Below are 60,948 nucleotides of genomic sequence, written 5' to 3' on the forward strand. Positions count from 1 at the left end.
TACCGTGGTGCTTCCTCACTGATCACCGCTTCACAAGATGGAACGAAACAGCGAGTCGTGGCATGGAGAGGGACGCACGTACAAGTTCAACGCCGCACGCTTGTCCTCTGATGTCAGCACGCTCAGTTGCCGGGTGAACTGCAATAGGCGTGCGCCTCGCACTGTTCCTCTTTAGAAATTACAGTTCGAGGAATATCTTTATAAACCAACCACTCTGAATACATTGGAGGAGACTATCCACTTTACTAAGCCTAAACACATCCTTATTCATCTTAAGCATGCTATAACTCAACTTAATCGAATGAAAATAACATGAGAGAGACCTATGTGATATTTTAAATTCGTCCAAAGGATTTTCAAGAATTTTTAATATGTGAAAAATGAAGCATAAGAAACTAATTTGTACAATGTAGGCTATATCATACATGCTTCCTAATAAACATATTGAAACACAAGAATGTGCCCCTTTTTAATAGCCAAAGTTTCTCTCAACTAATTGAACATATGCTTTCCAATTTCAGGTTTGATATTCAACATGCGTCTCTGAGTAGCCTGTAAAAGGATTATGCAGACCCAAATCGAGGACTGTAGGCTGTAGGGCCTCAAGCCTACTTTGACAGCTTGAGTCAGAGATGGCCTATACCCTAATCTATTGAATGGGTCGAGTAGCCTAAAAATGATCGATTATATGTATAGCCAGATTTCATGTTCATGATAACATCCGACAGGCCCTGTCTTGTAGCTGGATTCGCCAATAGACTTCTAGCCTTTAATCTCAGTCAGTGATTTATTCTCTATACTGTGTATTGAAGTATATGACAGCCTAATGTTATGTCTAGCCTATAATTGAACATAACTGTGAGTGAAATATTACATAGCCTAATCTATACTGTACTGGGAGGCCAAACCAAGTTTGAAGGAAACACGGAATATGCATTTTCGTGGAGATAGTGTGACAGTGGTTGTGTGGTGTTAGTAGGCCTATCATAGGAGGTCACTTCAATGAGCCTCGGGAAACTGAGTAGAGTTGCACATCCAGTTGGATATGATAGACGGTTTCAGCACCACGGACAGCGCAGCGCTCGCCGATGTAGTGCGCGGGAGGTATTGGAGTGGGCGATCTTGCAGCGTTGCCAACAAACTTCTCTATTTGCCATTTCTTATATTCATATTCAGTCTTTCGCCCAAGTGGCATATGTTGAGACTTGTGTGTTGTAGTTAGTGTTTCTTTGGTGCAGGGGTGGGGTGGTAGGCCGATACCGTAACTGCTGATCGATTGGGTAGGCCTATTTAACTTTTGTATGGACATTTTATGATCTTATTTGAGTTCTTGTTTTTTAATAACACTTTCAAGAGTCGTTATGGATATATAGGAGCAACAATACTGAATTGTGCATTCGCGTCCAGCATATTTTAATAATCTGACCTCACACACCTGCTTTAGGCATTGCGAGTTGGTCAGCAGATGTCGCTCTTTGTGAATACTGTCGGCCAGAGGTTCTCTCCGCATTCAATGTATTGATCAACGTAATATTGACCTCACTAACTTGAATATTATCCTAATAAGATATGTGCATCTTATAAAGTCCTCTTTAAAATTCTTCCTTATTCTCTCAATATGGCTGTCATGGCTTAATGTCATAGGCTAGGCCCATGTATGTTGGCCTATCGCATAACACACAAAATACTTCAATATGCACCGAGTGTCTGTCCATACATTGTTAAATTGTGAAAGCTATGTGTATTCCCCTGTCTCTAGCCCAATCGCAGCTGTTTTAGTTGTATGGATTTGATGCAGCGCCTCAGCATCAGTTTTTTTCAGAGGCAGAGCAGCGAATGTGACCTGAATGCAGGGCATGACTTAATAATGGAATGAGACGCAAAACTCATTCAAAATAGTCTCTTGAAGAATCCGAGGCTGTGAAACGCTTTCGCAGCGTTAGTCATCGCATCCCAAAAAAAGCCTGCTATCTAACTGATTGCAGCTGCATTTTCAATCGATCTTTTACCTTTTTCCCGAGGGATATGTCTTCTGTAAGACGCAATTTTAGAAAGGGACGCGTGATGCATTTCAGCATTTATTTATTTATTTCATTTTAACGTGAAATCGTCTGGTGATGGGAAACAGCATGGAGTGATTGCCATTCCTCGGGGTTTGGGAGAGTTTGGTGACCGACCATCGGTCTGTCGGCGTACCGTATATCAGTGCTCCAATCTTATCAGCTTTTTGTGGCGGAGCCCTTGGCAAAAGGCATATTTTCTCTCCGTCTCTGGTAAGTGGGGGAGGCGGAGAGAGACGGGGCAGTGGGAGAAGGCGGTTTATTAGCCGCGGAACAAAACACTGTTTCGTTTGGGGAATGAATCGTATGTCGTTCTTACAAGTGGACTAGCCTACAAAACTAATTGTTCACTGCAGCATTTCGCGTATTTTGTCTGCGGCGAATGATACAGAAAACCATCACCACTGAGCAGGGCGCCCACCAGACCACTGCAATTTTTGGGCAAAGATAGACTGGCGTCGTCTTGCGGATAGGCTGCTATGGCAGCATAAGAGCGTCTTCTGGTGGGGGAAAATCCATGAATCCCTTGCATTTTTAGAATGTATTTTTAGCAGAATGCAGTGACGGGATTTTAAACCCAGCATCATTACGCGGTTTCCGGTTCCTAGCTGGTGTTTCCCCATTGCAAAATTATCGGAAAAAAGCAGCGGATCCCGATGGCATGGACACTTACACAAGGTCTGCCGCGCTGCCGTGCTACTGGAGCCTATTTGCAGTCTCTTCCTTCAACCAAGCTCCACCGCCATCGCCCCGCAGCCCTGAGAGCCCTGCCGCAACGCGACCAGCGACCACCGAGCCAAAGCAGGCGGCATGAGGCTTGATTCAGTACATTTATCCATGCTGGTCATCGGGGTCTCCTTCGCCTGCTACTCCCCGAGTTTGAATTCCCTGCAGGACCAGGCTTACAAATCCGCCGTGGTAATCGAGGGCAAGGTGCAGTCCACGCCTCTGAACGTCTCAGCGGAGCCGTACCGTGTGAATGTCAAAGTGCTGGACGTGTGGCCGCGGAACAGCGGGGGTCTGGAACGGGAGCAGCTCGTCACCGTAGGGGAATTCGGATCGGAGGCTCCGTGCGCCAAAGTGATAAAGAACCACAAGTACATTTTTTTCATGGACCCAACCGACGAGCCCTTGGTTTTCAAGGCATCGTTCGCTCCCCTAGATACTAGTGGGAAGAATCTAAAAAAAGATGTGGGGAGGATATTGTGTGAAGACTGCGGTAAGTTTATTCGTTAATAGGCTACCTGTAAAGTCGAACCTGGTAGATCACATTATGTCTGTGTGACTGTAGCCTACAGTCGGGTTTTAGTTACGTCCTTCTATTCGATATGTGTATATACATGGAGGCAAATAATTGTTTTACACTGAGTAACAGATGGGTGCCCATGGGGCGTCTTTGCAGCAGCATTCGCCAGGCTACATAAACTCTTTAAGCCTTCGATGGTAGGCTACCATTTAACATAACACACACACACACACACACACACACACACACACACACACACACACACACACACACACACACACACACACACACACACACACACAAAGACAATTGACATGTCGTAAGATTCCAGAAACGAAAGGGGAGGCGTGGATCATTTTGTTGATTAAAACAATGAATACCCACGGTGCAGTATAGTCGTGGCGTTGCATCAATGCGAGTGTCGATGCAGTACGCGCGCGCGCAAACACGCACACGCACACACACACACACACACACACACACACACACACACACACACACACACATACATACATACATACATATGCAGGCGTGTATTGATTTTGGTGGAAATCTGTTGTTCATGCATTTTGTCCTCAAACATGATTCGCAAATGTAGCCTGTATCGCAGCGGTCATGTTCATAGCATGGTAATAGCATACATCACATGTCAATAATAATAGTTTCATATGTTTATGAGGATCCATCATAAGGTAGCCAACTTGTCTGCATTTTGAATTCTAAACCCAGGTGAACTTCCGTCGGTTGCGGGAAGTGCTGCTTTGCGCGTAATGGGCCTTCCGAGTGCTGGGAGTTAATTCATTCCTTACCACAAGTTACACGCATCGAACCTGTTCTCTCACTCTATCACTATGCTGCTTTCTGCGTTGATGGAAGCAAACTGCTTTGATAATGGGGTGAAATTGATGTAGGCCGTGGAGCAGCTGTCATGATGGCTTGAAGACCTCTGCCCTCAGCCCATGTTCAAAACCTAGTAAAGACAGCAGGCTATGCCTAATTGTCGCCGATATAAACCTAGCAGCCATTTAGAACAGACTAGACCATTGACGTTTTGACATAATCTCGCCTCATCAAAGTGATACTATCGCCTCTCGACTTCTTTGACCTCGAGGAAATAGCTGCATTTGTCATAATTGCAGTCGTTTCACTCTGTTGTGGTCTGCGTGTCGTTTTGCTGAACATTCTGTCCATCATGTTTCGAAAACTTATCCGCACTTTTAAAGGATTGCAGTTATAGGGACCGTGGCAGCCTTAGCCAAAATGGCAACTTGGTTCGCTGTCCATGGTGCTGTTCTGGGGGTAGTGTCTTAAAATCATATGAGCATATACGATTGTATTTCCTGAATGCAATTCAATTTAGAATTCATAGCAGGACTATTGAAATGACACAGGCTACATGCCGGCCCCTATGGTGTAGGCCCATTGTTACTGTAGGCTCACACATAGGCCTAGCTCTGTGTCAGTGTGTAACCCACAAATATTATATACAGGTAGATGGTTTTTAGAGAGTATCCTGTATCCTTCAGTGCTGGGAGAAAATGGTGGGCCCTAATGACAGGATCATTCATATTGATATATTGTATATTACAGTTGTATGTTGATGTCCATACATTATGGAGTTCCACCCCTGCTTTTGACCAACTATTGGGTGGCATAATAAGTAACCATAGAAAGATTGTTTGTCCTCAGAAAAAGTTGTGACCCTCAAGTTCCAATATTTAGCTGCACCCCTTAGCTGTTTTGAATTGATCAAAGTTGATACAGTACCAAACACCTGTAGGATATTTAATGCCCTGTAATTAAGGCATGTAATATTACTTTATTACTGATTTGTGTGGAGGTCCCAGCTGGAGTTGCTGCTCTAGCAACAGTTGAATTCGCTGTCTGGACCGACAGAGACTCAGACAAAGGGGCCGAATCTGCACACTAACTGACTGATTTCAAATATGTCATGCCTGCCTTTTAGTTCCTATTTTTGGGGATAAGAATAGTACTGTTGTCCCTTATGGCTCAGCCTAGATTGAGAGACTGTAGTTGCAGGTAGTGTGGTGGGGGCCCCCAGCTTTTTGTCTACCCATAGACCCCATGGAGGAGACCTACATATTAACACCCTCTAGCCAGCCCAGTGTGTGTCTGTGTGTCTGTGTGTCTGTGTGTTTGTGTGTCTGTGTGTCTGTCTGTGTGTCTGTCTGTGTGTCTGTGTGTCTGTCTGTGTGTCTGTCTGTGTGTCTGTCTGTATGTGTGTGTCTGTCTCTGTCTGTCTGTCTGCCTGCCTGTCTGTCTATCTGTGTGTCTGTCTGTCTGCCTGCCTGTCTGTCTGTGTGTCTGTCTGTCTGTGTGTCTGTCTGTCTGTCTGTGTGTGTGTGTGTGTGTGTGTCTGTGTCTGTGTGTGTGTGTGTCTGTGTCTGTGTGTCTGTCTGTCTGTGTGTGTGTGTGTCTGTGTGTGTGTGTGTGTGTGTCTGTGTCTGTGTGTGTATTGCTCTGTGCTCAGCGGTCTTTGTGTATTGTATATTGTGTATATGTATTTCATATCCTCTCATATAGACAAACTTCACATTGTTATCGCCCTACATAATATGAAGAAGAATCAACACATGTGGTATTTGTGTGGCCTAATGCTGCTGGAGGCCTTCACCCCCACTGTAAATAAGTCACAGCTGCAGTCAGGTGGGAGGCCTGAGTTAGTTCATGGGTTTCTTGCAGAGAACCGAGAGATCCCTTTGGCATAGCTACTGTATACAGCATGGCACAGAACACGATGAACAGCTGTTGGTGTATGCAAGGTTTTGCTCTCTCTACACGAGAAGAATGTCTGATGGTCATATACCTGAACGAGCAGAATCACAGAATCATCAGTATGATATAATGCACTGGTACAGCTAGCATGTTGCTATTCAAGTAGCCAGGATTCATGTATGAGTATAGTTTGATACGACAAGAGTTTAAGGCACAATTTGTAGGATTTCCTGCTGCTTCAACGGTAATTTCAGTGAATGTATACCTGTTGATTTTTTAAGACGATAACATTGGTTAGTACAACTGTCTTACCTGGTCATAAGCCTAAATGTAAGGTTGTAGGCTATTACCCCATTGTAAATGTTTTTGTTGTCTAGATATAATGCTTAAAAACATGTTGAGAACTATAATGTTGATCTAATGGACTGTCAGTGGTCCTCTGTGGCTCAGTTGGTAGAGCATGGTGTTAACAACGCTTAGGTTGTGGGTTTGATGCTTGCTGGGACCATGTATACTGAAATGTATGCGCTCACTGCAATGTAAGTCGCTTTGGATAAAAACGTCAGTTATATGGCATATATTATTCTTGAACCTCTTGCATTCTTAGCTCTGCCTATAGTTTTGAGAGTGGTTCCATTTCCCCAGCCTCATCCCTAAGCTCATTACCAAACAGTAGCAAAAGTGGCATGCTGCTGACACAAATCAGAAAATACAGAGTAGGTAGTATTTGGTATTGTTAGTGTATTGGGAGGGACATATAGACTGCGTATAGACACACAGGACTCAATGTGAACAATTTAGGATTTGACATTGACAGGTAACGATGAGGCCCCCTGCTGGCAGGACTGGTACCTGTCATGTGGGAGTCGAAGCCTGCAGGCAGCCAAAGCAGGTGCATGTAGTCTGTCCCACTCCCTTACTGCTGCTGTACTCTATATCTAGATGGGAGTGTGGGATGTTGTTCTCTTCAGCTCATCCATACACAGTGCCTGTAGACAAACAGGAAAGAGAGAGAGAGCATATGTCGCTGCAGACTACATTTAGATTGCTGTTGCCTGTTTTCACTGAACCAATAGTGTCAGTCAAGTAAATGTTTCAATCGAAGTGATTCAAACTGTATTGGAAGAAATAATTCACAATTTTGTCCATGAAACAATGTTGTAATGATATGTGGAATTCAAGTGATGATTATGTTGGCGGTTGATGCATTCTAACCTGTTGACTTTATGAAGCTGAGTTATGTTGGCCTTATAAGAGGGGTGCACAGCTATATCTGATTTGTTGATGATGTAGTTCACCTATTAGTAGAATTGAGTGGAAATTCTCACAACTGGTTCCCTAAATCTAAGTCTCTGATTAAGAGGCAAGGACTAAAAAAAACCAGCGTTTATTGCAGCTCTTTATGTACAGTGCTGCTATACTTTAGTTTCATACCGGCGATGGGCCAGACTTTTCCGGAAGCACCGACTGTGGTATTTGCTGTCACGATTGCGTCACCTTAATGTTAATTGAAGTATAAATCAAAGACATGATGTAACCTGTTTTACGATCATAAATCTTCTGATTTATAAGGGATCCTAGGGCTTTGTGGCTGCATGGTCTGTCGTTCCCAGAATGGCCGGGCTGTGTGATGGACTCCAGGCTGAGGCCAGAGAGGCAGATTGACTGACTAGCAGTGGGATACTCAGGAAGGGGTTTGTATTGATCCAGGTCACACATGATGATCAATGTTTATGGAGGTTGTTTTCCGTGTTCCCCGGCTGATGTATTTATACTCTGAGCCCCTCTGCATCTCTACTCTGCCCCCCAGGGCCGCGGCAGCAGCCAGATGTATGAGTGTAAAAACTAGGGGAAGGGAGGCTGTGTTGCCATTGTCCAATGGTCTCTCCTCTTCTTGGATCAGCTGTGCAATTATATTCTTACTCACATTCACTAAAACAGTTGTTTGTCACTGTTCCCTAAGACATGGAAGTACACACACTGTTATTGTAATGTGGTGAGGCAGGTGGACCCCCTATCATCACGGTGTTTGACCTTTGTACAAAAGGTTTAGTTATTAAAGGTTCAAAAGCACAGTAAGAGCACAAAATAACAGGGTTCATCTGAAGCCCTGAGGGAGGTGGATGGTGGAACATGCATTCGATTTGAACATCCCATCCTCCTGCCCATGCCGTGTCGCTAAAGGTAACATCTATTTGAATTACTGAATTCTTTTCAGGTATTCTTTGATTCGGTTTGATAAGGAGTGACGCTAGGAAAAGCCTCTGTAATACCTGGTAATTGGCGAGTTGTAAATTCAGTCCAGAATGTTTCAGGCAGCCCAGATAGGCAATGCAGTGGCTGAGTGAATTTTGATGTAGTTTAATCCACTATTTATGTAGTTCAAATCCAGAGCTGTGCCATTTGTATGTTGTTGCTTGTGCTGCCAGACAACTAGTTGTTGCAATCATTCTATTTTGGTCTAGCTGTATCTGGGGGTTGTTGCTTGCTGTTAACTTCTTACGTCTCACTCTCCTTATAATGCACACTGTGTGTCCTCATATTGGTATTGATCTTTTCTTATCGATTTAATCTTATGTTCTTAACTCTTACACACATTTGTTCTCTACAGATAACTAATTGGCCCATACAGTATGTTGTTTACTTGAGAAGGTCATATGATAGAGCTGGGTGAATTGTTGTCGGCGTTGAAAGGTCCCAAACATTTGACATGCATTTAGTGGAACTGTAGAACAGGTCCATTGGAATAATATAATACGGTCTAATAAACAGTTTTATGGTAATGGCCTCATAGAACGTTTGACCACTTCCAATGTTTTACCTTTAGATTTTCTTGCTTCATGACTCAGTCACTCCCACCATGAAGAATGCATCACATTCACCACATAGAGGCAGTATATGATCAGGATTCCCGGCAGACTGGGGGAGAAATACCAAAAAGTGTAGGAGTTGAGTTGGAATGTCAGTGAAGTTGTTATTTTACCCGCCCCCGAGATCTGAATACTATACAAAAGGCAAAAGCCTACAATCCAGTATTTTTCCTCTCCTCAGATTTCCACACCTTTTTGTTTGTTTTTTGGACACACGTATTCAATTCAGAATCCGATTCTTTCCATATCCAGTAAGATAGTTGTGTATGGGCTATATTGTTGATGAAAAAAATCAGAACATGCATAGATGTCTGTATGTGTGTATAACCACGGGTTACTTGTGAGTGTGTATGTAGTGTATGTATTAATCAGAACCTGCACAGGGGTCTGTGTGCGTATATATTTTTTAAGTCCAATCCCAGCTGTGGCTTAGAATTGCTTTCAGTCATTTTCATCCTCTAGTCTACAGCCTAGTACTGCCTAGTAGCCTTGAAATATTTACCTGTTGGCTTCCCTTAATGTTATGTCACTGCATTCAGCCTGAAATGATTGGCCAATGCCCAGCAATTGCTTAACGCTGATTGGTCAGTGTCCTGTGGTTGTGTGATGCTCATTGGCCATCTCTCTGAGACTAATTGGCTAGCATCCTGCTGCTGTGTAAAGGCAGCTGAAGTTTACCCTGCCTCGTTAATTATTCAGTAATTCTCTGCTATCTTGTGCTGCAGTTCCTTCCTTCACAAACTCCAGCAGGTGAAATATCGAATTAAATATTTAAATCAACTTATCGGAGCACAGCATGAAAGGTCTCCGACTATAATTTCCCTTTAAAGTCAACGATGACTGGCAGTATTAACACTTTCTGTATTGTAAGAACTGTAATGCTATTGCCCATAATTGCTAAGGTAGTGTAGTGGTTGACTATGTACTGTAAGATATGTTTAATGTGTTACTTGAGCCAAGTCAAGTACACCACTGTATAATGTTGATAATTAGTAGATATTATCATGAATGTATTCCAGTAAATGGTTGTGTTATAATTTGACCTATTCTTTTTGTGGCTCCAGGTAAGAACAGGCTGTTTTTAGGACATATCGGATAGATATGAGAAATCAAGAGAGAAGAGGTGAATATATGAAATACATACTGTAGCCATTTCTGCAAATCATTGTGTCTGTGTGTGTGTGTGTGTGTGTGTGTGGGTGTGCTTGCGTATGTGTGTGTGTGCGTGTGCGCGCGCGCTTGCATATATGTGTTTAGGGGTTTAGAGTGTGTGGGTAGCTCAGAGAATTGATTTACCCCAGCGCTTTCTGCCCGGAAGCTCCTCATCAACTATTCATCAGTAACTCTGTGTGCTTCTCCACTGCAGTAGGCCATCATCCATCTCCACACAGATGTCACTCAGTAGGCCATCATCCATCTCCACACAGATGTCACTCAGTAGGCCATCATCCATCTCCACACAGATGTCACTCAGTAGGCCATCATCCATCTCCACACAGATGTCACTGCAGTAGGCCATCTCCACACAGATGTCACTCAGTAGGCCATCATCCATCTCCACACAGATGTCACTCAGTAGGCCATCTCCACACAGATGTCACTGCAGTAGGCCATCTCCACACAGATGTCACTGCAGTAGGCCATCTCCACACAGATGTCACTGCAGTAGGCCATCTCCACACAGATGTCACTGCAGTAGGCCATCTCCACACAGATGTCACTGCAGTAGGCCATCTCCACACAGATGTCACTGCAGTAGGCCATCTCCACACAGATGTCACTGCAGTAGGCCATCTCCACACAGATGTCACTGCAGTAGGCCATCTCCACACAGATGTCACTCAGGTGTCAGGCAGATTCACAGGCAGCAGCATGCTGCTAAAGGACAGCAAAGGAGATGACCTTTCACAGCAGACTCACTCACTGCCTTCCTCTCTCTCACACTCTCTCAGCCACTGATTCTATCTCTGTATGCTTTCTGCTGGTCACACAGATTTTAGGCCCCCCCCCCCACACACCCCCACGTTTTTTCTCGTCATTCTCACGATAACTCATCAAAACCAGAGCCGTGCTCATGATATTTGAATTCTCACATTCCTTCGTTGTTTTTTGCGAAACAGTTGAAGAAATTGTTGTTGTGCCTGTTTTGTTCACAAACGTTACTCTACGGCTACAGTATGTCCTCTCTCGGGTTCAAGAAATGCGTTTTAGGAAGTTGGAACCGTAGATTTTTAAGAAGTTGGAACCATAGATTTTTTAGGAGGTTGTAGCATAGAACGCCCTGTACGGTCCATATTGGCCTCTGAAGGCTTGGCATATCAGGGACGACAAACTGTCTTGTGGTAGTTAAACTGAGTCTAGACATTTCATCATATGTTGTATTCATTGCATTAATTGTACTCAGTCATGAAACCTCTGTTTATAACTGGGTGAATAATTATGTCTCTCCCTTCCATTTAAAAGTGACATTCAAGGGAGCAAAGCTCTCTTGGTCATTCACCCTTGTGATGTGTGTGCGTGCATGCACATACATGGGTGTGTAATCCTTTAGATTATAGTCTGTGTTTTCATAATGTGCATTTGTTATAATTCTGTGCGTTGGCGTGTATATGCTTGTTTTCGCGTGTCTTTACGAGGGCAATTAGTTTAACATGTTTGTTTGCACTTGTGTGGTTATTCATGCATTGGTGAAACCATGCAAGCATGAAAGGAAGTTTGTGTGTGTGTGTGGAGGGGTGGGGGGGTGGGGGTTCGATGGGGGTCCGAGGGAATCCTTCTGACTTCCAATGATAGATGTCCAGAGAAAGCAGACTGCGTCCATGACAGGAACTTTACTCCAACAAAACGACTGGGAACAAAAGGACCATGGGAAGGGCAACTGTGTTTGTGTGCAGCGTGCCGAAGTGTTGAAAAGAGGGGCTGCCGGCACTCCTGCTGGGCGCCTCCCGGTGTGTTTAAGGGACGTGTCCGGCCATGTTCACCGCACACACACTACATATCCTGAGAGAGGGTTTGTTTCCTCAGGTATGTCGTAGGTGTGGATTGATGTGTGTCTTAACATGAAAAGGCTTTAAAACGAATGAATGACTGTTGTTAGTAGTGGTGGGAGGTGAATCAAGACAAAACCCTGTTTCTCTGTGCAGTGAAGGGGACCTTTTCCTCTTTGAGGCAGAGGTCTGGTTCTTTATGTGTACAGAAACTGCAACATATTTTCAGCAGAATCCAGTATTGCTTACTTTGCCCTGTTCATGTTATGGCATTCCATTTTTCCAAACCTTTACCAAAACAACAGAGGAGGTTCTTATATATAGTTATTGATAGAAGTTGTTAAGATCTGTAACATGTCAGCAAATAAGACGTTTTGCAGTATTCCTCTCCATAGATATCTGACAGTGGTATTCTGAGGCACTCTTGCATACATGCACATATCAACAGCTAGCTTCCAGTGTTACTAATCAGGACACCAGAACAACTCTGCTTCAATGCAAGCATTCCTGAATGTTTATGTATTTTAGGAAGAGATAGCATGCTTCAATTCACCGTGACCTCATTGGAAACTTTGTACCCTCTCTCTCGCCCCCATTCCCTGTCTCTCCTTCCCTCTCTCTGTCTCTGTCTCTGCCATCCTGATGCTCTCTGACAGTTTTCCTCTCTAATTTCCACTCATCCATCTGTCTTTAAACTTGCCTATCCCCCAGCGGTCCTGTGGCTGTTATATCTGTTACTATTTGCCATGTGTCACTATTGTTGATCGGAAAATGTTGTACATTTGAGGTATTTAACCCGTCTGGTTGTTAGAAACCTGCTCTGGTAAAATCGTCCTGGGGCTCAATACCGCACATACACACACACATGCTTTGTCTGTATCTGCTGTTGGCGTAATAATTCCTAGAAAAGAAAGGAGTGGTGCCTCACAAATATGCATAAGTCAAAAGGTCAAATATTGTGTGTGCACATGCATGTAGTCGTACATGTGTGTCTGTGTCTCTGTTTTCTTTGGGGGGGGGGGAGTAGGATGTTACTGTATCATTTCAACTCTCTATATTCTCTTCTTTCACCAGTCCAAAGCTCTTACTCATTATTGTGCTCTGCTGGTGTAATCTGGAGAGGACTGGACTGCCGGGTGCAGGAGCGTGTTTATCTTCCTGCACAAACAGGCCCTCTTTCCGTCTGGTCCTTGCTCCGCTTGTTGTTGAAAGATAGGGAGCAGAGTGGGTCTGAGTGTGTGTGGGGGGTGCGATGGTGTGTCCTAGCTGGCCCTCAGACTGTCACACTGACCCCATCTCCTTCAGCTCCAGGCAGGACTGGAGAGCCCCAAACAGGAATAATCCCCAAGTGATATTGGTGCACCTGAACCCAGGGGGCTTTATTGCCGTTAATGAGACTGTGGCATTCCTTACAGACGCCTATTAAGCTATTAAGTCAGGTCAGCGTTGTAGAGAGTATTTCCACACAGTGGATTCCTGTTTCCCTTTCCTCCTGATTGCGTCTGTATTTGCCACACATGGGATGTGTACTTTTGCTGCTCATTGTCTAGGCTTGTTTCTTCTTACCCCTTCATTGTCCCTCATCGACAGTCTGCAAGCCGTATCACGCATGGTTATGTTGACTGTGTTGGCTAACACATTTACTGTAACACAGTTCTGGATCACCTTATCATGTTGTAAACAAATGATAGACCTGTTCTCCTATACCTGTTCTCCTGTGACCGTATTGAGCTGAGCTGAACCAAAGCTAGTTCGGGAGACGGTGGTATATTGATATTATGGATAAAGTACGGGTCAAAGGCGACAAAGCGTGAATGCTGAATCTCTGGGACAAGGGCGGAGGTTCTGTCTGGGTGTAGGCAACTCCCTTACAGTTGAAGTGCGCAGTTTCACCGCTGCTATGCCACCGTCATCGCCAGATGGGCCGTCACCGTCACCCTTGGTTCGGTGCTGATGTACCTCTTCAGAATGTCCAGGGTTGTGAGTCACTGGCCCCCCCGGCGTTGTCCTTTGCTGTTGTTGGAGAGCGAGGGAGAGTGTTGTGTGTCTGAGCTGTCTGCCTGTCGCTCTGAGACGGCCCAGCCGCAGCCCCGGCTTCCTGTCAGCCCCCTCTGGCCCGCCAGAGTGCAGCACGGGGTGTCCTGGCACCCACATGAGAGGCCACACTCCTGCCCTCCTTATCAACCCCCCCCCCCCTGCTCACTCTATCTGAGCCCCCCCCGCCCCCCCCCCCCCCACACACACACACAATCTGAACCAATGTCTCCAAACCATGCTCAGAGCTCACACATGCGCAGTGCAGTGTTTTCCAGGAAAGGCCTGCATCGGTGAAAAACAAACAAAAGAGATAAGCAAAGAGACCCTCGATAAGGCAAGAGCTCGGCTCTCTGAGAGGCAAAAGCAAAAATGCAAATGATTTGAGCGAGGAGGGCTCTTTTCCGGCGGAGCGGGGAGAGAGCGAGAGGCTCTCGGCAGCTTCCTCAGTGTGACATGTTTGTGCTGTTCTCAGAGCACATTCTGCAGATAAAGGACGAGCCGAGAGCGCGTGAGGAATTTGATTTGATGTGAAGAATGCGAAGCGGAGAGCGGACGTGTGTGTGTGTTTTTGGAGAGGTGGAGGGGAGGGAGGGGGGGCGGTGGTGGGGGGGCTGATAAAAACTAAACCTATTCCCATGTTTCTCAAGTTGACACTATTGTCAGTTCAAATACCTCTCCTCATAGGGCCCCTTGTCTGTGATATGCAGATGTAAAACTCGACGCCGTCTGTGCTATGGCCCCGACTGGAAATGGTACAGCTAGAAACATAGGAACACATGAAACGCAGCAGCTTATGTTACTGTATCGAAAATAGGTCCAGCTTTTCCACGAAATATATAGCTGCATATATGTGCAATGAGGTAAGTGTATTAACATACTGTACAAATGCACCTGTGTGTTGATGTATTGGTGTGCATATGTGTGTGGGTGAATGTGTATGTTTTGCATTTGGCGGTGTATATACAGCCCTGTGGGTCTGAGGGCACTTGGGTTGAGTGTGTGTTGCTCTCTTTGTGAATACATATGTGTTTGTGTGAAAGACTGGGCCTATGTGGGCGTGTGTTTGATAAACTGTGAGAGCATGTGGGAGAGTGTTTGTCTGTTCATCTGGGTGAGAAAGAGAGAGAGAGAGAGAGAGAGCAGAATGAGGAGATGGAGTAGATCTCCTCCAGCCTCTATCAGAAAGCCAATCTGGAGGTAGGCCTCGGTATCTCTGTTAGACTAGAGGGGATATGACAGAGGGAAAGAGAGAGAGAGAGACGGAGACAGAGAGAGGGAGGGAGAGAGAGAGAGAGAGAGGGGGGGGGGGCGAGGGAGAGAGAGGGCAAGAGAGAGAGAGAGAGAGAGAGAATAGGGCATGAGCGAGGGATAGGGGAAGAGAGTGAGTGAGAGAGTAAGTGTGTGAGACACAGAGAGAGAGAGAGAGAGAGAGAGAGAGAGAGAGATCCCATCAACTGTCAGACGGAGGATGGAAGTGACTCTTGCTGAAAGGGAGATCACAGTCACTCTCATAATAGAGCATCTCTTTGATTAAGACAGATGCTACCTATTTTAATGCCACGGCTATTATCGTCCCACCGTCAGTTGGTAGGTGACTGTCGTGCAAAACAAATGCATGGTAATGAGGATTTAGAGGACTTTGTCCGTCCTCCTTGACTCACACTCGAGTGCCTCGATTTATGGATGACTCTTGAAGGCCCAGACCACGACGTCTGGTGATGCAGACCTGCTATCCCACGCACAGGCCGCTGCCGTGTGAGCCCCTTTTCAAACAGTTTAGACGTACTTCAATACCACGTAATCAATGAGCCAAAAATGGTCTTTTAAAGACTAAATGTTACTGTTGTGTGTGTCACGCACATGGAATGAGTAAGTGGCAGTTGACACCCCCTTCATTTATCTATGGACATCACATCTACACACACATACTGTCTACATAAGTATACACCCACAGACACGAACTTTAACACACACACACACACACACACGTACGCACACGTAAGCACACACGCACGTACACACACATACACACGTACGCACACACACACACACACATACACACGTACGCACACACACACACACACACACACACACACACAGTATGCCTTAGTCATGACAGAGCAGCACTGATGTCATCGAGGAGTCTGTGAAAGCCCAGGGTTTTTGTCAGAAAGAGGGGAGGGAGCAACACAAACCAGGGTGGGAGTGGCTTTGATCTGCAGCGCACATCACAACCCCCGGGGAGGCTGATGGGTAAGCGAGGCAGGCCTGTTTCTCTTCTATTATTTAGTGACATCATTACCTGTCTTATCACCAGTTGCAGCGGGGTCGTGCCCCCCCCCCCACACCCCCCCCCCCCCCATTCATAAAGGGAACTGATGATGTCAGATGACTTCTCCGACACCGGGAGCTCATGCTGTGACAGAGTCCCGATGTGTGAAGATGCTCCCGGTGGCCTGTTATTGCAGTGTACGCCCCATTGGCTGATGTGTTGCTATGCCCATCTTTTACAGCCTTGGTCTCTTGTCACTAGATGAGTCAGCCAGGGGGGGGGGGTGGTGGTGTGTGTGGGGGGGGGGGTCTGGGGGGGCTGCGGTGGGGGGGGGGGCATAAGAGGGGGAGAAATGTCTCCATCAATCAATCGAACCATTAGATCAATCAATGATTAGATAAATCAGTCCATTTTCATTTAGTGTAGAGCCATTTCCAGGAGACAGAGAGAGGGATAGCGGTATGATGTCGTTTTTAAAGGCTGGAGTGACAGATGGAAGATGGGACGGAGGCGGAGAGCTGAGCGAGCCCGGAGAGACTAAAGAGCTGGAATCTCATTTTCTCGGTGGCCTTGAGAGTGGAGCATGCCCAGTGCTGGTGTTTTGTCGTTGTCTCTCTCTCTCTCTCTCTCTCTCTCTCTCCCCCCCCCCCCCACACCCCCCCACCACCCACCCCACCCCCCCACCCCCCACTTTCAGAGATGGTGCTGCAGTGTTTCCCAGCAGGCTCAGCACTGGCTCCCTCATGGACATCTGTGTTATGAAGTGGTGCAGCCGCCAGACTGCAACCCGCCCTAGAGCTCTCCCTCTCTCTCTCTCTCTCTCTGTCTCTCTCTCTCTTGTTCTTTCTCTTTCCCCCCCTCTCTCTCTCTCTCTCTCTCTCTCTCTGTCTCTCTCTCTCGTTCTTTCTCTTTCCCCCTCTCTCTCTCCCTCTCTTTCTCTCTCGCTCTCTCTCTCTATCTCTCTCTCTTGTTCTTTCTCTCTCTCTCTCTCTCCTTTTTCTCACTGTCTCTTTACACTATCTCCCTTCTCTGTCCCTCTCTCTCTCTCTCTCTCTCTCTCTCTCACTCTCTACCCTCTCTGAGTGTGGTTTCCATGGTGACAGCTGTGCGCTGCGGAAACGTCAAAGAGCCGAATCCACCCAGGAACGGCTCCTCATTAAGCACTTAAATACTCGCTCTCTTTCAAAAAGCACAGTTTCTGCAGCCCTTTGCTAAATGGCCATGCTCGATTTGAATTCATTCATCCATTTGCAATATACTGTCGTAAATGGAGGAATCAATTTTGTCTGGTATCTCTTTTCATTAGTATCTGTTCAGCTGTTGCTGTAGTAGTGGTACCAGCCAGCCTGGTGGTTTGGAATCTCAGCTGACCTTGGGCCAGCTGACCTTGAGAAAATAGCCCTGTCCTGAGGCCTCCAGATGTCACTCACATTGATTTGTGTTGTGTCTGTCTCCCCTGCAGGGGGGCTGTGCCAGGCAGCATTCTGACAGCAGCATTCAGGGGCTCATCACCAGCCTCTCTCTCCTGTGTCATTCAAAGACACACACCACAAACACAGACACAGGAGAAGCCCCCCCCCCCCCCCCCCCCCAGATTACACACACACACACACACACACACGCACACACACACACACACACACAGACCCATGTCTCACGTCTCATGTCAGCCTTATGCCTGAGTCTACAGAGAAGACAAAGGCTGGATTACATGCTAATTAGATGATTACCTGCCTGTGTCGATGTGCGGTTGACTAAGACTGTGGCTCAGTGTGTGTGTCAGCTGAGCAAGCAGCAGAGATCTTGTTCATTGGTGGGTGAGAGGCAGGTAGGACTGTTGAGTGTTTTCGGAGAAAGAGGACACATTCGTTTGTTTGTTTGTCAATTTACTCTCTTGCGCTTCTTTACCCCTCTCCCATGTACCCCCCCCCCACCACCCCCCCTCACCCTCGCTCTTCCACCCCTACCTGGTCTCCTCTCCTCTCCCCACGGTTGCCCTCGGTTCACCTCTCAGAGTCAAGTCAACAGACAAGTGTTAAAAGCAGGGACTAGCCTCCACTCTGCACCCCCCCCCCGACCCCCCCAACCCACCCACACACACACACACACACACACACTTCGCTGGCAGAAAAGCAGATGTATCTAAACAATGTGATGGGTGTTTAAAACCATTTAGGTCTGGAAAGATAAACTCCTATGCTTGTGAAAGGGCAGAGGAGCAGTTGAACAGTATCAGTGTGACGATGTGCAGGTACAGGGGGGGGGGGGTGGGGGCGGGGGGGGGGGTGCGCTCCTCAGCTTCATCATAGAAGACAGCTATCTCGTCTGATCTGGGAGCAGGCAGGAGGGGACGTGGGATTTGGGGCTGGGTGTTTGCTGGGAGGCAGGCGGAGATGGGGCCTGTGAAGGGTTTATGAGCAGGACATCCAGGGAATCTAAGCCAGGACTTTTAGGGGTTGGCTCAAGATTCTTTTTATTTACTCTTAATGTCAGACTCCCCCCCCCCACCACACCACCAGCCCACCCCTCTCAGCCCCTCCACCAGACCCTGATTCCAGTACGGCCCCAGGGCCCGGAGGTTGAGAAACAGCAGATGCTTCCTAATGGAGTAGAAAAAGAAGGGACAGAGTTTTCTGTGTGTGTGTGTGTGCATGCGTGTGCGCGTGTGTGTGTGCTTGCGAGTGTGTGCATGTGTGTATGCGTGTGTGAGAGTGTATGTGTGTGCGCGTGCGTGTGTATGCATGTGTGCGCGTGTGTGTGTGTGTGTGTGTGTGTGTGTGTGTGTGTGCATGCGTGTGTGTGTGTGTGTACTAATGAGAGGAGAGGAGAGGAGAACTGGAGCTGTTTTTAGTCCCTGTCTTTCCCTTCTTTCCCCCATGTTCCACTAGAGTGACAGGGCTTCTCTCTCCATGAGCTGGACATACTGTACATGAATATGAGTCTCAGTTTAAGATTACTGGAAGGCTGTGTGTGTGTGTGTGTGTGTGTGTGTGTGTGTGTGTGTGTGGTGTGTTATCATGAGTACCACTGCTTCTCTTGATAGTAAACACGATAAGGAGAAGGCGCCCTCAATAGTGAGTAGCTGAGTACACCCACAACACCCCCCCAGGCATGATCTCACACACACACACACACACACACACACACACACACACACACGGATAAGTGCAGCCATTTTAGTCAGGATGGACTGGTGATATCCTTCATTCAATCTTCCATCTTCCACTCATTTGCTTGGTGGGTGGCACTGCATGGAAACAAATGTCCACTGGGAGCGGGAAGGAGAAGGTTGGGGGGTGCGTGGGTGGGGAGCTCATCAACTCACACAAATGTTATTCCTTCCTTTTCTTTAAATGAAATCGGTATTTTCATGCCACGGAAAACATATTACAGTGGTGTCATTAACGTATGTGTTTACCTAGATAGATTTGAAACACGCGCACAAACAAAGTACCACGCAAATGGCTTAATGTCAAACCTTGCAACACTGAATACATTTAAACGTTTTTTTTTTTTTTTTTAATGTTCCTTGTCATTTCGTCTAACCGCGATGGATGAACACCCTTTTGTGACGCACATGCACACACCCACATGCAAATACACATACACGCACACACCCACATGTAAATACACATACACACACACACACACACACACACACGAGAGGACGCACAGGCATGGTAACGAGTCCCATCTTGTTCAACAGAAGGGGGTTGGGGGGGACGGGGGGGTGGTGGTTTCCCCCCCCTTCTCTCCTCGGTCATCGCTGTCGACAGATGAAATCAGCACTGCGTGTGGGTTACAGGGAAAGAGACTGGACTGGGATGGCAGTGGGCACCTGGCCTACATTTGGCCTTTGAAGTTCCTAGAGTGGAGGCTTCTGCTGAACAGGCTGACCTGTTGAGACATGACCCCCTCTGCCACCCACTCGAAAGCCCCCCCACCCTCCCCCACCCTCAGCAGTGACATGAATTCTCAGAGGGCTGGACCGAGAGACGCCTATGGGAGGCCCCCCGATACCAAATCGACAGGATGAGTCACTCGCAACGGTTTTTAGGCCGCAAGTTTCATTCTGTGTCCTTTTTCACTGTTGTTTTTCCCCAAATTATTCTCTCATCTGCTGTCACCAGAAGAGTGAAACTCTGCCAGCGTGGTCATTGAAGTGCTTACATGCATAACAGCTTAGGAGACAGTGGTATCATCGAGCCCTAATTTGTGTGACATCAGATGAGGATAAACAGGTTAGCCCTGACATTGGCTTTGTTCCCCTCATCAAGTGCAATGGTTTAATTGTCAATATGCTCTCTACAAGTAGCAAGTATTGACAGCGCAATACTTTGTTCAAAGACGTACATGATATGATATGATTGTTGTGCAACCTCAGCAGTAATTTGCGGTCTCTGCAAAGCTTTCAGGGGAAAGAGTGGGGGGTCTGATATGAAAAGAGTGTGTGTGTGTGTGTGTGTGTTAGTGTAAGTGTGTGTGTGTGTGTGTGTGTGTGTGTGTGTGTGTGTGAGAGAGAGAGAGAGAAAGAGAGCTCACTGCTCTGGTTAGTGATGACACGCCAGCAGAGACAGATACACAACCACAGACGTGCCGGGGCTCGCTTGCACAGCAGGGTGGGGGACAGAGGGAGGAGAGAGGGAGAGAAAGGGAGGCAGAGGCAGAGAGAGAGAGAGGTGTGGAGAGGAAATGTTTGATGTTTGTGTGTCATTTTAAAGGAGCACCTTCTGTCTTGAGGGTTGATTGTCGATTTCTCATTTCCGATATTCTTTCCGATGATTCCCTATGCGTATGTGTATGCGTTTAGGACTTGTATCTGAGACAGATGTGACGTTCCTTTGGGCACCCGGTTTTTGTGTGGGAGACCCCCTGACCGACCTGGTAGGGATGGGTCAGATCCACATTGAGCTGGGTGGGGTCAGCGTGGGGGGGAGGGGTTAGCTGGCCCCTCTCCCCTATGAGCAGGGGTCATTTGTGTAGAGGATGCTCCAGGCAGGCACAGGGCACAGGGGAGCTGGGGGAGGCTGCAGGGAGCCTGTATGCATGGGCTATCCCCTCCCCTCCCCTCCCCTCCCCTCCTGTCTGTGGGGGCTTTTAGCTGCATCTCTCTGGTTGGAACTCCGGCTTCAGGGCCTGGAAGAGTTGCTGCGAGTTGCTGCTTATCTGATAGATCCAGGCAAGGAACAGTTAATTGCCTTACAGCATTGTAATGGGAAATGCCTCCCTTGCTCACTCCCTCCCTCCCTCTCTCTGTCCCTTCTCTCGCTCTCTTTCTTTATTTCCTACCCCTTTCTTTCTTCTTAACTCTGTCTCTCTAACTTTTTCTTCCCCCCCCCCCCCCCCCCCCCACTCATCTATTCTTTCTCTCTCTCTCTCTCTCTCTCTGTCTCTCCCTCCCTCCCTCCCTCCCTCCCTCCCTCCCTCTGCAGTGCAGTGAGTAGGTGTTTCCCTGCTGTGGGTGATTGGTGCTATATAGGAGGGGAGACACTCTGACAGGCTCAGAGTCTGGCGCCCGCTTGCCACAAGCTCCCCATAGGACTACCTGTTTTTTTCAGTTTCTTTTTTGGCTGAGAGGATTTACACTTTCTACGGACAGCATGTCGGAGGGGAGGAAGAGGGAGAGGAAAGAGAGGAGAAAGAACGGAGGGAGAAAGGGACGGAAAGAGGAGATTGATCCGACAAAAGGTAAAAAATGATGAAGGAGACTTTTGGAGGGAGGTGCGAGAGTGTGTCTTTGTCACGGGGTGGGAAGTGCAGGACTGGAGAAAGAATGTATCAGTTTGTCTCTCGTCAAAGCTTGACGCCAGGTTGTCGCATGGAAGGGATTCCTAATGCGCGTAGCATGTAGCAGCACATCTGGCTTTTGCAGTGTAGGTGCGCTGATGTGAGCTAATGTGACATTCGCGTGCGAGCCAAAATGAACGCTCTCCAACGAACTGGGGACCTCCATATGCACACAACACCCCCAAAACGCAGCTGTTTTGGAAACACTCTCACAGCCTTCGCAGGGTGTAACTCTTAATTATTTTCAGGCTCTCACATTGTACTGTACTTGCACTGCAAGTTTCCTCGTTTACAGCATAAAACAATCTTGTATTATCACGTTTTACATGTTTTCTCAATCCATGTTTTTGGCCAGAGTATATGGTGTACTGGACGACACATACTACACTGTTTCTCACAGTGTGACAATAGACCGTCCGTCAGAATACATTGAGACCCTGTCCTCTGCCTATCTCACTCCTGGCTGGTCTCAGTCATTCTTTTGCTGGAAGCTTCTTTGCCACTGGGACTGTATAGCAGCTGCTTGCTTGAGTCACAAACGCAGCAATGTGCTCTCTCACTGGCGGCGGCTGCAAGCCACAGCATGTCACTGCAGTTTGACCCGAGGTCGCAGGGAAGACCTTCCCCCATCTCAGAGATGCACGCTGCAGTACTCTGTCCCACACCAAACCATATGATTCAACACTCCCTTTAGGCACCGTACAGTCTGTGTCTCTGTCTCTGTCTCTGTGTCTCTGTGTCTCTCTCTGTCTCTCTCTCTGTCTCTCTCTCTGTCTCTCTGTCTCTCTCTCTCTCTCTCTCTGCCTCTCTCTCTGTCCCTGTCCCTGTCTCTCTCTCTCTCTCTGTCTCTCTCTCTCTCTCTCTCTCTCTCTCTCTGTCTCTGCCTCTCTCTCTGTCTCTGTCTCTCTGTCTCTCTCTGTCTCTCTCTGTCTCTCTCTCTCTCTCTCTCTCTCTCTCTCTGCCTCTCTCTCTCTCTCTCTCTCTCTCACACACACAATCACACACACACACACACACACACACACACACACAGTCTCTCACGAGCCGTGGTTTAATTATGAATTCAACACTGAATTGTGAGGATGTTATTTTGCCTCTTTGTGTCAGAGAGTTGGTTTTTTTTGGGCTGCATTATCTGTGGCCGTGTGTGTGTGTAACCCAGCCTGTGAACCCTCTCTAGGGGTTGTAAACCAGCACCTGTCCCCTAACTGCCCTCCTTCACTGGGGCGCGTCACACTGATGTCTGAAATGCCAGGCCTCTGGAGAGACACACACACTCAACAGAGACCTGGGAAGTCACACACTGATCTAAGACACCGTGACCAAATTAGCAAGTCAGAGGGACAAGGCACTGTATTGTACCGCAGCGTATTGTCTTACACTACACTCCCCACCTCCCATTCACCTCAGCCCATACTTAGATTTCTCCCTCTAATTTAGGGAAATTTCCCTGGCCTTGGAGCAGTCACACCTGGCCTGAAGGCTCACAGTCTCCTCTGCTGGATCAGGGGGCTCCGGAGAGCTTTAGTTGCATTCACTCAATCTAATCTTTTCGAGCAATGTTATTCCATCATTTTCACATCTGTCACCCTTGCTCTTACCACCAAATTCTCTCCAAGTAGTCTTTTATAAGTCTGCATGAAAAATCCATAATAGTGCAGGTTGCTTATGTAGCTCATTTACTTTGTTATGCCATAGTTTCCTCTCTCATTGACATGACTTAACTGTCAGTCATTGTCAGTCAACAGCTATTATGGGACTAAACCACAGTTTACCTGCAGGCAGTTTACCTGCCATCTGAAATATCCACCTTTCAGTTATAGTAGGTGTCCAATACAGTGGGCTGACCTCTTGCTCTGTTCATTTAAGCTTGCCCATAGCTCTGCATCTCCAGGTATGAACCAGCTAGTGTGTTTGGTGGGTATATTTGATCATATTGCGTATTTGGTGGGTATCATATTGCGTATGAAGACCCTGTGCATGACCTCCCTTAGAATATCTCAGGTCACTGCATCAGACAATGTGCCTTTTGAAACGGAGCAGTAGTATGTCGTAACATGATGGTAATCATGAGTGCTTTGTCTAGCAAAAAAGACAAAAGAGCGCCTAGGAGACATCAGTACATCAGTGCCTAACTTTGTACCTGATAATCTCTATCAAAACAATATGTAGATGTGATAGTTTGTTGTTTCGTGAAATATAAACCATACGTTATAGTCGTACGACAGGGTGTTTCCAACGCGGACTCCAATTTCTGATCTGATAGCCAAAACGAACAGTTTAAGACACACAATGAAAAACGGGAAACGGGATAGTTTCCGGTCCTAGCTGATGTCCGTGATTAACACGTATTAACAGTATTGACTTCCATGACCTTTGGCATCGTATTACCCCTCACGGCTTAAAACCTGTCACTGAACTACCTCTATTCTATTCTATTCTATTCTATTGAAAATGCTTTATTTATCCAACACGGGGCAATTGTGTTAGCAGGAATGCTGAAACATAAAAATGACACATAACAACGAACATAGGATCAACACACCAGGCTCCAGCCTCAACCACAACCTGGCCGGGGGAACGTTAGAATCATTTGATTTATTAGTTTCTAAGTGTTTTCACATCTGTATTTCCGATGACTGACTTGCATAATAAGGGTAGATCGTTTTTATTAGTGCTGCAGCAAGGACAACCCTCTGTTTAGTTAAGGTCTTGTAGAGTCTAGTGTACTGAGCTGAATCAGCTGAATAACGCTGTTCTCTGAGCATGCAAATACAGCTCACTAGGGTTTCCTCGGGCTATGCTCTCGTAATATTCCAGTAAAAGCGGATGTACCGTGTTTGTGTTGTCTGAGTTTGCATTTATTTTGTAGACAAACCTTGGTTTAACATTTATTTCCTCAATGTTTCCGATTTACAAAAGCACGGCGACCTGATCCGAGGTAGAATTAGAAAAGTAGGTTGTAGTTCACTCCTAATATGAAGAGAGCGGTGTTTTATCTACTGGTGTTGTTTGTCTTGTATTGTGCTTGATTTGTCTTCATCAGGAATTGCAAGGACACGGGGAGGCCATCACAGTGAGGGGTTGGTGCTACTGTAGCTTAGTCTGACTATACCTAACCAGCTAGACTTGGCAGGAGGTCATCGCAGAACTTTGCGTCTGCTCTGTGACCGTTTCAGAAACCCCTCCCCACGTTGAGGTTAAACCTGAGGATGAGTTGGTATCTCACTAAGCCTCATCTGGCCTGCCCCAGTATCTCTGTGTGTGTGTGTGTGTTTACCCCCTGCCGTGAGAATGATCATTAGCCCTTCTTTTTGAACCTAACAAGAAGTTGTTGACAGTTCTCTGTCCTCTCTAAGCGGTTTCTAACGACGGTTGTTGGGTAAATGGTGGTGCAAGAGTTGTGCAGCTGGTGTTGCACTAAAATAATGTCCCATTGATCTATGCTATAGGGTATATATTCTGATTATACATCACCTTGTGTTTGATCTCAGCAAACCAAGTTTCAAGCAAAAAGTACAGACAACTTGTTTTGAAATTACTTTGGTAATTCAGAGACTGGAATAATTCTTGTTCGATCGACTGAACCCATAGCCACTCCCTATAAATCTTGGCATACACAAATGCTTCTATCAGCAATGGAAAATTGAACACTACGTCAGTATTTGAGAATTATGAGGATAGAATGGCGCTCTTTGAATAGGGTAAGTGGTATTGATGTCTTTTGTACATTAGCTGGTGTTCCTAAAGACTGATGCTCAAAACATCTAGCTGTATGATATTGTTGCAATGTATTCCAAATGTGATTAATGTGAATGATTAAATTCATATTGTGTACGGTTAAGCTTCTTGCCAAATAATGCTAATCCATAGTTCACCACGGAACGCGCCTCCTGTGGGGTTAGCTAGGGAAGTGGTCTAAAGTGATTTGGGGGAGGGTGAGAGTCAAGAGCTACAGTAACATCTGAAGAGAAGGGTCTGTGTACTGTAGGATGGCCAGCAACTCTGGCCACTGTCGTGGCGATACCAGGAATGTCATTCCACCCTTATAGGGATGGACGTGACCGGAGTAGTGGAGAGCAGAGGAGGTTGGATGTAAGCTCTGATCGTGACCTGCAGATAGACACAGGACCAGAAGATTTATCGCCATGGCCGCTACACTCTCCTCCAGGCGTTGTCCTCCTGACAAAAGGGGTTAGACAGCTTAGTCAGGCCCAGTATCAAACACTACCAAGATATCTTCTCAATTAATAAATGAGTATGCTATGCTTGTATTGCAAAGAAGTGAACACTGAGGGGTATTGAATGTCTCCTGACTTCTGACCCATATCAAGCTGATTATTTCCTCACGGTACATTTACAAGTGACTCCACCACACTGCAGACAGAGCGCTACGTCGGGGAGAATTGCTCTGAGCTGTGTTTCTGAGAACACCGTTGAGTATTAGTGTTGCATTAGAGGAGGCCACCTACGTCAGGAAACTCACCTCACTGCTCACTAAACACACTCATTGTCAAACCTCGCCATACCATGAAGACCTCAATATCCCCTGCTAATTTCCACAGAGAAACATGAGAAATGTAAGAGTCATTTTCTTTTTTTCTTTTTTTTTCTTTTTTTTTTAGCACAGACAGATCGCCGGTCTTTACTAGGCCGGGGAAGTGGGCCAATCACTCAAAAATGAGGACAACTGGTGATTATTTTTGGTGCGCATCCATCTGGAATTTTTTATTGAAGTCCTTACCTATGTATACTTCTTTGTTGCCTGTCATCTCTTTTTGTTGTGCTTTTGTTTGTATGAGACACCAATGGTCATATCCAAAACCAAACAACTGTGATCACCTTTGAAGAGCATTAAAGTAGCTTGTGCTGTATGTCTGTGGAGTAAAGAAAACAGATCAATGTGAAGAGTCAGAGACTGAAGCATGAGGGAATTACTGAGATATACTACAATATCAGTTGCTGTGATAATGTGAGTGTGTAACAGAGGGAGAGTGAGAGAGAGACCCCCTAATCCGAAACACCCTCATCTTTTGGGCTACCTTGAATATGGCGAAGGCACGCGTGAACACGCACGTTGATGGGGAGGGGAAAGAGAAGGGAATCGTATTGGGATTAAGCAAGACCTCATCTTGAGAAGCCCCTCCCCTTTACCCCTGTTCACCCCTCCCCTCTGCACCCTGGGAGAGTCCTCAACATGTGTGCAGCTGTCAGCTGTGACAGCAGGCCAGAGACTGCAGGCCAAGGAGACAGCCAACTTTACAGCTACAGCCCATCTTCCCCCCACCCCCCCACCCGGTCTGTGGTTCTGTCCTGTTCTGTCTGAGGCTCAGTCCTGCAGCTCTGTTCTAATGCCTGTTCTCTGGTCATCAAGTGACAGCACTGACAGGCTCCTACATTGCTTTACAGTATAGGGTTCAGTCTGGACATGTGCCCATGTGATGGACATATACAAGTACTTCAGGGGAGGCTGGTGGAGGTAGAAATGGAAGGACAGGCTCATTGTAATGCATGGAATGGAATGAGGAATGGTTTCAAACACGTGTGATTGATATACATTCTCCACCTAACTCAGCCCCATTAGCTCTCAGATGGCATACATTGGTCATCTCAGTGGTGGGAATAATCTAACAGTAAAATGTGTTAGGATTGGTTCTGAAATTCTGTCATGAGAAATATTGAATGCTCCTTCCAGGCTTTGTGTCTCGTGTGAAACGTAGACACAGTCAGACTGTGGGGAAGCCTGTAGTGGCTCTGGTGACCTCATCTGGCCATCTGAGAGAGTTGGTGGCTGAGCTCCCGGTGACATGGAGGGGCCATATGCCATCTGTCTCTCTCTCTCTCTCCCTCTCTCTCCCTCTCTCTCTCTCTCTTTCTCACACACTCTCTCTCTCTCTTACACACACATACTGTATGTTATATCTGAATGAATCGAGAATGCAATCAATAACAAGATGTGTACTGTATAGTCTATAACATCAACTCTCTCTCGTTTTTCTCTCACCTTGTAGCTGCGGCCCCAAAGTTGAGGCGGATGAGAAACCCATTGATGGTGGACGAGGGAAGCAGGCTCACGGTCAAGTGTGAGGCCACGGGGAACCCCACCCCTACCTACAGATGGTTCAAAGATGGCAGCGAGCTCAAGAAAAGCAAAGAGATCAAAATCAAGTCCAGCCTGTGAGTACAAATTATCCATGTAGCCCGTAACACATTTAGCATGTGGCTGGAAGTCCCACCACAGAACACATGTCACAAACCACAGCTTAGCAGTAATTTCTCAGTCAGTTTACTCCTAATGCTTTTACCAGGTGACCCGAGGCTGAAATGCCTATTTGAAACTAAAACATCAAAATTAGAGACCTGTGATTTATGACATGGGAGGTAGAGTGCTATATCTCAGGAGTTTATGGGCAAGTTCTTTAATGTGAGGAATAACAGTGAAGGCGTTGTGCAGCGGAACGTTGGAGACCGGCTCTGTTACTGGCTTGACTGAATAGGACCTTGCTCGATTTGTTTTACAATAGTGTTCAATATCGCAAAACTTAAGATGGTTCATTTTTCATTCTATCCATAAAGACGAAGCTTTAGCCACTACATTACTCCTGTATCAATAGCTTTTCTCAGCTATAGACGTATCTGTTAGCTTTACCCACTTCCACTACAACCTGATGATAGTTAATAGTTCTATGGGCCGATACAAGGGGAAGACATCATAAAGCCAAGGACCCCTTTTATAACGCACTAGATAACTGTCAGATTCTGTCCTATCCAAAGTACTACAGTGACCTCACATTACATTAAAACCCACTCAGAGTGACTGGCTTTTTATGCCCAACAAAGCTGGTTTGTGTGGAGACGTCCTCCACTGGTCCTGTTGCTAAACGAGAGGTGTTAGACTGTTGTCTGCTCCTCTGTCCCCAGTCTCTTGTTGTTGTTGTTGTTGTTGTGTTCCTGTTCTATTTCCTCCTCTGCCCTTGATTCCCCTGACTCAGCTGTTTGTGCCCTCCGTCTCCCACAGGAAAAACTCCAGGGTCCAGATCAGCAGAGCAAAGCTGGAGGATTCTGGGAATTACACGTGTGTGGTGGAGAACCTTTTGGGGAAAGAGAACTCCTCAAGTGCTGTTCAAGTCCAAAGCAGTGAGTAGATCGAGCACTTGATGTGTCTGTTGGAGTACTGAACATGGGCTGAACACAGGTACAGGCCTGTTTTTGAGTTTTTGGCTGGAACAGGGACGTACTTTAAAATAGCACATCGGATATTTTCTGTCTAGCAAACCTTGAGAGTTGGAGTTGTGATGTAGGTTATTTTTGATCCTGGTTAAAGCTTTAGATGTCTACGTCTCCCCAGAAATATGTTGGTTCCCTTTGATAAATGTGGTATAAATAGTTGTAACAATATCCTCGCGTGTGTGTGTGTGTGTGTGTGTGTGTGAGTGTGTATTTGTGCACTTTTGCGTATTCCTTTGTCTATGAATGTGTGTGGCCGTCTATCAGCAGCAGAGCTTCCTTGAATCTCTCCCCCTACTTCCTCCTCACAGTGGCATCACTGTCTTCCCTGTCTTGTGCCAAGATGACTGATTGCCGCACAGAGCGGAAGGGTGTGTGTGCGTGTGTGCGTGTGGCGCGTATGTGCGTATATGTCAGTCTGTCTGTGTATATGTGAGCTGACAAGTCTCATTGTGTTACAACACACTCCTAGTTCCGTCGTGCTCTAGGGGGGCAGGCAAGACAGGGCGTATCGGGGGTGGTATGCCCACAGGCTGGGGGAGGGGCTCACCCAGACAACATCAATAAGAAGACATGGCGGCAAAATATTTGTGAATGCTGAGGTAAACTTGTCTCGCTACGTTTACCCAACAATGGGAGGTTGATACAGCGGTTGTGAAAAAAACCCAAACTTGTATGATGAATGCCTTGTATTGAATGTGTGTGATAAGATAGAGAGCCTTGTTTTCCCAACCCTCTCACACTTGACAGGTGGTCTAGAAGGAATGTTTTTTTATTTTATTTGTATTTTCTTTATTCTGCACAATATAATTGATGCTTTCTTGTTCATGTGAGGAAGAGAGGAGTATGATTCATTTGAGCCACTGACTCGCTTTTTGCAAGCTGACTTGCTTTTCATCCTAAGGTCATAAGAGAAATGGCTACTGTGGTAAAAGGCTGCAGTGGTGTTTGCCTGCTGCAGTGTGTTGCTGTAGCAGTATGTAGCCGCAGTATTATCTGTGTATGTGTGCCTGCTAGAGAGAGAGAGAGAGAGGGGGGGTGGGGGGTGGAGAGAGAGAGAGAGAGAGAGGTGAGTGTAAAAAAAGAGAGAGAGAGAGAGAGAAAGATAGAGAGAGGGGTGAGTGTAAAAAGAGAGAGAGATAGCGAGAGAGAGAGAGAGAGAGATGAGGAGGAGGAGGAGACCCAGCTGCTTTGCAGAGGAGACTGTTTCACACCCATTTTAGAACGCAGTCAGAGTTTGCTGGCTTTGTCCACAGAGGCAGCCAATGGCACACGCTTTCTGGTGCACACAGCCAGTCAGGTTCTGGGACACCCAATCTCATTCTCTCACTATTGCACTAGTGGCTAGGCACATATATTAGTCACCTCCACCCCAACACACACACACACACACACACACACACACACACACACACAGACACACACGTGCGTGCATGTTTTGGGGTGAGGTGGAGAGGAGAAATGGAGCTGCTTTTAATCTCTGACAGGGCCTCTCTCTCCATGAGCTGGACACACTGTCCATGTGCATAGACTGATAGATAGATAGATAGATAGATAGATAGATAGATAGATAGATAGATAGGTACTTTATTGATCCCCGAGGGGAAATTAAGGCGTTCCAGCAGCTCACATCACAAACAACAACAACAAAATAAAGTGACAATAGAATAATAGAATGAAAGCATGAACTGAGTCTCAACTGATGCTTAATGGAATGGTGTGTGTGTGTGTGTTGTGTGTGTGGTGTGTTATCATGTGTACCCCCGCTTTTTTTGATTATAAACAAGATATGGGGAAGGCACCCTCAGTAGTGTTAGTGTACACCCACAACACCCCCTAGGCATGATCACACACACACACACACACACACACACACACACACACACACACACACACACACACACACACACACAGACCCTGAGATCTAGGGGCCATGGGTAATGAAGACAAACAGCACCTAGTCCCAGCACCATCATTCCTCTCCCCCAGAGGCATCTAATACTGCACATGGCTGCCTCTCAACACTGTCTGCTCTGTTGGAGACAGGCCCATGGAAGCCATCGCTCATCCCCACCACACACTGACCTGTGGAGACCTGCCACCACCACCACCACCACCACCACCACCTCCACCATCACCCTCCCCTTACTGCTCTTTGCTCAGAGAACTCCCCTGTGCCCGTCTGGGGCTCCTCTCTCTGTCTGAAGTCAGTCAGCCACCAGGGAGGGCCCTGTGCATGGTGGTCTGACTGAAGTGTGTGTGTGTGTGTGTGTGTGTGTGTGTGTGTGTCTGTGTCTGTCTGTGTCTGTCTCTCTGTGTCTGTGTCTGTCTGTCTGTCTGTCTGTCTGTGTGTGTGTGTGTGTGTGTGTGTGTGTGTGTGTGTGTGTGTGTGTGTGTGTGTGTGTGTGTGTGTGTGTGTGTGTGTGTGTGTGTGTGTAAACAGTGGTGGGGGGTGGGGGTTAAGTTCACAGGTCAAAGAGAGGGAGAGGACAGGGTAGGAGTCCCCTGTGATCTTCTGGCACAACCGTTCCACCGTCAATTAGAACCACTACATTTATTTCCACTTTGGTGCGTTTAATATGGAGGAAATCCTACCGTTTAAAACCTTGCATGATCACTCTGTTATTGTGTGTGAAGTGTAGAAATCTCAAGCACATGATACTGCATCTGAACTCAGGGAGGTGTGTTGGGAATGAATAAATAATCAATTAGATGAAGAGTACCAAACAGCCTGATCCATAGCCTTACTATGTCAGTGATGAAAGCTGGCTCAACATGGCTAACCACCTGAGCACATGGCAATCTGGATTCATCACTTAACAAGAAAAATGGGGGGATGGGGAATAGAGTTATTGAGAGTTACAGATTTATTGTAGGGATTGGGGAGGGGGGGGGGTGGGGGGGGAGGGGTGGGGGGTTGGGGGGGGGGTCGTGATGGGAGGCAATTTTCTGTCAAGCATTGAGACATTCTGTGGACATTCAGGGTCACCGTTTTAACTCCAGAAAATATTTTTCTTTCATATGCAATTATTCACAACAGTTGGCTATTATTCATGCTGCAAGACCAGGCATCAGTGCAGGGTAATGCTTCACCGTAGAGCCACTAATCCAGTAAGAAGAACATGTTTTGCAAATGTCATGTTTGGGGAAAAAATAAGCGCAGCTATTTCTGCAGAAAACGACACTGAAAGGGAACTTTCCTCCTCTCATGCATTTTTAACAAAGGCAACGTATCGTGGCACTACGCCAATTGTGCAGTGTACAGATAATATGAAATGGCCGGTCTTCCAGCGAGATTTCACTCACGTCACTTTGTTTCACCGGTAAAAGAACACCCGTTGTCAACAGAAAACGTCCCTGCCAATTGTCGTTTTTTTTCAGCTGGGCCCGTCACCATGTTGGTCTATAGTCAGTCCTCAGTCCTCTGCGTGTTTTGCATGCATCATCTTTTAGGCAATCCGTCTGCATCTGTTTAAGCTATGTAGCCATACAGTGGAATGTCCTTATTTGCAGATGTTTTCCCTTCATGTTTCTCTCATTGATAATGTCACCACTGACCTTGTTGCTAAGGAGAGTTTACCTGCACGTTGGAAACCTGGGTAACCTTCTACATCGCGATGTTGTCCCTATCAACCTGTGTAGTAACGCCCTGTGTACTCTCATAACAACGGTGTACTAACTGTACTATGTTGTGACATAGTCATTAGGTAATCTCATGGTTTGTGGTCGTACTCGAGTGCAGTAAGGAACAGTTATTTCACTTCTGTAATAAAAACAAACTGCTCGACTCCATTACTATACAATTACAACGTACTAATGTACTATGTAACCGCATGTTGATACTATACTAGTCCTGACAACACCTCGCGCCACAATCCGCAGGTCGATGACAATGTGAGCATTTGCAGGGCAATGAGCAGTGGTAGTTACTCCTGCAGGTTGCTCCGCTCCACGTGGCAGGGGGAGGCTCAGATAGCAGCCCCCGGCCGTCTCCTGCAGGCTGCTGTGTTGTGATAAGCGTTTTGTGAGGCGCCCGCGCGTCCGCAGGCAGAGGGTCGCGTCCCTAGGGGGCGCTGCACACAGCCCCACAGAGAGAAGCGCGTGAGCTCCGAGGAATGTGTTGATGGAAAACGCAGCTGGGCGCTGATTGTTCCAACCTCATCAGTCATGCTGGGGCCCACCAGCAGCAGTTGAACACACACATGCACACACACACACACGCACACACACACACACACGCACACACACACACACACACAGATACACACATACACTTACACGCTCCCCCTCCCCATGTAAATGCTCAAGCCAAACACACCTGCCCCTCTCATACAAAACCATCTATTTCTCCATAACTTCACTAGAAACATATAGTTAGTTCTGTTCTAATACATATACAGCTGTGCTCCAACAGAGAGCTGTTCTGTTTTTCTTTCATTCCCCTTTCTGTCCCTCTCTCTCTATCATTTTCCTTCAATCTGATTCCTTTCCTGCAAAACAAATCCTGACATCTCTCTCTGATATACATACAGAAAAACCTACAGAATTTGAACAAGACAATGCCCCCCCCCTCCTGCTCCCCCTCCTTCTCTCCATTGTAGAAAACAGACACCTCACTCACCCTGACAGCGCAAACGACAAGATTAACTGGGCTCAAATGACGCTAGAAATCTTTTTTGGATGTTAGCTGCAGCCGTGGCTGAATGTGAAGTACCTGTAAGCCAATCGATGCCATTGATTGGTGTGGGCGAGCAGCGGTGGCCATGTCAGAGGAGAGCAGGCCCTCACTCAGGGAGATTCATGCCAAGCTCTCTGTATTTACAGTCCACTGGAGAACACCCTGACAGAGGCCCTCATTCAGCACAAATGGACACACTTCACATAAACACACCCTAACAAAAAGACAGCATATCACCGCTCTGTTGTTTCAGACACTTTATGTGTGTGTGTGTGTGTGTGTGTGTGCGTGTGGTGTGTGTGTCTGTGTCTGTGTCTGTGTCTGTGTCTGTGTGTGTGTGTGTGTGCGTGTGATTTTTGTGCGTGCGTGCGTGCATGCGTGCGTTCGTGTGTCTGTGCGCGTGCTTGTGTGTGTTTGCGGGTGATGTGTGATAATGACATTCCCAGAGTGGTGATCATTTGGGGGTCCGTGTACCCCCCGACCCCATGCTTCTCTGTGATCATGCACTTGAGTCTGTTGGGGGCGTGTTGGGGGCACCCTGGTCCATAAAGGTGTCTCTGGCCACATGAGAAACACATATTTACCATTCCTCTGCTTAACTGAAGTGTTGCCCTTTGTAGTTTGCCTGCCACAGCTGTCCCCCCCAACCCCCACCCCCATCCCCCCATCCCCCAGCCTCCTGTTGCTGGTGGTCTCGCCCCAAAAGTATTCATTACTTCATTAAATCTCCTGGGGTAGTGTGAGGGCTTCTTCCCTGGGTCCTGTTTTCGATATCAGCTATGAGAGAGGAGTCAGGGGTTAGTGTACGGAGTGGAGTGGAGAGCTGTTGGTCAGTGAACACTGATGGGGTTGAGTTGCAGGGCTGTGTGTTGACTGTGGCCCGTGGTGTGTGTCTGGAGCTGGGGCCTGGGGTGGGTAGGTAGGTAGGGGGCTGGGGCCTGGGGTAGGGGGCTGGGGTAGGGGGTTGAGTCACGGTTCTCCTGGGCTGGGTCAGGTTGGTTTGGCCTCTCTGTGCTCAGTGACCCCTCCACTGTTAGTTTGTCCTCTGGCCGTGGAGTGGGCCAGCACCATCTGCCACCACGCAGCAGGGCTCTGATGCCCAATTTCACGGCGGTCAGAGAGCGTGGGCGGTGCGCGTGTTTGGGAGGGATGGAGGGTTGAGGCTTGGGTGGATCCAGAGCGGACCGACTTTCTGCGCGGAACACACACTGCTGACACTGCTGTCTGTCTGTCAGTCTGTCTGGAGAGGGAAGCTCTAGAAAGAAGACTTTCTCATGGGCGTACCGCGGGACAGAAAACAAGGCATGAAGCTGCTTTGAATATCTTTTGAATATGGTGCAGGTTTGCTAAGCCTGCGCTAGCTGCTACAGTTACCAGTGTGAACTGAAGAGGGGGAAGGGAGAGGGCAGTGGACAGGCATCGGATGGACCTGGATGTCTGCGTGTATCCTTTCCCTGTGCTGCTGTCTGTTGGTGAGGTGGGCGCAGAGGGTGGCACCAGACTGGGTTGCCATCCCCAGCGGGGCCCCAGGCTGCTGCGCTGCAGATGGGGCACTAGGGCAGGAAGGGGCCTCCTCTTGCTCCTCCCCACCCTCCTCCTGCTCCTCCTGGGCCTGGGAGCCTGGCTCCTGCTGCGCCGGGCGCTAGCTCAGGGCTCCACGCGCTTTAAAACCCCCGGCCGTCTGGATCTGAGGGGAGGAGAGGAAGAGGACAGTTACCCTCAGACACACGCCACTCCAGACAGGATAGTGACAACGGGGGGGACCACAGACGGGCCCAGAGGTGGCTCTGAGAGTAGCGTGACTCATTGGGGGACACCCCTGTCTGGCCCTCTGGTACAGCTAACACCAGGCCTGACTACTCCCAGTCTGCTGCCCACCCAATCCGCCCTGGTATCCATCAGCACCCCGCCCCAACTGAGTAAGTGCACTTTGCTTGTTTATATTTGCGACTGTTGTGCAATCCGCATAGTCTTTGATTTCCTTTGAATACTGTGAAGGATCGTGGCAGGCAAGACCAGGCATATCAGCTATGTCGTTGGAAAAGAGTAATAGGAGACCAGAATATAAAAGAAGACATGATGGGGGGGGAGATTAGGACAAAGTTCAGAGCAGGCTCCATTTTGTACATTTCAAAACATTTTCTCTCTCTCTCTCTCCTCTCTCTCTCTCTCTCTCTCTCTTTCTCTCTCTCACTCTCTCATTTTCCCAAGCCTGACACTCTGCTTCCTATATAATATATATAATTCCACAATAATTCTCTGTGTTGTGTCTGTTTATTGCAGTAATCATGTTGAACGTTGCAGTTTGTACAGTTCCACTGCTACAGAATAGAAGCGTGACACACTGCACCTCCTGCAACGACTGTTGTCTCGTGTTTTTCCTTATATCCCATTTCCATCTTTGCAACATTCCTTATTCCATTCCGTGCATTACAATGAGCCCCGTCCTCTGACTTCTACCTCAATCAGCCTCCACTGGTCTCACCCCAGTCTCAGCCACGCACCCGACTGGCAGTGTGTCATATTATCGTAGAGATGTGAGCCCCCCGTGCCCTGTGGCGTAAGAAAACTATTGCTACGAAAATGATCTTGTGGTCCCCTCTCTTCTTTAAGCGTTGACCGTATGTAATACTTTATCTTCCTTTCGTAAATGAACCCGTGGTCCATGCACACATAAAAGGAGAGACGGCAAGAATCCCCCCGCAAGAGAGGGATGTTACACATAATGGAAAACACACAAATGCACCAAGAATGCATGCAGTATAAATTGACCCCTAGCAAAGTGATAAGAGATCTCGGTTCTAGCTGTAACGAGAGACATCTTAGAAATTCCAAGCCAAGAGTAGGGAATGAGGGAGGGGGTGGGGTGTGTGTGTGTGTGTGTGTGGGGGGGGGGGGGGGGGGGCATTAAGGGCTTTTACGCGGATATACAGACTTGACATTGGCGTGAATTATGTCAGGGCTGTTGGAGACTCACCAGCCTCTCTTCATCTGTCAGTTGATGGTGCTTGCACTTTCAGACCTTTACTCTATGACCTGAACTTGGTTTATTCCATTTCAGACATATGACTTATGACCTGCATCCACCCTAAACTAGAAATCTGAAGACAGTGTCATATTATTTTTTCAAGTAAATTTCCTCATTGTTTGTGTAATGTAATCATATTGCCCTCAGAGTTAATGCATTTTATTATGTCAGCTGTATTATTCTATCTAGAGCAACTTGCGAAGCTGGTGGAGGTAGAAATCAGAGGACGGGCTCATTGTAATGCATGGAAGTTCTCCTCTTATGATATAAATGATACTCTTCTGTATATGACTTCACCACTTTCCATGGAGAAAGATTGGCAATGACTATGGGTGGAACTTCAATCGATACGTCTATTGTCTGCATATTCATAACTATTCTCGTCTTGCTGCAGTACGTGGTACCGTTTCAATAACCGCTGGATTTTTCTTCTGAAATTATTTCGGGGTTAAGATAATTCTACCATTTACATACACTGAACCTACTGGCCCTAGTAATGACTACCCAGCTAATGTACTCTACTGAACTGTATGTAATCACTCTGAAGTTGAGGTTTGTGAGGTGCAGGGCTGGGATCCAGTACATGCACTACTCTAGTTGCTCTGAGCCTGTGCACAAAAGAAGTACCTCAAGCAGAAAAAACACAGCGCAACAGGGACCTCTCCTTTCATTTTTACGACTTTCCTAGAACCCTTTGGAGAGCACGGAAAGACAGACATGTTTATGAAGGTTTCCAGATGGCCCCCTCGCACCCCCAGTTTTTCTGTTCAGTTCTCGGACCATAAAGGATTTATCAAACTCAGTGGCGAGGCCTGTTGGCTTTAGCCTCGCTAATACTGGAGAAACTCAAGTCAGGCCTTGGATTACAGGGCTAGGACAGCAGAAACCTGCTTGAAAGACCAGGTAAACTGGCCTAACCCTAAATAAGGATCAGGATGATAATGGAGGCAGGCCCTGTGACAGGGGAGCTGATCTATACCTGGGCTCTCAGTCATGACTATGAGTGATGAGTGTCAACCAGGATAAATAGTTGAAAAGACCCCTGCCCTTGGTCTTACGAACCTTTACTTATAGAATGAGTCAAACCTTAGGCATTAAAACGAATGATTTAATGATTGTGACTATGAATTTCATCTAGCATACTGGAGGTTTTAGCTATGTGATTGGTAAACTGTCTCAAGGCAGGTGGAAACAGTTGTGACCCAGCTGTTCAGGCTGAGCCAGGATATACTGAGGTTCACCTCACCAAGTCAATTTCCTGTATGTGCAAATATACTTGGCCAAATAAAAGAATTCGGATTCTGACACTGATTCTGACCCAACCTTAGACAGAGAGTGAGAGAGAAGGAAAGCTCCCTCTTTCTGTCTCCTAGACTTAGACACCGTGATCAGGCTGAAGCCTCTCGTTTGTCTCCCATTTTTAGCTTCCCCATTTCTGTCCTGTCCTGCCTCTGGGGGATAAATGCAGATAAAAGCACTGTCACTGTGTTCTGCCGCTGGAAAGAGGACAGCAAGAAAGAAATAGGAGGGGGGAGATCTTACACTCAAACTTCCTTACTCTAATGAGACATTGCTTTTTTCATTTTCCCTAATGTGTTTTGTAGAGAACTAATGCGGTCCACTTTATCCCTCCCTTGATCATCAGTTGTACAGCTGACAGTGATACTGAAGAGGATGCTTTATTTAGATGCATGAAAGCTGCCAGTTTTCTCCACGCGCTGTGTTGCTGTCTTACCTGAAAATCCCCACTCAGACATTCGACTTACTCCCCTCCCTAAACCCCCCCCCCCCCCCCCCCCGCGCCCACCACCCCCCCTTCCCGAAGCACATGCTGCCTCAGCAGGTAGTCACAGTGAAGTTGAGTTGGGCTCAGGGAAAGAAAAAAAAAAGTGTCAAAATAGTGGAATTAGGGCTTCTGTGTGCAGTATACACTGCTGCACCTGTCAGGACTGACTGTCAGCCTGTACTGTAGCAGACATAAACAGGAATAGGAACAGGTCTGGCCTCCACCCATGCTGTTACTCAGGTACAACCGCCATTCACAGGTATTTACCCAAAGGCACCCTGTTGTCGGAAAAAGTGAAGTCAGACCTGTGTTTCAGTAATATATGGTTCCATTCGTTACATGTCATAACTGTTATGTAATTATTGGCTATCAGTTTCAGTTCCTTTTGCCTGAAAGCTGTTCAACCTCCTTTACTGAATGTGCGATTTAAAAGGTTCAGCAAAGACACGTTGTGGATCCGGAGAGGCTGGCTGAGGTAGAAATCGGAGGACGGGCTCATTTGTAATGCATGGAATGGAATGAGGAATGGTATCTAACGTGTTTGATTCCATTGCATTCATCACAATGAGCCCGTCCTTCGATTTCTGCCTCCACCAGCCTCCCCTGTTGTGGATACAATCCTCAGGATAATGGTATTGTCAGCCATGATGGACAGTATATTAGAAATATAAACTTTATGAATTTAGATGAAGGAGTGCTTTATTTGTATTCTGTGTAAAAGGGAGTACAGTGGAACCTCGAGATACGAATGCCCCAATTTACGAATGTTTTGAGTTACAAATTGACATTTCGTAGAATTTGTGCTCTGAGATACGAATCCTTTGTTTTCGCGAGAAGTGGCAGCCGCGCGCGAGATCTGGCAGCTGCCTGCACACGAACCCTTTTTTAAAAAAAAATTGAGATACGAATGTTTTGACTTACGAAGGAAGTCTCGGAACGGATTAAATTCGTATCTCGAGGTTCCACTGTACTCCTGTCTCTGGTTGTCAAAGACACTTAAATCACATACAGTCCAATAACATAGCAGGGCTAACCCTAACCCTAACCCCACATATGAACATCCCATCTGGTAGTGAGGGTAGTCTACAGAGGGCTCAGTAATAAAGAGTATAAAGCTCTTGGATGACAGGATGACATTAACAGTGTTCTGGTGTAACTGAACAGTCTACATTGATATTCACACATGGATAACTAGGACACTTCAATGTCATTCATTTGTTATGTCAGAGGCTGCCTTCATTCCACAAACACAGTAACAGGTGTTTATGGTGCAACAAGGACACATTGACTGATTTTTTAACACAGTTATTAATGATCATAAAAATCCATTTGCTAATGATCAGAATAATTGATTTCTCATGAATTAGATATAATACGATATTTTGACACTACAAAATAAATGAACTAACTAAAACATGCAAAGAGGATGAATCTGTATTGCAAATGAGAGAGCATGTGTTATAGCGTGACTTAAAAAGAGAGACATAAGTGCTCTCTCCTTGCTCCAATTAAGTTTAAAGAGCAGCGGTTAACCTACGTCATTAGACCTGCTTGGGTAAACAAGTAGAAGAGCCGGCATAAACTGTGTGTGTGTGTGTGTGTGTGTGTGTGTGTGTGTGTGTGTGTGTGTGTGTGTGTGTGTGTGTGTGTGTGTGTGTGTCTGTGTGTGTGTGTGTGTGTGTGTTGGCAGGCCAGGGCTGAGGGCCAGTCTCAGAGCACCTCACAGACGGGAGAGGAGAACACACACTCTGTTTCCTGATAGATTCACCTGATGCAAATGAGGAATTGAAAGTGAATTGTCTCAATTCCATTGAAGTCAAAACAAAATGAACAAGCAACCATATGAATGAATCAGTTTGATTTGACATGGATCGTTTACTCCCACACTCCATACTAAGTGTACATATAATTATCTGTGTTGCAATACAGATTTCCTTTTACGTATAATCTGGCAAAAGATCTGGCCAAAGTGTGATTTTCAGTGCTTTGTGATGTAGGAGTCAGTCATCCTGCCTTACCGTCTTCTAACCAAAACACTAGAGCCGAGGGAGGGAGGGAGAGAGAGGGAGGGAGAGAGAGGGAGGGAGAGAGAGAGAGAGAGAGGGAGGGAGAGAGAGGGAGAGAGAGGGAGGGAGGGAGAGAGAGAGAGAAATAGAGAGAGAGAGAACTATAGAATGAGGTAATGAGAGAATGAGTCGTGAGGTCCTTGAAAAATGGACAGTTCCCTCTTGAAACAGGCTTTTAGTGCATTATCATTAGTAACGTTCTGTTTACATGTCTCTCAAACTCTTGCTGAGATAATGTTCTGTTCTGGCCCTTCGCCTAAAAAGTGACTGAATCCCCCTCTGGCTGTTTGTTGAGGAGCCCCAGTCTCATGCTCCATTTGAACTCTGCAAGTGTGAAATGTACAGAGGCATACGGGGGGAGATTACCAACGTCGTCTGTGTTTCACTAATATACGGTTCCATTGGTTACATGTCATAACTGTTATGTAATTATTGCCTATCAATTTCAGTTCCTTTTGCCTGAAAGCTGTTCAACCGCCTTTACTGAATGTGCCATTTAAAAGGTTCAGCAAAGACACGTTGTGGATCCGGAGTGGCTGGCCGAGGTCGAAATCGGAGGACGGGCTCATTTGTAATGCATGGAATGGAATGAGGAATGGTATCAAACACGTGTTTGATTCCATTGCATTCATTACAATGAGCCCGTCCTTCGATTTCTGCCTCCACCAGCCTCCCCTGTTGTGGATACAATCCTCAGGATAATGGTATTGTCAGCCATGATGGACAGTATATTAGAAATATAAACCTTATGAATTTAGATGAAAGAGTGCTTTATTTGTATTCTGTGTAAAAGGGAGTACTCCTGTCTCTGGTTGTCAAAGACACTTAAATCATATACAGTCCAATAACCTAACATAGCAGGGCATACCCCACATATGAACATCCCATCTGGTAGTGAGGGTAGTCTACAGAGGGCTCAGTAATAAAGAGTATAAAGCTCTTGGATGACAGGATGACATTAACAGTGTTCTGGTGTAACTGAACAGTCTACATTGATAATCACACATGGATAACTAGGACACTTCAATGTCATTCATTTGTTATGTCAGAGGCTTCATTCCACAAGTACAGTAAAAGGTGTTTATGGTGCAACAAGGACACACTGACTGAATTTTTTAACACATGATCATACAAAACCATTTCTCATGAATGAACTAACTAACTAACTAAAACAAAGAGGATGAATCTGTGGGAGTGTTATAGCGTAACTTAAAAAGAGACACGAGTGCTCTCTCCTTCTTGCTCCAATTAAGTTTAAAGAGCAGCGGTTAACCTACGTCATCAGACCTGCTCAGGTAAACAAGTAGAAGAGTCTGCATAAACTGCGTGTGTGTGTGTGTGTGTGTGTGTGTGTGTGTGTGTGTGTGTGTGTGTGTGTGTGTGTGTGTGTGTGTGTGTGTGTGTGTGTGCGTATGTGTGCGTGTGCTGGCAGGCCAGGGCTGAGGGCCAGGGTCAGAGCACCTCACAGACGGGAGAGGAGAACACACACTCTGCTACAGCTACAGTACACCTGGCCCTGGGCCAGCGGGCTTCTCTCCACGTATGAATTGTGCAAGCTGAGAGAACACTATTATTAGCAAAGTGTATGGCGCTTTTGTTCTTGGGACGGTTTTTTTTTTTTCCTCCTTCCGATTCGCTGCCATGTCATGCAATAGATTGTGAGATACCCGGGGATTGGAGAGGCCAGGGGTGTCTCTCCAGGTACAATTTGTGCTCTGACAAATCTGCTGTTGTCTGAGGTATGCTTTGTTTATAGAGGTTGTCAAAGCAGAAGTGATATATACTGTCCTATCCTGTAGGTGTCGAACACTAGAGCCATGTGCTTTTATTGATAAGATGCATTCCTATTGAATTCATTATTTGGTGTAATACTTAATATGTCATACTACGGTTTCATTTATTTCTAGTTTTCTTTCTCTCTTGGTTTATTTCTCTCTATCTTTCTCTCTTTCCCACTCTCTCTACCTGTGACGGGCATCTTTATCCCTTCATTTATGTATGCCAGTAGTGATAATCCAAATCAATTATGTCAATGTGTGGATAACACAGTGACACAAGGTCATGCTGCAGTGCCGTGTGTGTGTGTGTGTGTGTGTGTGTGTGTGTGGTGTGTGTGTGTGTGTGTGTGTGTGTGTGTGTGTGTGTGTGTGTGCGCGCGCGCGCCCACCTGTGTGTTGAAATGTAGTCTTCACCACGGCAGACAGAACAACCATGGTCACAGCCAGAATCAGAATCAGAATCAGAATTCTTTTATTTGGCCAAGTATATTTGCACATACAGGAAATTGAGTTGGTGAGGTTGGTGCATGGACATAAAAAACAAATAGCAAATCTTGACAAGAACCACAGCCCCTACTTAAATCACATTTGTTGTCACATACGTCCTTTTACATGGTATGGATCTTTGGGCGCTTGAATTAGCATACGGACTGCCCAGCAAGCAAGAATGTACGCAAACACATCTAAAAAAAATACCCAATAAGCTTTCATCCCAGTGAGGTGCTGACTGACAGATGATAGAGGCTCCGTCTCACTCTTTTGACAGAACACAGAGGCGTCCTCCCTCTTCTCCCTCCAAGGCCAGTCCTGCCACTCTTCACCTTTCTCAGCGTTCCCTGACTGTTCCCCCCCTGTCAGCAGGCCTCTTCCCAAAACATTGGAGCTCCATTCAAATAAGGCTAGAGGATTAAGTGTAGCTCCATGACATTTAAGCCATTCCAAGTCTGAATCAAGGGATAAACAAGAACTGCTATGCTATGTAGTGGAAATGTTTATCATTGCACATCTTGAGACAATGTCAACACTGGTGAGGGACACAATTCGATTTGTTGATGGAAAGATGGGGTGGTTTGATGTGAAGGATGAGTGATTCAATGAGACATGGCTGAGTGTTTCTTGTAGCCCTGAGTTTGTTGACTGTATCATGTTCCACTATTGTTATAAAGTTAGTCCTACTGTACCTCTTGCCAAACTAAGCCTACATAGTTTCAAGGATTATTTAGATTCCCAAATATACCATACATCATTTTTCATAAAATGTTCACTCTGTTTGCTCTCATTGTAAATACTTTTTGGTAACACTTTACATTAAGGTCACATTTGTAAATGGTTTATAATTAGTTAATAAATCATTTATAACCAGTGTATTATTCAATTATAAACCATTACAAACAGTTATAACTCATTAGTTTAGATATTCGATATTCACTTGGTGCTTGCCAAATAGGGAGCTTGCAATCAGGAGCCAGTTATTAATGCTTTATAAATGGACTTATAAATGCTTTAGAAACTAAACCTGATGTGAAATCGTGCATTGGAATAAAGCACTGAAGGATAGAGAAAGGACTGGCTGGGTTAAGAATAAAGACATATATTTATTCCCCATATATATTATTCAGACGGTTATGGACATGATAAAGCGGACTCTACACACTAGTGGTCACATGACCAACTAACACAAGTTAACATTACGTAATATCTGACTCCAAAAGATATGTTATGGTTAATAATGATTGATAATGATTTGCTCATCCCTGTGTGAGAGACACTCGATCATATCGGATCCTAGATTCCATTAAGAAAACCCAATAGGCTATTTCCATGCTCTCAAGTTACAATTAATCATAAGCAGTTTACACTTGGTCCAATACCTGAATCTAATGACTCATCTCTACGTCTTGTTTAACGATGCATGTGAACATTAGACATTAATGGTGAACTCTATGTGATAACCTGGTCACAATTATGTTGTGCTGTTATAACTGTTTGTAAATGGTTTATAATCGAATCATAAACTGGTTATAGGTGATTTATTAACAAATTCTAAACCATTTATAAAACCTTTACAAATGTGACCTTAATGTACAGTGTTACCTACTTTATTCTTTACAATGATCATTGTCTTTGTCCATAGTATTCTACATATTCTGTACAGTGAATGTGTACAGTATGGCTGTACAGTGGATGTGTACAGTGTGACTATACAGTGGTTTGACACTCTTAAATGACTGATCATCACCGACACACAATCAATACTAAGAATGTGTCCCTATAAATGTCTGTGAGATATTGTGCTGTGTTAATCTTTGCCTCTCTGTCCTCCTCAGTAACCACCACACTCTCTCCAGGCTCAGGCCACGCCAGAAGATGCAATGACACAGAGAAAGCCTACTGTGTGAACGGCGGAGACTGTTACTTTATACATGGTATAAATCAGCTCTCCTGCAAGTGAGTTCTCTCTCTCTCTCCTCTATTCCTGGATTTGACACAGAGCGCGTTTAGCTGTATTTTTAGAGTTTGTTTGCACTTTGTTGTTGTCAGCGACTGTCTTGTTTTTGTACTTGTGTTGTGAGATGAAGAGCAGTACATTGATCATGATTCTAATGTTTCTCTTTCCTCTCCCTTCATCCAAGTGATGTGTTTCCTCCCTGAAAGGTTGAAGCAAAGTTGATCGTTATAATTCATCTGTTACCTCTCTCGTTAAGATGTCATCAACACATTCATCTGTTCGTTTTATTAATAGGAGAAATCGTTTTTAAGTGATTTTTAACTTTCTCCAACATGTTAAAGCCCATTTCCCATGCCCCCTGTTTAACATTCTCATACCTCTCTATCACCCCATCCATCCATCCATCCACTCACCCACCCACCCATACACCCATCCACCCATCCACCCATGCATCCACCCACCCATTCATCCCCTCATTCATCCATCCATCCACCCACCCATCCATCCATCCACCCACCCACCCACCCATCCATCCACCCACCCACCCACCCACCCACCCACCCATCCATCCACCCATCCACCCATCCACCCATCCACCCACCCACCCATCCATCCACCCACCCATCCATCCATCCATCCATCCACCCACCCACCCACCCATCCACCCACCCACCCATCCATCCATCCACCCACCCATCCATCCATTCATCCTCTCTCTTACAGGAGGAGCAGTGCAGGAGCACAGAAAGGCCCAGCTAGTGTGCAGTGTGTGTCTATTGTTGAGATGTGTCTCTTTTATGTGTACTTTAAGTCCCGATAAGGAAAAGCATGGTTTGCTCAACCTTTTCAGCCCACGTTTAGCGTGCAAGAGGGTTGCCTTTAGAAATGTCATGATTCACTGGTTTAGTGCAAATATTTACACCAGTCAAAGACCTCCAGCGTGGTAAATAGAATCATTGCTTACATCTCAAGTCCTTAGGAAATGGGATTTACTAAATTGTTTTAAATCAGGAGTGGTAAGGACAAGTTGTTGGTGATGAGGCAGTTCTTAAGGGCAGTTCTTAAGGCCCAAACTATAAACAATTAATCATGCTGGAGTTTTTCTGTGTATCTGTTTCATGCACTTTGGGCGCTATGCTCACATGCATGTTGTAGTGAGAAAACGTGTAGCCTATTTAAGTGTACATTACGACGTTTTCTGTCTGTGCTTTAACTTGCTCGTCAAACTGAAATGCCCTAATGTTCGACCAAGGTCTCTGATAGGTATGCTGGCATCCCCTAGTAAACACTGACATCCCCAGTCGATATGTTATGGCTCCACTGATATACAGGCAAGACTGGGGTGCACTACAGCAGGTACATTGGCCAGCCCTTGTGTGTGTGTGTGTGTTCAGCTGGCCCCAGGAACACTGCTCAGCAAGCAGTGAGGACATGGCTGCAACAGCCATTCAATAAGCTGTGTACAAATTGGAGGGAGCAATAACTCAATTGCTGCAGCTAATTCACTCACGGTCGAGGCACGGGTCCAGAAAAGTCGGATAATGCAGTGGAGGCCTGCAGGGAATTGTTGCCCCAAAGCCATCTCATTCAATATAGGCCAAGCTTCAGCAGGTATTACTCACCGGCTGAACAAGTCTGGCCGACAGCTGGCCCTATTTTTATGCCCGGCTCCTTCACTTTGAAATATAAAGTTCTTTAGAGGGAAAGAAAAGTTAACAAACAACCCTGAAGGTAATTATTTCCCTGACATGTAGGGAGTAGGTGTGTGTATTTCAGGGCATGGCATGTGGCACAGTACCAGCCACTCTAGGTTCCTGTAAGCCAGTGACAAAATGAAGGACACTGAATGATTAAGACGAGGGAGACCATGGGTGAGAGGTGATCTTTATCCACTCGTCAATGTACCTGCTCTTCTTCCTGAGCGAACTCTTCAAACTGCATTATTATCAAGTGACTCCACTCATAAGATATCTGAGTGCGGACTCCCTTTTTGTTTGTGTGTGGCGTGTGTATTTTGAAAGGAGCAATTGAAACCTGTTTTACCACTCTAACCGATATTTATTTGTGTCAGTACTGGGATACTGCGCTCTTTCTTTTCCGAAGATAGATTAAATATCTGTAGATTATATAGTGACAGCACAGTGTTTTTACTCATTTCTGTGCCAGTATTCAACCCTATATTAACATTAGTATGCCCAGCTTAACATATCACTCAGTATGAGTAATTTGGCATGGAATATCACAATACCCCAGGGAGGCATTTTGTAAATCTCATAAATCATGAGGAATGACCTCTGTTGGAGTGGCGGTCTCGTTGGTGGAGTGTGGAATGTTGGCACCACTCAATGAGCCGCACATCCTTATTTGATGAGAGAGAAGGGAAAGAAAGAGAGAAAAAATAGAAAGAGAGAGAAAGGAGAAGAAAGGAGAAGAAAGGGGTAGTGGAGAGACAAGGGTTGTTGCAGCATATTTGATTAAGTGGACAACAACAAAACGGATACTTACAATGAAAGAGTGACCAAGAGAGAGGCAATAAAAGTACAATATGGACAAATGGGAAGTCTGACAAAATCCCACAGCTAGTACAGTGTGTGATATATGGTCTCTATGAGATACTAGATGGGATGAAACGGGAATTCTGTAATAAAATGTAAAAATACTGGTTATTTTTCCACTCAAACAAAACATACATAGTATTTGCAAGAGGCCATGGGGAAATGATTGGGAGGGGTTGTCAGCATCCCCCTGCCTCCCTGTGGGGGCCCCCCACCCCCTACCCTCTACCCCCTACCCCCACCCCTGCCCCCCGGCACTCTCAATCAGAACAACATTGTTTCCATGACCTCTGCCTTCCTACTTTGTGTATCTGTCAGTTAAAGCATGTCTGCAGTATGGAGGAAAGGGGTCATTATATCCGTAAAAATTGAGGTTATTGAGAGGGAGGGTTTGAAGGGGAGGGAGGGAGGGAGGGAGGGAGAGGGGTGTATGTGTTTGTATTTTAGCCTTTTACTCTTCTACTTTCTCGCAGGCCTCCTCCAGCAGTAAATTGTTCACAGAGTTGTAACCCTTCCTGTGTTTCTCACATCACTTTGTCCCCCTCCCCTCTCCTCTCCTCTCCTCTCCTCTCCTCTCCTCCCCTTCCTCAGATGTCCAGACGGATACTTCGGCCCACGCTGCTTGCAGACGGAACCACTGCGGTTGTACATGCCCAATCCATACAAAAGTATGTTCCCATTACACCAACAGCCGAGAACAGAGTCACGGTTGTCACTGGGTTCTCTCTGTGCCTCCTCTTCCTCCTCCTCCTCCTCTTCCTCCTCTTCCTCAGGTCAAAACCAGCGATGGGCTGTGCTCTGCACCACGGTTCCACCCCCGGGATCACTCTGCTTGTGCTGTCTGTGGTGGTTGTGCTGTTGTTCTAATTCTGTGTTTTCTGCTCTCCTCTCCTCTCTTGTCTCTCTCTCCCTTCACCTCCTCCCTTTCTCTTGTGCATATCCTCTCCTCTCGATACCCCCCCCCCACCCCCCCTCACACCCACCCCTGCTCTACCTCACCCTTCCTTCCCTCCCTCCCTCTCTTTTTGTGGTTTTGTTTCCTTCCATCAGGTGTCCAAATGACTTTACTGGCGATCGCTGTCAAACCTACGTTATGGCCAGTTTCTACCGTATGTCCATTTCCTCTTCTGTCTGTCTGTCTGTCTGTCTGTCTGTCTGCCTGTCTGTCCTGCATGTCCGGTGTTGCCATGTGGCATGGACTCTGTGTTGGTCTCTAATAGTTGTTGCCCTACCGTCCCCCGTCTGTTCACAATCAGTTCAGCTACCTCGCCCTGTGGTAATGTTCCCCTCAGAACCGTTGTTCATTTGTTGATTTTGTTTCTAATTTGAACCCCCCCCCCCCCCCCCCCCCGGAGAATTAGCATAGCAATGCATACAAGGAACGACCATTAACACGTTTGAACTGCATGGTGTTTGTTATGCCCTTGAAGTAGAAGTGTATTGCATGTGTATTCTTAGAATGGAGCCTAACCCAATAGTGGTGAGTATTGAGCTGAATTGGATTGCTGTGTGCGGTTCCACATAGGGAGAGAACCGTGCTACTGGTCGACGGCACGGCAGCACACTCTAACATGATCAATATCAAGTCTTTACTAACACCTCCAGGTTGCTTGTGCTGTATGTTATTTAATCAGCCACAAACACAATTATTTATGATAACATTAGTACTTATCCATGGACAAGAAGACAACCCCTAATTATTTAGCATTAACTCTCTGACATTAATGTCAGGTGACGTGGCTGTTCATATACTGGACTGATGCCACCTGGTTTGGATGAATATCAAACACAGCACAGTCCTGTTGACGGATGATGTCAAGTGGACTTCAGTCTAATGCCACTGTAATTTTTGTCAGTTTATCATAGATTATACAAAACTATGACAAGGAGTTATTGTTCCAGAGGTTGTTTTTTTGTTCATGTCTGTGTATCACCACTACATCCTTTAGGGAATGCAATAAGCAATAAGTGCACATGTAGACATCACACCACTTCATATGGATGCTCACCTGTAAGATGCACAGACAATGAGAACACCTCCCTTTTATACAAGCTAGCTACATTTCACCGTCATACGATGGAGCAGGGCATTTCTAGACATTGGCTGCTGTTTGACAACACACACTCTTGTTTGCACTGCAACAGTCAACACTGCACTGCATGCACATATTCCAGTCATCACAAAGCTCGTGTAGCTCCACCAGGATGCCATTCTCACTGCAGAGTAGACCCTACCCCCTCTCACAGTGGTCCTCAGCCCTGGGTTCCTGCCCTATAATTACACTACAGTGTTAAACACCTCAACCCGCCCGGGGCGACAGGATTTAACCCAGCACCGTTCCACGTTGGCAAACACAGCAAACATGTCCGTCAACCTCAGAATTACACCCAGATTAGACAGAGGCATGTGGAGAACTTTAACTCGACAGTTTATGCCTTTAGGATATAGGCTTTGATATATGTCCATCCACTGTGTGTGATCCTGCCTCTGTTGCCACATCAACATCAACAAGTTCCCAGTGATATGCAGCATATGCATAAAAAGAGATTTAACATTTTAACAACACTACTTCAGGAATGGTTCTCCAGTTTCCTTTTCAGAAAAAGTTAATATTTATGATATGCAATTACAGAGACTGTATGATTATTGGCGCTGTATCCGTGTTATATGATTTATTGCAACGGTGTAGTTGTGTAGTACATCCATCACCACTGTGTGCTTATGAACACTACTCAATTGAAAAATATACCACATCATTTGAACTGCCTGTGGACGTGCCTGTTGCTACCTGCAGACCCTAACCAGTGCTGATACATTCAGACGGGTATACTGTACCGACAGTACTGTACTGCTGCTGGCTCTGAGCAGAAAGCGGTGCGGGGGAGCTCTCACTCCACTGCAAGTTCTGTTTAACCTCTATGCCGTCAAGTGAGGTGAACCCGATTGAGATGCACAAATCCTGCCTGTTCAAGAATCACATTGATTGCCAGCAGCACCTCTAGCAAAGTCAACAGTGAAGCCAGCCATTTTGTCCTCATATTACATGTTGAGACCCAAGAAATATGAGGTGTCTTTGTTGAGACCTCAGAAATGGGCACCTTCCATGAGGATAATACATCAGTACTTGGTATTCTGTTGAGACATCAGACACGGCCAAATGTTTAATAAACGTTGGACCGAGCAGGGATATAAAATCTAATTACATAAACCATTCATCTTAATCTGATCCTTAGAAATGGCACCAAAAGTTGCCTACCATTCATGACCCTATTAAGAAGGCATGTGCCCTGCATGTACACACAAGAGTAGCATTGGGAACAAGATTTAGGCACAACTTTTAAGCTGAATCGGAATAAAAGGCTGTGCAGACAGACTGAAAAGGGCAGAGCCTCCGCCCTCTCCCGGCGCGAGATCTGACATGTGAGAGATAATTCGGAGCAGACTAGAGAGGAAGCCGTTCCTGTGCACCAATTTCCTCTCGACGTTCACATGCTTGTCTGTCACAGTTTCAAGATTGCACACCAATACCAGAGGTCAGGACTCACAGCAAGTCACAGCACTGCAGCAAAAAACGGAGACTAAATTTGACTTTAGAAGTTGAGTCAGCCAGAGAGAGTGAATGCATCCCAATAAGTGGTGGTCACCCCAACAAGTTTTCTATGTATCAAGGCAGAGAAAGAGAGCCACTCTAATGTACTATGTAATCTCTCTGATAGTGGTGGATACATTCAACCTCTGGAGTTGTTATGCAATTCCCACCACGCTGTGAGGGACATTTTTGAGCCGAAACCGAATCTATTATATGGACCATATACATCATACTATATGGGAACACATTCAGACTCCCCGAACCTCCTCGTCCCATTCCTCCTCCTCCTCCTCCTCCTCCTCCTCCCCTCCTCGCACTGGTGTCTCCCGTACCCCCGGAGATCTCATTGACAACTATACAGAGAGAGAGAGAGAGAGAGAGAGCCGGATCGCCCCAGCCCCTCAGCCTCAGCCGGGGCCCGGGCTGGCTTTACCAAGAGCACGTTGTCATGACAACAGCCGGGATTTGCTGCAACCGGAGTAGAGCAAGTGAGCTGTCAGAGATATGGGCTCAGCTGGAATGGTGCAGCCCTTCCTTCACTCCTCCCTATGGCCTTGCTCCTGCATGCAACAGAATTCCCCTACAAATCTGACAGTTTAACTTTGTTTTCCGCGTATGAGGTGAAATATGGCTCTTAATTAGTTAGCAGTATCATGTTCGCGGCTATAAGATGGGGCCGGAGGACCTGACTGCAGGGGTCTACTCTCTTTTCAGAGATACATTCAGCCGCCCCCCCCCCCCCCCCCCCCCTCTCCTCCTCCCGTGATCGCAGTCACACTGTAGGCTTTCATTGTCACACACTCACACAGGTCTTATATTACATACTTTAATATATACTATACATTACTGTTGACCAGTAAACCGCACCATCCTCCATCACATCTCCTAATGCAACACTAGATAAGAGTGATTTGACTTGATTCTGTATTCCAGTAGCGTACAGGTAAGGTGTTTCTTGTATAATGTCATGACAACATAAAATTCCAAGTTTCCAGAATGTTGCCTGTGTTGAATGTAACATTAACATCGGACTGTGCTGCCTTGTACAGAGTACCAACATAAAAGTAACATCTAACATACCATTCATGGCCAGGAGTGCTAGATTCCCTAAACGGAGAAATTCAAATCTATTAACTCAACAACTAATCGATACGTGACGATGATCATTGGCGAAGTAATGCACTACTTCTTAATCTGCTCTAAATTGCTAGCCCAGAGATGCGGTTTAGTCAGTCTATTGTAGCAGTAGGTTTGTTTGAGGTCTGGTCCTGCATGCTCTAACTGCTTGCTGTTGTCTTGTGTCTCTGGTGCTTGTTAGATGTGAAGGGCGTCTTATCTTGCCGATGTCCATGCTATCGTTCTGTTACTGACCCCCCCCCCAACTCTGTCTTTCAGTGTCAGTCGCTTAACGCCACATATATATATGTGTTATATCAGTATGTGTTTAAATGTATGTTGGAAGGTGTCTCTCTTAAACTGTTCTCTTCTTCTTTTTGTTTCTTTTTTGTTTTGTTTTTTTGTTTTCCAACTGTCAACTTTCTGCAATGGCAGAGCATCTTGGGATTGAATTTATGGGTATGGAACAATCCTTCATTTTGTTTCCCAGACTTAAGTAGAGCTGCGTAGATCTCCTTCCGTTTGACATGCTTCCATTCCCTCCCTCCTGCGAGGTGGACTCTAAAGCAAATGGGCCCATTGATTAACCAATCGATCTGTCAATCAACCATGCAGTAACTCATTGGGCTGAAAAACATTCTTGTCGTAGTCAATGGAGCTGACCCTCCCTCAAACATTAACATGGGTGTCTTTATCTACAGCCTTCATCCCAACAGATAGAGAAAGGTAGAAACAATAGTATGAGAGTCTCCTCTCCAGAGGGAGTAGTTGTGTTCTCCAAATGAGTATGACTCCTTCAGAAACCTTCTCTCAGGGGTTGTTGACGTCAGAGAGGTTGGCCTGAGCATCAGTGGCTTTATACCGGCCTGGTGTTTACTTCAGAATAAACACTGCAAGAGTGTGTAGTTTCGTGTGATTTTGTTAACACACACGGGGGGGTAGTGTTAACAGTAGTGTGAAATTAATTACATTACACAGGAAGAGTTGTGTCACCCTTCAGTCCTTCAAACACACAAGCACACACAGACTCTCTCTCTCTCTCTCTCTCTCTCGCCCTCTCTTTCTCTCTCTCTCTCTCTCACCCTCTCTCTCTCTCTCTCGCCCTCTCGCCCTCTCTCTCGCTCTCTCTCTCTCTCTCTCTCTCTCTCTCGCCCTCTCCCGTTCCAACAGAACCACTTGGCCTCCAACTGACTTGGTATTAGTGCCCATGTCAACAATGGCCCAATTATACAGTACCATGTTCCAGCTTGTGTTAGCAAAGACCACAGTCAATATCCGCATCACTGAGATACAGGAGCACAGGGTGAGGGCTGCAGATAGACACCCATTTTCTATCTTTCAACCAAGACCTTCAGTCGATTTCCTCCAGGTTTGCTTTACGTTCTCCCTTCTACCCCCCTGCCCCCCTGTAACAAGCATGCTATGCCAGGTTTACAGTTGACTACCACCCATATCTCTCCAAACGGCCCACTCTACTCATTGAAAACTGTGTCATTCTCCTCATTCCCTCAATCTTTTGCCTTTAAACTCTATCTTTTCATCTGAAGCCTCTATTCTTGCTGTATTTGTTTGTATGTCATCTTGCCCTGTTCTGCCTGCACCCATCCATTACTTTTAGTTTGGTTGACAATTGGATCTAAAATGGGTGTAAAAATAGACATGCTTTTTAGTTGCTGGTTTGATTGACCCTTTTAAACAAAGGGATTACTGTATTTTGAGCATGTCATACTATATTTGGAACATCAAGAAATGTTCTGTTTCTTTATTTTCCCGTCCATATTTCTGTAATTCCTTTCCCATGCAAATGCCTGTGATACAGATAATGCAGTCTTGTTTTCTTCTGAAAACAGATATGGTAGACAGCTTGTGAAGCTACAGAGAATTTATATTCCTGATTCCTCTCACTGTTGGAAATTATTCATCCTGTAATAACAACCAATAGGGCTTAAATATTGCTCTGTTTGCCACTATAAATAAATATTGATGATTTATTTATAGTGTCAGAAAGCTGTCTAAATGGGGCGCTTAGTGACGTAGCACACTAATGCGCTTACCACGTAATCGCAAGGTTCCTGGTTCGATTCCGACCCTCGACCTATCTTGCATGTCGTCCCTCCTCTCTCTCCCATCCTTCCTGTCAATCTCTACTGTCTTTATCCCAATAAAGCAGAAATACCCTAAAAAACATATTTAAAAAAAAAAAAGAAAAAAAAGAAAGCTGTCTAAATGCAATTAATTTTTATTACATCATTTATCACATGCCCACTACTACGGTACGTACCCCCATTCACTCTCCTGGGGTAAAGCGGTACCTTGCTATCCCCGCCCCACAAGAGCATTTCTATGGGAAAGGAAAGGCTGATCAAAAAAAACAAAACACTAATACTGTTTATTTGATGTAGTTTCTATTATTGATGATCTTAATAATATATGTAACTTTGGATGCAACGGTCCATGTTATATTTGTAGTGTGTTTAAAGCATGCTCCGTGCCTGCAGGGACCCCCTTGGCTGCTATTCTGCTTGTGTGAGCGCCTCTGTGACATGGTTGTACAGTAGTGGTGTGGACCGTGAGAGAGAGGGAAGGGGGACGAGAGGCCTCAATGTGGCTGAGAGTGTTGATCAGATGGCCTCTCAGGTGGATTCCCCTCCATGAATGAGGCACTCTCGAAATCAGAGCAGCAGATTTGGGGCAGCTTAAGTATTTTGATCTGTTTTGGATCCATTTCAGGCAGATGCTCTCATATCCATGACGAGTATGTGTTAGGCCTTGCCCAATGCATTTACACAGCATTTTTGCATCACATAGGAAGGACAAAAGGCATTCACACTTAATTAAGATGTTTCTTTTTTTGAGAAGACTGTTATCAGTGGACATCAGGCATCTCAATAGCATGCACATATGTAGGATGTTTAAGTGATGTTTTGGTTATAAATTGTGTTTTTTTGTTATAAAGTATTGTATTTAAAATCTTCATATTCCAATTCGTCTTCTTGGAGTGAGAGCATCTGCTTTACTCGTGAGTGCAGAGGTGTTGAGCTATGGGGGAGGGGCTTCACACGACAGGGGATATGGTGGGAGATTACAGAGATTACAGATGTTTAAACTTGCACCTTCAAGGGACTGATGTTTTTTTGTTTTTTCTGGCTCTTTCCCTGTGTGTGTGTGTGTGTGTGTGTGTGTGTGTATGTGTGCGCGCGTGTGCACGTGCGCGTGTGCGTGTGTGTGCACGTTTGGTATTCTGTCCACAGAGGCAGAAGAGCTCTACCAGAAAAGAGTCCTGACAATCACGGGTATCTGTGTGGCTCTGTTGGTGGTAGGCATCGTGTGTGTGGTTGCCTACTGCAAAACCAAGTAAGTTATCCTGGGACAGTATGGACCAGCCAGTTCTCCAATCACAGTACTATGCTCTTGCACACACAGTATAACAGAGAAAGGTAGTTTGCACCATGTCCATTTCAACATTCAAGCCTACAGTACATCTTGCTAAGGTGATTATTCTAAGTATTAGAATACCTTTTTTTTTTTAGACATTATTGAATTATAGTACCAAGTATTATCTCAGGGATAGCAAAGAATCCATACAAACATACTGTACAGTATATAACCCTTCTGGATATGGCTCTTCATTCACATTTACATTTACGGCATTTAGCAGACACCTTTATCCAAAGCGACTTACAACAAATACATTTGACTAAGTAAGTGAATCATCTATCCATCTTCATGAGCTCAGCGACACTGCCATTAAGGTGACTGGTATCTGCTTCTCAGGAAACAGAGGAAGAAGATGCACAATCACCTGCGACAGAACATGTGTGCAGATCATCCCAACCGGAACCTAGCGAACGGACCCAATCACCCTGGACCAGGCCCAGAGGAGATCCCCATGGTAGACGTGAGTCACCAACTGATGTATTGAGCTTTTTATTGATATATATAACTCTCATAACTATGACACAGGCAGGATTGTGTTTAATAAAGGGTTTAATAATAGGGGTGTCTTTGACAAATGCAATGAGTGGAAATGGATTACCCATCGCCCCCGCTTTAACTTTCTTGCACACCACAGAGATAAAATATAATGCAGAGTTGAATCCGATGTGGAGTTGCACAGTTCCCTCTCCTGATCATCCCTCCCCCTCCCTCTCCCTCTCTTACCACGTTTCAACCCCCTCTCTGTGTTGCAGTACATCTCAAAGAACGTCCCTGCAACTGAACGAGTCATACGGCATGGAACAGAGGCCTCCTTCCCCGGCAGCCATGCGTCTTCCAGATCACACAACTCCTCCACCCACGCCCATTCATCCACCCACAGGTACAGTAACCCCTGAACCTCCACCTAACTCCCCCGCTGCACACACGACAGGTAAAACATTGAGGTTTACAATGTGCATCTAACAATGCCATTCCTCATTCCATTCCATGCGTTACAATCAGCCCGTTCTTGGATTTCTGCCTCCCCTGAAAAACATGCAATACTGTATACTGTACACTCATACACACAGACATGCTGGGCCATATACTTATATTTATGGGCTTATTCTCATGCTACAGGTAACACGTATGTTTATATTGTGCATGCACAGACAGGCATACTGTATAGATGCACACATATGCAGTCACGCGCGCACACACGCACACACACACACGTACACACACACACACGCACACAGACCGGAACATATAATTCCACCATCTTATTCTCAGACACGAGGAGCGGACGTGGAGCCTGGAGCGGACCGACAGCGTCCTCTCGGACTCCCCCTCGGGTATGATGTCGTCTTCCGTGGGGACCAGTAAATGCAACAGTCCTGCGTGCATGGAGGCGCGGGCCAGGCGTGCCGCACACTGTGGCTTTACTGAGCCCCACCGGCCCGGCCTGCAGTACGGCGACTCCTTCGATTCGCTGGGGGACTCTCCGCACAGCGACAGGTGGGACCGCGGCCCCTCTCTGTGTGGCCGTGGCACCGGGGCATTTCCTAGTGCCCACGTTAGGACGCCTCGTTTCTCAGCTGGCTCTCTGTCAGCCCCTGGAGGCCAGCGAGGGCACTTTGAAAGAGTCAATGGCAAATACCACAGACAGACACGGCGAGGTACTGAGCCACACCGTAGGGCAGCCGGACAGCTCTGAATAGTGTTACTTTTGCGACGTCTTGTTGTGATTCTGTAAGAGGACGAGGTCGAGGAAGAGGTGGATAGTAACAGCCAGTTCTGGGTTTTTTTCCGTGTTAAACACAACATCTGTGGAGGAGGGTCAGTGCCGGGGTTAGAGCAGTTAGAAGTGATACAGACAGCTGTATTTAGAAAGGCAGGAATCTGCTGTTAAGCCTGCGTTCGCCCCTATCTCCAATGCCAGCAAAACATGAGGATTTATACCGTGAGGGGTTCATTAAGTCAGCAAGAGCAGAACAACAGGTGATCTCCGGGGTGAAGGTCTCTGGCGGGCTCTGTTGCTCGTCAGCTCAGCTTAACTCTCTGATGCTTCATGGCTTCATATCTTTAACGTGTGTTATTGTCGGGACAGGCTTTATCTTTTCCAAAGGTTTTGAAAACTCAATAGAAAAATATCCGACTTCTATTTCTTGATTTGTGTTGTGTTAGAGTGATATACTGTGAAGTGAGAATGAGCTCAGTTATATGTAAAAAAAAAAATATATATAAAAAAAAAAGAAAAAAAGACTGAACTGTGCATTGCCGTGCGAAGCTTTTCAACAAGGTTTAAAAAGGAATAGTCATTGACTGTATTTACTAGGTTTGCCATTGGATCTTTCAGATGCTTCTTTCCTAAAGTGTGCATTGTGATTTCCCCCCGTGCCATAGAACATATGAGGGTAGAGGGACAGGGGAGGAGGTGCACCCATTGAATCGGACATGTCAACACTTTACACAAGTCGGGACAACAAATCAACACACACATATTTACCCCATATACATACAGTATAACCCTCACCTACCCAACATCGCAATACTAAACACACTCAACACTGGCTCATTTATGAACCTAACAAAGAACACAACAGCCTAACTGGAAACACACTAACCAGCTCAAAACAACATCTGCACACTAACCAGACAAACACCACAGAACCTTGACAGTCTGTCATTGATGTTATTGGATAGTGGGTCCGTGTCCCACGTCACTGTACGACAGAACGTCTAACTTAGCCGCTGCTGTTTGGCATGGTCCTCTCTCTCCCCTCCCCTCCCCTCCCCTCCCCTTCTCTCCCCTCTCCTCCTCTCCCCTCCTCTCCTCTCCCCTACCCACTCCCCTCTCCTCTCCCCTCTCTTCCTCTCCCCTACCCACTCCCCTCTCCTCTCCCCTCTCTTCCTCGCCCCTCCCCTCCCCTCCCCTCCCTCTACCCTGCCCACCCTTACCTTCGCCACAGGTATGTGTCGGCCCTGACGACGCCGACCCGTCTCTCGCCAGTGGACTTCCATTACTCACTGCCCCCGCAGGTGCCTACCTTCCAGATCACCTCCCCCAACGCCAGCCACGCCATGTCCCTCCCGCCCGCCGCCCACACCCCCTACCCCCTGGAGGACGACCAGCCTCTGCTGCGCCGCTACCAGGTGCCCCTACACGACGCCCAGCGCCAGGAGCCCTACCGGCAGCAACGCCGCACCTACCTGAACGACAGCACGGGCAGCCTGCCCTCCAGCCCCTACCGGCTGGCCGAGGAGGAAGACTACGAGACCACGCAGGAGTACCTCTCCTCCCTGGAGCAACCAAAGAGAAGCGGGTCCGGCGGGGGTGGGGGCCGGCGCTGGCGGAGGTCCAGACTGAACGGCCACGTAGCACCGCGAGGCTACGAGGCGTCACGGGACTACGGCTCTCGCAGCTGCCTGACGGACAGCGAGTCGGAGGAGGAGGGCGAGAGCACGCCCTTCCTCAGTATGCAGAACATGAACGCCGAGCCCTCCACCATCTACAGACCGGCGGACAGTCGGACTTCTCACTCATCGGGGCGGCACGGTGGGCGCGGGAGCATACAGACCAGACTGACGCACCCGCGCTCCAAACCGGACAATGCACCCCATTAAAGAAAAAAAACGACCTACCAACAAAAATCAATATACTATAGACCTGCACCTATAAGAAATATTTTTATTTTATATAACTAACAGATATTCTAAACAAATGAAATATTTATTTTCATTTTAGCAAAAGTTGTCTACTAGTTAACAGCAAAGACTTTTTTATAGGGAAAACTCTATTTATATGTACATTTTGATTTACAGCATAAAAAGACGTGCCAATTTTTTCACAACTTAAAAAATAGAGTAATATTGTGGTGCCTTTTGCTGTATGCCGATGCCAGAGGGCCAGTGGAGGTTTTTGTAGCCTTTCTTAAATGGACGCCTCATTTTTTATACACATTTTCTCTTTTGTTTTCTCTTTTGGCCTTTTTTTTCCTTTTCTTTCCAGGTTGCGTTCTTTTGGGAGTCTAGCCCCATCGGAACATTGCCCTTTCCCTTCCTCATCATGCAATATAAACCACTTCAACATAAGGTGTATGTTTACATGAATATAATTCGCCTATAGGGTTTATCATTTTTGGCCTCTCCAATAGGAAATCTATTAAATGCAACGCAGATCCTTTTTGCTCTCTGAGTGGGGAGGGGTGTGTGCGCCTGTGTGTGTGTGTGTGTGTGTGTGCGCGCGCCTGTGTGTGTGTGTGTGTGGGTGGGTGCGTGTGTGCGCCTGTGTGTGTGTGTGTGTGTGTGTGTGTGTGTGTGTGTGTGTGTGTGTGTGTGTGTTAGATCTAATATGATGTTGTACCAACCAACTTGTTGCTGTATTGGGCGCCAAAGCAAGGTGTATCAGTAGATGAAAGCTGCTGATCCTGGGCAGTGAGCCCTAGCATGGGTTCCAGGGGTGTGCTGCTGTTTGGTAGAACGTTCCGTATGTGGTTGCTTGATGTGTGTTTACAGCTGCCCTGCCCAGCTCTGCCCCACCCACCCTTCTGTCCCAACAGGGTAAAGGTTTGTCTTATGGTAGCCTCCAACTATCCTGGCCTGTCTGTGATTCTGAATGAGAAATGCCATTGGCCAGTGTAGCAGTTGGTCTGGAGCTATCTCTGCCATTAGTGATAGTGGCTCACTACAAAGAGACAAAAAAAAACAGAACATCCCATCAATTTCTCAACTCCTCCCATGACCCCCGTGTCTCCTCATCCTCCTCCTCATGTGTCCATTGTGTTCCTGTGGCCAGAGTTAAGGGCCGCACAGCGTCTCAGGACTTCCACCTGCCCCTCTGCCCCCCTCTGTCCTCTGCCCCCTCTGCCCCCCTCTGTCCTCTGCCCCCTACCCATCAGACCTGCCTAAGATTAAGGTCCACCCAAGGACATAGACAGACACGTCTGACCTGCTGTTCCTCTGAGCGCTCCCATAGAGAGAGAAGGAAAGCAGTATGGAAGCAGCTCAGCGGAGAACAGGACAGAACACACTAAACAATACAAAAGAAATAGCTGTGAAACTTCGGAGGGTCATAAAATGCCAAAATATGCAAACTTTCTATTTTGCTCTGTTTGATGACATCATTTTCTAAGAGGTGACTGTAGTGTGTTGTGTGAAAACTATGTAATGCCTATAGTGTAGAAGAAGAAATAACATGATATCAATACATATTTCTATACGTTATTATGTTCATGCAGTTATGCAGCCATTGCTCAAATTA

The 60,948-nt window shown here is 46.3% G+C and overlaps 1 protein-coding gene across 1 annotated transcript; it reads left to right on the plus strand.

Annotated features, from left to right (window-relative positions):
• The first annotated feature begins 21,712 nt into the window (after positions 1 to 21,712).
• Positions 21,713 to 59,780, plus strand: nrg2a (neuregulin 2a). The gene is made up of 10 exons (XM_083664902.1): positions 21,713 to 21,896; positions 28,007 to 28,172; positions 29,014 to 29,132; positions 44,886 to 45,006; positions 48,154 to 48,230; positions 55,520 to 55,622; positions 56,043 to 56,166; positions 56,459 to 56,586; positions 56,979 to 57,203; positions 58,658 to 59,780. Exons 1-10 carry the CDS (start codon positions 21,809 to 21,811, stop codon positions 59,310 to 59,312), a joined length of 1,806 nt encoding a protein of 601 aa, XP_083521028.1. The 5' UTR covers positions 21,713 to 21,808; the 3' UTR covers positions 59,313 to 59,780.
• Positions 59,781 to 60,948: the final 1,168 nt, after the last annotated feature.

Source organism: Argentina silus, assembly GCF_951799395.1.
Source record: "Argentina silus genome assembly, chromosome: 2".
NCBI lineage: Eukaryota > Metazoa > Chordata > Actinopteri > Argentiniformes > Argentinidae > Argentina > Argentina silus.

Coding starts and splice junctions, on each gene's coding strand:
- nrg2a (XM_083664902.1), top strand. CDS start 21,809: ATGTCGGAGGGGAGGAAGAGGGAGAGGAAAGAGAGGAGAAAGAACGGA. Junction 28,173..29,013: donor ATCAAAATCAAGTCCAGCCT/GTGAGTACAAAT, acceptor CGTCTCCCACAG/GAAAAACTCCAGGGTCCAGA. Junction 57,204..58,657: donor GACTCTCCGCACAGCGACAG/GTGGGACCGCGG, acceptor CCTTCGCCACAG/GTATGTGTCGGCCCTGACGA.